Here is a 51,797-nt window from a genome sequence, read left to right as displayed (position 1 = left end):
TTCATACTCATACTTCTGTCCAACTTTGATAATATTCTCAACAATTTGAAACGTCCTGCTGAGAGGAAACTGAAATGTGAGACACAGTATGTGTCAAAAACACTGCTTTTGTCATCTAAATATTCTCATCGCACACTGGGCGCATCAGCCACAACAGGATGGAGCGAATGTCAAACACAAAACCATGTGAGATTTTCAAGGGATTTAAGTGGATATGCATTTCTCACAACAACATTTTACTCTCTCTGTAAATCAGCAGTTTGTAAGATGCCGAGGTTCAGTTTTATATGGAAATGGTCTTTAGTTTTCTTAAAGCAGAAACCTTCAGATAGGAAACCATATTGAAGAGAAGATTGAGTTGAGTTGTGGGTGTTTATAATCTGTTGTTCTCTGAACCATGTACATCCATTCACATTCCATTCCAGATCAACAGGTTTTGTGCAGTTATTGTTGTTGTTATATTTAACATGCACGGCATATAACTGTTATTTCAGGTGTGGAGGACCAGGCCATAGACTTTAAATAAAGATGGACAACTTGTCTCCACCTCCCCCAACTAGCCACAAATGAAGCAAAAACATTGCAGATATGAACACTGCCATCTTGGGCTGATTATGTTATTTTAAACCAACGTCTGTGCAGTTGGGAGTTTGGGTATTGGAGCTGTGGTCCCACAGATACATGTGCTCAACCAATCACGAGTCATCCTCTGTTGTCCATCGTGACAATTCACCCATTTTCTACAGCATCAAATGGTGTTTACGTAGAATGTTTCAGCGTAAACTCTGTATCAGATATATCTACAGCCAGGACAAAGACAATTTATTTTTATGTAAAGACTGGAAGGAGTTGGTTTCACTCTGTTGAGAATGAAAAAAAATGATCCACCAGCACCTCCTGATCACTGATCGCCATTTAAAACAGTCTTTGTTTTGTGCTGGGCTAACATCTCCTATAGCTATAGGTAATATTAAGCATTAGCAATATGAGAGTGACATTGATTTTCTCATCAAACTTTCGCAAAGACTGAGAATATTTCCCAAAGTTTTTCAAGGGTATACTTATAATACTTAAACAAAATTGGTTACCTGATTGTGAATAGATGGTATCATCTTTTTCTGCAGTATACTGTCAAGTAATATTAATCTCCCAGTGGCTGCAGGGGTGATAATAAGATAGATTATGACTGTCAGCTGTGAGTGTGTAGGGGTTTTCTGAATCCTCTGTTGCAGCCAAAGTGGACTACAGGCATCAGTCACTCCCAAAACATCCTTGGAGAATAAACCTTGCAGTCATGAATGATTCAGCAGACTAGATGACACTCCTGTGGTAGTGGTGAACCTCCACCTAGTGTACACAGCCCTGTTCTGTGTTTTCCTTTCAATATCCTCCAGAGGACTTCAAGGCCACATGTAAGAGTGGAGATAGAGAAGCGCGAGGGAGTGATTAGAGATGCACACCAAGCGATTGTGAACTGGCCCTGAGGCACATGCCAAGACTCCTCTCATTAGAAAACCTGAGACTGTCAACAGCCCAGTCCACCGGGGCCCGAAACAAAGCTCACGCCTCGCCCTGCTTCAAAGACACGCTCACATTTGAATATCCGTTCAGATGAGCCCCCGCTGTGCACTCTCCCCCATCCGGCAGGTGAGGTGTATCGCGGCCACGCAGGGGAATGAATCCTGAACAGGACAGCAGGCTCTCTGACCTCCCAACCAATAAATCCTAAAGTGCACCTCCACCCGGGAGCTAGTGAGCCGCTGCGCACTTAAATAGCAGGTAAAGGGACAAGCGTGAAGATTGTGTTTACCAGCCAAGGACAAGGGAGGCAAATCTCCCAGGGCGGGGAGACGGCACAGAATAGATCTTCGCAGCACCTGCTAAAGCATTTAACAGGTATACTTTTTAAAAGCCATTTCTTCACTTGAAGGTGGTGAAAGCGGATTCTGAGGGAAACAGAAGCGGAGGAGGAGGAAGAGGAGTGGGCAACACAAGCAGGGGATAGCTGTCCATGTTCATATTTAATAAATCATGTTGGAATGGGGATTAAGTCCAACCAATCTGACAGTGGGGAGAAGCTGCATATACTGAAGCAGTGTAATGATGGTGCTTTGGTTAAACTGGCACCTGTGGGTGTATTTTGGATGAAAACACATTGAGTGAAGCTTGTTATGGACACCGAGCCTGTCTCTCTCTCTGTGACCAGCTGCACAATTGATTGGCTCCCTGTAAATTCAGAATAGAATTCAAAATCCTGCTCCGCATACACAAAGCCCCAAACAATCAAGACCCTTCATATATCACATTATCCAAAAAGAAAACACAGCCTCTTTTGTGGTTTGTATAGACCCTGAAAGAGTGGAGCCGGCGGGTAGAGTCTCCAGTTACCAGGCTCCTCTCCTGCGGAAACAGATCTCACTCTGGGTTCCGCAGGCAGACACCATCTCTACATTTAAGGTTAAACTTTCCTTTTTGATAAACTCTAGAGTTAGTTCTGGATCAGTAGAGTCTGAACCACCCCTTAGTTATGCTGCTAAGGGTCTCTCTCTCTCTCTCTCTCTCTCTCTAAAACTGAGATTTTTTCAAACGCCTCCCAAAACGCAGATAAAAAAAAAATAATCTGATACGCCTGTGTACATGTGTAACAGAGCACATGGGAAATTATATCGTCACAGCTTCCTTTGTGCATGCCCACTGCATTGAGTAATAAGCGTGAGCCAGAAGCAACGACAATAGCAATTGGATCAATAATAGTAATAATAATAGTAAAGAAAAATCCCGAATGTGACCATCAAGTCCAAACAATAACTCTGAAAGTCTGTGACTTTTCATCATTTAGTTTCCGATGTCATCATACATAAACCATTTAACATAATTTTACAATAAAGAGCTCGAAAATATAGGTTTTTAATTTGTTAAATTAAGATAAATTGTCATTTACATACTTCTTCTTCGTCACAACATTTTTCATAACAGCTGCCGTAATAACAGCTATTCATAAAACAGAGTAGTGTAGATAAGGCCTGAATGTCTTCGGTGATACAGAAACATTACACAATGACTTTGGCCCAGAATAAAATAGACATGAAGGTGAATCAGACAGCTGTAAAGAAAGTGAAAGAATCAAAGAATAATTCATCCCTGTTTTCCACGTCAACCGATGCTGCTCTGTTGTCACAGATATGAGAAATTGGTCACCTCCGAGGCAAGTTGGAAGAAGGTTCTACACAAGGTCACAACTATCGACCTGCCTCTGATGTATTTGATATTTAACCAACGTCTCCTCTACAGCCGTGTTCACATCACGGCCATTTGAAGTCCCGTCACATTCAGAGAGAGGAAATATTCCACCTGAGAGATTGGCATTTTCATTTGGAAACAGACGATACCCCAGGAAAGAGCTGTCATTATTTTGAAGCGCTCAAATTATGTCCACACCCCCTCCGTTGAACATCATTAGCATTTCTGGTTCCCATTAAGTTTTTTTACCCCTCGTGGAAATTGCGTTGATCTGCAAAGGTGACCTCAGCACAACATTCTGAAATAACAACATACGGTAATAAATAGGACATTATTACACTGCAGCTCCAGTCTGCAGCCTCAAAACTCATTCATCTGACTTACATGATAAAAATCCATATTCAATCCATAAATTCTGCCGGTCAGAGCCGACATATTTAGAGGCAGTCGCCGTGCACCTCTATTTGATCAGGCCATGGAGCGCTTATTTAAGCTAAATCCCCTTAATGAAGGGGAAATTGATGATGTCACACATCAGTGGTCTAATCCTTTGCGCTGAAGAAGCCCTCCGAGGCCACACAGTGTGGTCTGTAGGCTTCTGATTGTACAGTTTGTCCTGATGTACCGCTTAGCCCACAAGTGTTTATACCGATGCCAAATTTAAATTTATAGTGATTTTTTGTTTTGCCAATATGATTAAATTTGTTTTTACTAAAAATGCTAAACTGATGCATTGGTCCACTGGTTCATTAATATTCAGTGCTAAAACAGAGGCGGATCCAGCCCCGGGGTCTGGGGGCAACTAGCCCCGCCCCTGGACCTGCATTGGCCCCAGAGGTGCACCTTTCCAATCAGTAATTTTTTATTTGCTCAAAGCTATAGAGCTACAGTAAACAAGGAATGACTTAAAATAAATGACTTACTGTATTTAATTGCCCCCCCTTTGTAATTTAAGGCCCCTTATGGCACCTTATTTAGAAAAATCCTATATACGCCACTGATCTAAATTATGGAAGACCGAAACCAAAGAATATACTCAAATATGTTCAAGGGCCAGTGACCAAAGAAAACAAGTCACAATTCCAGGCTGTAAAAGGGCACAGGAAAGCTCATCTGTCCTTTAAAAATCTCACCTGGATAAAGAGGAAAGCTTTTGGTCATCAATATATCAATAGTAGCATGAGACAAAAATGTAGTTTCTTAGACAGAAGGACAAGGCTTTTGTTTGGTGAAAGCAAGGTGAAGCTTTAAACCCCCAGTGAGAGCCTCCCCCATGCAGGGTGAAGCAGTGAGGGGAATGTAATGCTACAGGGGGCGTTTTTCAGTCAGTGGGCCAGGTAATCTTGGCAAAGTGGAAGAGAAAAGAAGACACTTCTAAATCTAGAATGTCGAGACGCAAATCCCATGGAGAATTTATGGTGGAAACTAAATACCAGAGAGATTGAGAGAATGATTCCAACCATAAAGACCTGGAGATCTTCACAAAAGTTGGATAAAGGTCCACAATCCCAGAGGCGACATGCAAGAAGTTTGTTAGCAGCTACAACAACTGAAAAGAATGAAACAGGTGAAAATTATCACATTTGTAATTGGTCTAAACACAATGGAACTGCACATATGCCACGTTCAGGTTTGGACACCTTTAAGTTACTGCAATTTGGTGATAGTGCCACAGTAACAGCTTGTTTCTCTCACTTTTAAAAGCAAGAATGTGTAATTAAATGACATGATGTAATCTAATCTCATTCAGCGTCACTCTGTTAAATGGCAAGTAATTTATTCAAGACACACTGCAATTGTGATGAGGAAAACAAAATGTGGCTTTGAGTGCCACGAGAATCACTTTGCATTTTATATCCATCGAAAGTTGAGAAGTGAGGCCATGGAAGTGTGTCCACACATCGTGGGGTTTCATTTCATCACATTTTCAACAGCCTGATCACTTCTGGCCTCGTTGATTAAAGAGAGGCAGTGCTTTGTGCCTCTCAATATAACTGTATTTATTCACAATAAATTCCAGTAATTGAAGGTGGCAGATAGAAGCAGAGACTATATATCTGCGTTTAAATCTAAAAGCTTGATTTTCTATTTTGACTGGGGAAGTTAAACACTCAGGGCTAGTGGTGAAGAGAAAAGGTTTCACTGCAGAGAGATGATGAATTCACATTGATCGAGCGTTTGACCATCAGTCGGCCAAGCTGACACTTTAATGGCTCATTTCAAGGCTAATTTTACCATGGTGAAAGAAGGAGTCACAGAACCTTTGTCCTCGTCTACCCTATCATTAATCACACATACTCATCATGAGAAAAAAGTATGTGTGCCCTAAAGCTTTTAGATAATGAAGGGGTGACATGTGCTGCTCTCTTGGCCCTGGAGAACCGAGCTCACACTGTGTCCAACCCAAGTTGAACAAGACAGAACCAAAGATTTATTTAACTCAGTTTTCTCTCTAAAGCATCAGAAATGTGTTGTGCTGCTTGCTAATCCCCACCCCCATTAGTTATATATAGCACATCTGTGTATTTGCCATGACACCTTTGGTATTTTTACGACGCAAACAATGTGTGACTCATTCAAAACTAAGCAGTTTCGATTTTTTGGGGAAAATGCAATGGAATTTCAGCCATAATAGTAAAATAATCCTTAATCAAAAAGGACCAATGCCAGTGGGATAAGACATTTTTTGTTAAAACTATTCCAAAATTGTCGCCACATCAGGTGGCCTGAGGTCACAGCAAGGAGGTTTCTGGCTCTAATCCCAGGTCCCAGTTTATGGTGTCTTGAGAATTTAAAAGAATCACATTGTAGCATCACAATATCTAACTTACTTTAAATACAGGATGGTATCATTCAAACCCCATCAGTGTGTCGACAGATCTGCAACCTCACAGGGTGGAAATTTGTCACAGGAAATGTGATTAACCATCTGTGGGATAACAGCAGGAGTCCTGCATGAACTTCTTTCTGTCTTACTTAGGTATATTTTCAGTGTTTTAAGGTTTCAACATGGTCTAATTCCAGCTTCAGAGGCTTTTCGTCCATGACAGGAATGAACAAGGAGAAGAAACAAATCAATGAGAACTAGGAAACATGATGGCTGATTCTCTGTTCAAATATTTATTTGATGCCAATTTGAGAAAGTTGGAAAGTCCGGCTGCCATTTCTGTTCAAATTAAAGTCTCACAAATCTACAATTCTGTGCAAGCATGGGCCCAAAAAGCTTAACATTTTTCTCCTGCCAAACCACAATACATCAGAGACAGATCAACGGGTATTTTTAGAGCAGAAAATCCAACAGAGATGAAAGTTTTGATTAACATGAAGAGAGGCAGCTCATAACAATTTGATGCTCAACAGTTGAAGTAATCTCTGCATGGAGATGAAGGCGGGCAAATGTCAGTATCAGCCCGAAAAAATATCTTAATGGGAACATCTATCCTCGAATAATCTCAGGCTTTGAGGTTTGATCAGCCGGTGATAATCAGTGTATTCCAGGAGTCACTGTGGAATGAAATGTTGCCTCTTTCTATTTACTTCTCCTAATAATTCTATCTGTTTTCCCAGGAGGGCTTCAAACTATCCCCAGAGAGCAGACTGAGACATTTTTCATCCAGGTTTTGATTAGAAGAGCAGGTAGAAGTGCAGGACAGCGGCCGACGGCACAAACAAGCAAATGAGACGGGGAAGGGGTGGGAAGTGTTTGTGCTTCTCGCCGTGTTGACTGGATTCAGATGTGATGGTAGTGCAGAATCAGGTGCTCATTATACGTTAGCGTTTGACTGATATATAGGGCCAGTAATGGAACATTAATGGCTGTCTGTGAGTCAGTTATTCAGTCGTTAGATGGAGTCAGTGATGGCTGAAGGTAGCTTTAATAAATAATGTTTCTGATTTCAAAAACTTTGGCTGAACCTTCGTATACAAAGACTATGAAGCAGCTGTTGTTCAGCATAGGCAGACAATAGAATAGAATATACATATTTATTATCTTGAATAGATAGTAAAATATTTTTTTCTAAATCTAAAACCTGAAATCAGTTTGTCAATTAAACAAATACATAAAGAATTTCAACATATAAATTAAATTATTGTTGTGCAATTAATACAAAATATATCAGAATAGATGAAGCCAGAAGATGGAAAAATAAAGTGGTCATATAAACGGCAAGAAGTCAATAACGGTTTGAAAATAGTTGAGCTTCATTTGAAGTAGTAACACTGTGTCAAAGAAACTATTTTATGCCTAAATGTCATTGTATGCCTATTTCAGTCCGATCACATACAGTGTGAAATCCCTGAAACCAAATTTTCAATTACAATGGTGCTTTCCCTCCTCTGACAAGAGAACGTTTCTAATTGAAAAATACCTCTATTTCACTCCTGTTCAGTTGCCATCCTAGAAGAAGTATATACATTTTTATTTGCTGGTTAGTGTTGAAGAGATGAAGACAATGTTTGGGTCTCTTGCTGTCTGAGTTTTATGTGTGTTTATCGATGAGAACAGACTCTCCAGAACAGAACACGGCAAACGATCAGATCAGGGTTGGCAGAGCCAGCATGTGCCTTTTGGAAACTACACCCAAGCTGCACTGTGCTGGTCGGACTTTGTAGTGAACTCTCCTATGTGTAGTTGAAACCAGAGATTGTATATAAACATGGTGAACATAACGGCATCCCAAATGTGAAGCCGCCTGGCTGGAGTATGGGTCTTAATGTTTCCTATTAATTACCTTCACTGTGTTGGCATGTCGTATTCTAATTTGTCCTGCCACAGTTTCATATTACATTCTACATCAACGTAATAGACCTCTAACTTGGGCTCTTCTCCGCTTGCAGCACTATTTGCTGTGTGCTCGTGGTTGTGCTACTGTGGGGGAAATTCTTCTATTTTGGTCTGCAACAAATTGATCAAGTTCTTTCCTGACCCATACCATATCCTCAGACCGAGTGGAAGCCCAGTAGTTGTTTTTGCCTTTGTTATCCTGCTAACAAACAGAGAAGCAAAATTAAAACATAACCTCCTTGGTGGGGATAATGCATTCTTTTCATAGACGGTCTCTGTCCTTTTAGTTAGTTCGTGAATCGCAGGGTGAAACATTATTGTCAATTCGATTAGTGATTGGTCAAGCACGTGTACTGGTGGTACCTAGATACTTCTCCGCCGTACTCCGATTGCTACTGTGAAAACTCTGGCTCCAAATAATGTCTTAAATGTGAGAAGGTCATGTTTATACTGTATACTGGATATTTTATCTTCATTTCTGGATAGTGTGAGCAAGTGAACTCGCATTGTTCATCTTTACATACATCGTTGAATCATATCTTGGCAGTCGGAAATTAAAGTAGCAGTGTGGGTGTGTGTGTTCTTTCAGGTCTTACACACCTTCTGACAAAATCTTGCAGCACCTTTTTTTGTATGTCCACAAATGTTTTGGTGGCAGCAGCCTCCAGTCTTCTACCTCTTCACTTTAACGACGCTTTAAAACCTTTTACAGCCGATTGCCAACACCAGCTGTTGATACACACTACTGACGTCAGCAGTCCTCCCAAATCACTCCTATTATAATGGCGTGTCATGATGTTCATCAAAGTCAATGTGCTATTGAATAACAATGATAACGAGTGAAACCTGTGTCTCCACATGTGATGAGCTTTCAGACCTGCTTTAAAGTATTGTGTATTTCTCCGTTACACACAGCTTCATTCATTCAGTCATTTACTAACTGATGCTTTTTCAAATCAGGTTCATTATCCTCCTGGAGTCGCTGCTGCAGCTCAGCATCAGGTCCATCTCTGAACTGACAAAAGCCTGGAGCACAGTCTGCCACAGTGCTCCTGGTGTCCTCCAAGCTGCAATGGTTGAGAAAGCTGTCAAAAATGATCTTGGACAGCGTCTCCATCCACCTGTGGCCCGGTTTGAGCAGGTGTGTGCTTCTTCATCTTTATGAGCTTGATCTTGATCTGGCTCCTTTCCTCCCTAACCCTGGGAGATTTGTCTCATTTAAGTCTCCTGCAGGAGAGCGATAGTGGAGTCAGTCTGTTTGCTGATTTGCTGCATCTCATCGTCAATGTTCAGGGTGGACACAGCATCAACATTGTCCTCTTACAGCTTCTCCACCCCCTCCTATGTGACCGAGCTCTTCACATGAGGAGCGAGAGTAAGGTCAGTCTGGTTGCTGCAAGGCATCGTCTCCTCTTCAGTGTTCTGGGTGGAAACACATCAACTTCCACCTGTGGCTGCTCATCAGAGGAGGCAGCACCTCCGTCCGACTCAGTTTGAATAAGGCCGCGCTTCTTCATCCTTTGGAGCATGATGTCGATCCTTGCCTGCTAATTGCTCAATAAGGTCAACGCTATCAATTGCACATCACACTGTGAACATTTTTTGTGTATTGAATGATAATCGTATTACAAAGCTTATTTCCTGTTGCCAATTGGTGGCGCCATCAGTATTATTACACACAGACTAATAGATCCGTTCCAGTAGGGACTCTGATGTAGCGTAAGCAATTTTGTGTCAATTGGACAGTGTTACAACAACTTCATGTTCACACTGATCAGTAGGTGGCGCTATGATCCTATCACCACGCGTGTTGAGAACCTCCGCAGGGCACCATTAACCAGCATCAGGAGCTGCTCCACTCACATACCCAAGTGCTATTCAAACCAAGGAGCTCGGGAAAATATCAAAGGACCCTCACAGTGAATGTGCCGTTTCTTCCACACTGTTTTTCTATGTACCACCAAATACCACCTGATGTTGCCGGGCAACTAATGCCAGAAAAGAGCAAGGGTGAGAATGGACAGAGGAAGGACGAAACTGCAGCAGCAAATAAGGGGTTTGGTTTTTTTTTCAGAGCAAAGGGCAGATATGCAATTCGAGAACATAATGCTTCAGAGAAGAGAGGAGCAGAGTGAACAGCATTGGAACCATTTTCATGCTTAATGTAATGTCAAGTTTTAAGGTAGTAGCAGCAACAGCAGTAGGAGGGGATCCTGAATGTAATGACGTCAATTAATCTTAAATTCAATGCTCTTCTTACCAGAGCACAAATGCATTATCATATAATAGTTCAGAGAGAGCTTCACAATAAAAGTCCATTATCAAATATATGAATAAAAGCTGTATATTGTTCTTTTTTCGGAAGTTTATGGTGTCTGTTTCAGCTTTGTGCAATTTTCCTTCATGGTGTTTATGTGTGGGAGCGTACATGGTGTGTGTCCATCTGAAATGTGTTAATGTGGAATTCTACATTTGAGCTCCAAGTGTAAAAGTGCATCTTCATAAACATCAGTTAATCAGGTTGTGCTTGAACCCAGCTGGGATGCTCTCATGCTTCCTGTCACAGCAGAGGAGGGAAACTTTTGAACGATTCAAATGCGTATCTCGAATTAACCCAGCTCCAAGTGGCACTCTCAGCTTCTTTGGTTGCCTAAGATGCCCCTCTGGTTTGCACAAGTACTGCTCTGCTGGTGGCTTGTAGCACTTTTTTCTCAGAAGGGGTATCGAGAAGGGACACTCGAGTCAAGCTTCAATTTTCTTTCTCCATCTCACTTCATTCAGATCCTCAACATTCTCTTGATCCCATCAACCACCACCTGGGGTTTCTAGAGTTTCCCTTACTACAAAGCCACACCCCCTTTCAAACTGTGGTTGGTAATAAATTCAGTTCATTTTTTTTATGGAAATCTCTCCTGAGGAATATGTGATGGTGCAGTATTACAGGCAGGATATGGTTCTGATTGATACTATTATGTGTCACCACTGTGACTAACAGCTGCATTTTCAGGTGGCTGTTCTAGTGTGTTTTGGGGGATTTACAGCATGTGGTAAAACCTGCAATGCAACCTGCCTTTAATAAGCAGCTAAGCCCCCTAAAAGATTTTTACTGACACTGCCTTCAGTGCTGTTTGACGGAGTCACGGTAGCATCTGATGCATCAGCAGTTTCCTGCAAAAATCAACAATATACACAGAATCTCCTGTCAACCGACAGTCTGTGTTTGTGAAGCATTATGTCAGTGACCCAGATCATCCTGCTGAGCTGGTCCTTCAGTAACTGTGGTGTGCAGGGAGATGGCGAGGTCATAGACGCCTCTCCTGGAATAAGCTGAATGCAGATTAAGGCCATGCTTCGTAGATACGTGATACCTCTTGGGATATGTAAGGTTTTTTCTCTCACCACAGAAAAAAGTGTTGCACAGCTCATTAACATACGTGAAAAGTGTAGGAACAGAAACTCCCAAGGCAAAGGTTGTGTTGCGACCAAGCCTGATTTGACAGATGGACATGCTTCCTCTCAGTTGTGTGTTCACCAGGTAGGAGACGACAAATAACATTAAACAGCAAGTCCTTCATGCTTATTTAAAGCTGCAGGTGGTCCTGACTTGAGCAGAAGCATTCAAAGACAACACTGTGGGGGGTATTGCTAAATCTTGTTTACCAAGACCCAGATTGACTCCCTCTTGACACTTCCTTCTCCCCAGACAGCTCATTAGACGTCCTCATGGGCAAATTAATGCAGATGAACACACATGCAACACACACACACACACACACACACACACACACACACACTTATCCCTCAGTGATGCATTAACCTTTAAGCAACAGCTCACGTCTGATAATGTGAAATCTGCTGCCATTTAATGCCCCGTGTTTCTTTAAAAAATGGACACATTATAGACCTAAGCTCATTTATGAGTTCGCTACAGAGCGACTGCTGTGGAGGACTCCTGAAGAGTCTGAGCCCTTTAAGGTGTGAACAAGCAGAGATGAGACAGATGTTTAAAATTAGCAAGATAACACTCTCCATTAAATGGCCAATAATTGAGTGTTAAATAATGCAGAGGCATAACACAAAGATTGACATATGGGTGAAACACAAACAAAAGTGTCTTGGGAAGGTGTTACTGCCACGACGAGCCACAAGAATAGTGCTCATTGGCTTTGATTCTAAAAATCTCTGGATGTTACTGGAATTAACACACCGTTAATCTAAAACATTTGTAATCAGTTTGTCCTAATTGTGCTCCAGTTTTGAACCTCCTATGAGACTTATTGTATTCAGACTTTTTTTGCTTTACCTTTGTGAAACGTTCTATAGTAAATTTGTTTTACATTATGCACTTCTGATTTATCGTTGCATTTTTTGTTCATTATTTCCTCTTTTATTAATGTCTCTCTGTGTCTCAGTTCAATCGTTCGGAGGACGTGGTCTATGCAGAGCATGAAGACCGCCTCCTTCTTGGGTCCCAAAGGCTGTGAAGGGCAAACAAAAATGAGGCTGGTCAAGAGACAAGATATTAGCGTCAACAACTTTTCTATACTTATTTTTTTCGCCTAGCAACAGAGCTGCACATTAGAATTTGTTTTAATTCCACTTGGATTTTGTATATGTTTCCTTTTAGTTGTCTGGTTGAATTGAAGTATGATACTATATCTTACCGCTTTGAAAATTAATTTGTTAACAAAACCCATTGAATCCCTGGCATGGGGTGGGCCGGGAAGGACCCACCCTTGTTGCCTTTGTATCTCAGGGTGGAAAGAATGCATTTATCATCTGCATTAGAAGGAGCTGGGATAGTCGAACCACTGTGACACAATCGGTCTTCAAATCGTTCTTAAGAATGCAGCCCAGGAATTGAGAAACACATAAGGTCTATGAGCTTCCCATTTTCCTCTGTAAGTCACTTTAAGTTTGCCTATTTGCCTTCTTGCTTTATCAAATACTTTGGCCTACGGATACTGAATTTGGGTCTTATTGCATTGGACGTGGACAATTTTGTGTTTTGATTGTGTTGGGGCAGAGCACGGTCTAACAAGTCGGTCCTAAATGGTGTTCAACTGGGTTGAGATCTGGTGCCTGTGAAGGCCACAGCATCGGATTCTTATCAATATCCTTCTCATCAAAACATTCAGTGACGTCTTCCATGTTTCTGCACTCCTTTTTTTTTAGGATTTTTCCTTTAACTTGTCAATGACTGTATGTTAAATGCATTTCACATGAAAAACAGCATAGCCTGGAGACCTCAAACACAATAAATAAGCCCATTGGTCTCCTCTAGTAGAAGGTCTATTTAATTTGAATTCCCCCAACTTACCCGTCTGAAGTAGCTCTATTAAACCTGCTCCATCCCGCTGCTGTTAAGACATGGCATCATTCCCAAATCTATTTTATAGTTTGGATTTAATTAATTCCTTTCATCAGTTCACCAAAAACTAGAGCACATGCTTGTCTAATAAAGATGCAAACATGGATGTAAGCCTATTTCCTTTTGAATGCCAAAGGTTAAACTTTAAAGCAGGATGAGTCTAAGGATCTCATTGGTAGGCACTGCTTAAAGTGATGTATTGAAAAGCTGTTTCATTCCCTGTGGCTTTAAAGTATGACAGTGGATTTATTTCTTGTCTGCCATGGAGGGAGTGCTGTTCTGCAGTCTGAACACAGCACGCCACCTGAAAACAGCTTAAAACATAGCAGATATAGTGCAGGAACTCTCAACTAAAGTAAAAGATCCAAAACTGATAGTAAAATGGGAAGTAACAAAGAGCATAAGAAAATGCAACAAATGCCAAATACAGCAAGGATCTGTGGGTTAAGAGAACATGATAAGAAATACTATCAAATCCTTGTTACAAAGTTTTTAGAAATAAAGTTTCTATCCAACACCTGTGGTAAAAGTTACCTACAAGGGAGCGTTATGATAAAGTATCAACCTGCATGGCTGGCATCACTACATTCAAGAACTGATCGTAAAAATAGAGACAAGTTCTTTGAGTCATAAAGAGTTTTAGTTCCACATACAGAGTACGCCTGGCTACCACTCCAGTCTGCTTCATCACACATTTACTTAGAAAACACTATGCAACAAGTTCCACACAATAATTCTTTGCAATTTTTACTAAAGATATTCTCAAGTGCTTATAAACTTTTCTAGCCTTTTTCGCCCATAATAAGTGAATATACTTACTCTAAATTGGTCAAATTTACTCAGACTACTTTGTGTTTTAGGATTATTTAACTAACTTTACTTAAAAAAATATAAAATAAATCAAACTTATAAGTGCAGTGTGTCAGATTTGATGGCATCTGGTTGTGAAGTTGGAACCAACTAAGTATTCCTCAGCACATCTCCAATCTCCATTCCGAGCATGTAGGAGAACCTACAGCAGCCTCCAGGTAACACGAAAATAGCTAAATGCCCTCTCTCGTTGGGTTTGTCTATTCTGTAGCACGGTGCTGCAATATGGCCGATTCTGTGGAGGTGAATTATGAAAAAATAATTTGAATATTATTTTCCATTTCTGCAGAAAGATTCCCCAAAATCGTACACAAATTGGCGTTTAAGTAATATTGACATAATCAGTCATTTCATCTGACTCAAACTGAGCAACCTGGGTAAAGCCATGGATTTCCTACAGAGCAAAAGTCTTCTCAACATGAAGGTGCCTGATGAAAACATAATAATAACATATTTTGAGACAAATAGTCAACATTTGTACCAAAATTAACACAATTCATATCATTCGTGTTGAAACAAATGTAAAATTAAAAGGATTGTTAGAAGAGGATTCAGGATTCATCATAAATCCCTTGGTATATATTAATAGGTGCCGACCTGTAAAGTACGATGTTAAACTATATATGTTTTTACCGTGTGCATTAAATGTTGCAATTGAGACAAATAATTTGCCAATTCAATGTTTTTAAAGCCTCACTGACCCTTTATAAGAAGGGCTTGAATATAGGGAACTACTAACAGGAAGTGAGAAATGCTTAGCTGCAATAACAGAAAAGAGAATTGAAAAAAAGAAAGACAGGAATTCAGTGACAGCCTGGTGCCGTAATCAAGCAACTTTACAACAATGGACATGGTATATTTTAATTGTAAAAAAAAATAAAATGATCATAGAGGAAAGTGAGAGGAAAACCAGGAAGAAGAGGATGATGATCTGGTGATGGTCTAAGGACAGATTCCTCCTGGGAATCTGCTGTAAACACTGTTAAACCCCTTGAGGTAAATGTGAGATTTTGCTGTATAAATAGCGTCACTAACAGCTGATTACCAATGTGTCAAGCACCAGCATCACTACCACTGCCCCTCCAGCGGCTGCTGCATGGTCACCCCCGCCTGACCCATCATATCCACTTCCAACTGCTGCTACATGCATGGACTTTACCACGAAAATCTCTGCCATGAGATATGCATGCTACTGTGTGAAGGTGTAGCCACAGACATGTGATCAGCCCTCCTGCAAAACACTCTCCTCTCAAGTTCTGAAACAGTGATAATCATCCCCTCGCCTCCTGAAGAAAATGTGAACAATCTTCCTTTTTTTTAATGATGTTATTTTCTATATGCGAAGACTGTTTTCCATCTGCTTCTTCCCCCTGATGTGCTGAGGAAGAGTGCACTGTGTGAAAGGACAAAGTGAAACACACTAGTTCTGGTTGTATTCTTCCCTGGATAGAGGTGTGGGTAATGATATCCACAGGATTTGTTAGATTGACAAATTTGGAAGGTGAATGTGAAGGTCACCAAACTGAGTTATAGAGAGACAGACAGACAAACAGACAGACAGATAGACAGATAGATGGATATTGAGACAGATAGATAGAAATATAGAAAGATTGATAGATAGATGGATAAATAGACAGACGGACAGCCTGCTAAATAGACAGATAGATTGAAAGTCCGATGGATAAATAGACAGACAGACAGAGAGACAGACAGATAGACTGAAAGACTGCTAGATAGAGAGACGGACAGACAGGTGGATAGATGGATAGATAGATTGATCAGTCATGTGACCCTCCCCTGCAGTGTGCTGGATCTGGATGATTTGAATACTGTTTCTCCACCTCTCTCCAAACTTTTCCTCCCCGGCTCTGCCCTCAGTCAGTCCGTCGGTCAGTCAGTCGGAGCACCGGGCAGCGCTGGGTGTGATGCCGGAGAACGTGTGGTCGCTGTGCCCGCCGTCTGAGGACTCTCTCTGCGGTTCGACGGAGACGCGCTGAGGTTGAACTATAAAGGAGAATAAGGAGCTGTGTGTGCATGTTATTGTTGAAGGACTGCGCCTCGGAGAGAAGTGGCCGGAGCTCGTCAGCATGCGGCTCCTGTTGAGCGTCCTGTATCCCGTCCTCTCCCTCACAGTCTTCGGATTATATCCCTCCATGGTGAGTTTGGTTTTCTGTTTCATTGCCTCTTGTTTGCTTACAGACCGGGCTACCGTTGAGGACGTATAGTTCCTCATGCAGATAAGCTTTAGTGCCTAACTTCCCTCAAAAGCCCTAGAATTAAATGTTGTCTAATTTACCCGCAGAGATAAGGGAAGTGAATTAGAATAGATTCAATGGAATTTAGACGCCCACAGGAAACACTACACATCGGGGTAGGCTTAATTCATTTACCTCTTACACTCAGCTATTCATTTAAACTTTGAATAATAACCAGTATCCCTTCAAAAAGCAGCAAATTCTGAAAACGTCTTACTTTTTATAATGCCCTTCCAGTAACTAGATTTAATAATATCTTTTCCTGTAAGCTAAAACATCATTCTTATCAACATTTCAATGCAGTTTTGCAACAGTTTGGTCCTGCATCAGTTCAAGAATTATTAAAAAATGGATCCAGCATACATAGCTGTTTTCTGCTTTAATTATTATGCAGCAAATGCAGGTTTATGCTGAATTGTTGTGACAAATCCCCTTTTTTTCCTTTCCCAAGTAAACTGGTTATATTGAATGCAAGTTCATACAGCCACAAAGGCATTTCTCTCTTAAAGATGCTTCCATTTGTGAAGGATGAACATATGTTGAGCCTGAGTGATTATATAACATCTTCCACCCCCCCCCCCCCATTTCTGCATTTTAGATCTGAAGGTTTTGTCTTTGTGCTTAAACTTTAAGCAGATTTGAGGGGTATGGACTTGAATGTGCATTGACTTGTAGCTTTGCACTGAGGGGAGGATGGAACAACGGAGAGTGAAGCTGACAACTGGGCTCACGGTCTCATAATTCATGGATAAATCAGTGGGTCCCTGTTGGTGGAGCTGTCCGCTCTCTAGTGCTGAAACTTCAATGCACATAGGTCTGTGGCTTTGCAGCAGCTTATAGAGGAGGATGTTAAAGCTGTCCATCCTTTTACATGCAGGTTTAGAATTGAATCAGTGTATATTATGATCTTACAGGGGAGAGTTTGCTCATCAGTGGGGCTGGACAATAATAATTCAGAATAACAATCACTTATTAGTGACAATTAACCAAGTTGGTGGAATCCCTTTTTTTTGTACATCATGAAAATAAGCTCATCTCAATATGAAAAATAACAAGGACATCGACAAAGACCGTAGGGACACATGAGTAAAGAATATAAACAGGACAACATCACACACTCAAACATAAAGTGCAGATAAAACAGTATCAACATTATACGTTTAATCAATAGTTATGTAACAAAGGTTCAATATACAGTATATAGCCTAGTGAAACGTTTCTTATGCATTTTGAACAATGATGAGGTATGAATCAAAGCTGATCTACCTCAGATTCGTAAAACGTTTTGTTCCTTGTCATAAAGAAGAGTTCAAACCCACAACCTTTCCTCAGGAGCAAAGAATATCAGTTTTTAAATTTATAAATTTTTTGTCATTAAATGACCATGTTGTCCAGCCCTGCTCAACAGCACACAGTGCTTCATTCTTAGGGGTGAGGTCATTGATCCAGTCATAGCCGCGAAACAATCAGATAATTGATCAATTTGTCATGTGCAGAAGGTGAACTAATGGCAAGTAGAAGTATGAAGTCTCTCCTGTTAACAGCTCCCTAAACGGGAGGATTTGTCACATCATGTCAGATGCGCAGAACGGTGCTGCAGGAGTTTGCATTGTTGCCTCACAGGAAGAAGCTTCATGCTTCTGTGTGTAGTTTGCATGTTCTCCCAGTGTTTGTGTGGGTTTTCTGCGAGTACTCCAGTTTAATCCCACAGTCCAGAGACTTGCAGAATGTAAAATTATCCTAGGTGTGAGTGTGAATGGTTGTCTGTCTCTGTATGTTGGCCCTGAGATTGACTGGTGACCTGTCCAGACGGTATCCTCTCCCCTGGGATCTGTATAGATAATGGAAATATGAATTATTTCTGATTATTTTATTATTGGTCTGATTGGTCGAAATGGATCAATCAATTAATAAAAACAAAGTTACTGTAAGGTCCTGCATCAGTGAACATAATCATCCCAATAGTTGACATGTTTTCATCATTATAGAGCTCTGGATCTCCTATCTTTGTGTTTTAAGTTATGCTTTATGAATGTGCTTCTGCAGTGTTATACCTCTGATGACTATTGCTCTGTTCACTTTCTGTCTTTCATCTGTTTGCAATTATGTCAATGGATGCGGACGCGGCCATTGAGGAATTTGATATATTGCTCAGATGAGGGCTGCATGCAAAGTGGTAGCTCGGCCCCCAAAGGCCTTTTTCTGCTTCAGTGTTTAAAAATTATCTGGAAAGGCAAACCTTTCATGGTATTACACTAAGCTGAAAATTATTAAGCTGTCACTCACTGGCTGTCAGGCCTTGTACACAAGGCTTTGCTCATTCCGGTAAAGGGAAGCAGCCGCTGCCTTTTGGCATTTAAGTTTATGCGTTATTGCTGCCTCCTCCCCTCCCACTCCGACTCAGTTTAGCACCGTTGAGACAATCTATCATCAATCTGAAAAAAGTGGTTAAACTGAGGGCTGATGTTACGTAGTTCCCTCCATTGACAGGGTGGCATGCTCCGTGTTTGGCAGATACCACCTCATCTGATCCCCAGTGAGCCTTTATGAAAAAAATTACATATTTGCATAGTGTAGTTTTCCCTTATGGTCTGTGCCAGCCTAGTAATTACACTGTGGTTGCTGACTGCACTCTGTTGCACCCATCATAATCTCAGTGATGACTGGAATTTGTGTTTTATGATGACACATTATATTCTACACCTGGCGGACATATCGATTGGTGGTGAGACTTAATAGACTTCAGGAGGCTGATGTCACAGCATTGCCACTTAAAATTCTATGGACACATCTTTGTCTAGTTTTAAGGAAAGGCTAAATTTTGTGGTTGAATCACTCTTATTATATGTATCTATTATAACTCTTGTATGATCTATTAATAAACAAGTTGAAACTTGAATTCATTTATTTGCTTTCGGCTGGATATTGTTAGGGTTAGGTTATATTATTATGTTAAATCCTTGCATTTCCAGATCTAGGACTACAGTATCTCCAGGTTGATGAGTTTGCTCATTTGAAGTCTGGATTTAAAGGTATGGGTTGGTAATCTTATTTGTAGAAATCATCCTCACATCCCAATAGCCATAATAAAGTTGTCTGAAGAAAGAAATAAATAAAGCTGGTGTCTCTGTCACGAGTTGTCGGACAGAGCATGTTCAAGCTTAACTTCTACGAGAAGGCTGATGGGAGGGAACGGTATAAAACGGTTGCATATTCTCAAAGTGTACCTCGTTTTTGCTAGCTTCTCCAGGATTAACAACCGTTGCTTTAAAGAGTGACTTAAATTATTTCAACTAGTCTTAAACATCCAGATTACATTTTTAGAATCCAACAACCAACAGCAAAGAGGCGCCGTTTGCCTTTTCTTATAGTCCATCAATCAGTCAATCAATCAAACACTCTGTTTGTATAGCACTTTTCATGCAAACACAATGTAACACAAAGTGCCTCTAATAAAAACCAACCCATCCACGCACACAGCAATAAATCACTATGTTATAAATAAAGACACCAAATAAATACTTCCTGTATTTATCGATTGCTTTTACTTTGGTAATAAAAGGTCATCATAAATCTTCAAAAGCAGGATATAAAATAAAAATAGTAAACCTACCCTAAACATTGATTCCTTGTTATATGCATGAATCTCTTTGGCTCAACAACAAATAACATGTCTGCACTTCACCAAGGGCAACAAGTTTGTGAATATTGTGAATGTTTATGGATAGTTTAATCTTGGGGATTCGGCTGCAGCACCAGTGGGATGGAGCTCTGTGTGGGCACTTGGCCTCTTTGTTGTAAAGTTAGTAGGTGGTAGGCACGCATACACACGCCCACATGCACTCACTGCCGCTGTCCAATCCACTTGTGCCGCATGTGGCAGCTCTACCAATTCGCTGAGGTGCAGTTTTCAAAGAAAGAGAGGTATCAGGTAAAATAATTGGACTTTGATCACACTAGATGGTTAGAAATGTGAGCACAGCTGCAGAGGACCTGCAGATGAGATGTTACTTGCTCTCGCTTAAATGGCATTCTGCTGATCATTAATCATATGAGAACACCCAAAGGCATTCATTTATGTTACTGTTTATCATCAGTTTCAGCGCAGCATTAGCATTTATGTGGACGACACACTTAGGCTTGGTGGGGAAATCTGCCTTGGCACAGATGCCGTATTAAAAGATGAGAGATGCTGCAGGGCACACACCTACACACAATATTTGGCGATTAAATAAAAAGAAAAACATTCTGGAGGTTTCATTCTTCACATCAGCAGGGGCTTAATGAAAGATGACACCCTCTAACTATGTGTCAACACAAACAAAGCAAATGTGCCAACGGGACGGCCGGCAAAGTCATTACAGGTGCGACGCTGCGTGTTTCATGTGTGAAGCATTGAGACGTTTGATCAGAGCTGATGGAGTGGAAATAAAGACAGGAATTCCAGTGACGGTGACATGTGTTCACTCAGATCACCACCACCACCAGCAGCAGCAGCAGCAGGGTGAATATATGCTTCGTCCTTCTTGAGCCTGCCTGATGAGTTTTCTGTCACTTTCTTGGAGTTGGTGGTCTGAGATGTGTCAGTTGCATGTGGGCACAATTTTTGAGTCCAGCTTACTTTTTATCAGAGAAGGGAATTCATCCTGTTCACGAGTAATAAGATGTCGATGTACTGACTGTGACAGATAACCCCCAGTCACCTCCGCACAATTTTCTGCTTTCACTTTGAGCCATTTTGCCCATTTCTGCCCATTTTGCTCGAAAAAGAGATATATTAAAACAAGCAATATTATTACTATGTATAATGATTAAATGCTTGAAATTGCTGTCATTTTTATATATGATTACCATGACTTTAAAATGACTTTCCAGCTCTCTTTACTCCTCTGGGCGAATGCAGCTCAGTTAATAAGCATAATTACATGAGTTGAGCCATGATGTTAAAACTACCAGGGGCATAGTTAGGGCCCTCTCTCTCTCTCGGGTTCCCTTATGATTACTGTAATTACAGCCCAGGCGTTCACAGCAGACACATATCAGTGGATGAGAGCTGGAAGGCTGGTCCTGTGAGGGATGGTAGACATTGTGGTCTCAATACATTTATACTGTACTCAATCAACCTGGGAGATCATTACGACCTATATGCTTGTTAAGATCTTATAGTGAAGATAAAATGCAATGTCGCTTATAAAGTAGCTTTAAATGGCAGGCTGAGACGGATGATGGAGTAGGTAGAGGGGAGTTTAATTAGAGTTTGATATGAGCTCCCTTGAAGTTAAACATTTGATTTAAGATAAGGTACACCACAAAATTCTAACTAACTTTACTGCTTCACTGACAAATCCAAAAAGTTAACTTATATTTTAGCTAGTTTGTTCCATTGTTGTCTTTTTCAATAAAAAGTTTGAATTAGTTATTTTCTATAAAAATGGGGTGAGACATCATGTTTGACAGCTTAGATTGACCTGTGATCAGTCAGGGGGTGTATCCATGGGACTTCGATGCTACGTCTCCGCTCCCCTATACTCTGGCTCCGAATGATTATAGACTGAGGCAGACCAAAACTGGGGTCTAATTCATAGGTGACAACAGTATACTCAGTTCAGCTAGAAGAATTAGCAAGATCATTTTGTAAATCATTCGCGGTGACCCACAGACATCTCAGGGGTTTTCACCAACTGCCTCAGAAAAATAAGCACAACAAACCAATTAATCAGCAGCTTTCCTTTTGTATCCAAACAACATATCTGTCAGAGGACCTAAAGAAAGGAAAGACCAATGAGGCTAGTGTTAATGTGAAGTAAATAATACGGTATAATTAATTTTTATTATAGGGTTGTTTAAGGTAACATTAGGACGTCTCAGCTGGTTGCTTTAAGTTCTGATGTTAATGCCCCAAAACAGCCTGTTCGGTTCTGCATTGACCTCTGAATTCTGCAGGCATAACTGCTGGTTATAAAGATAAGACTACTTGGATGCAATATTGCCAAAAATGTGATTCCACCAATCAATCTGGCACATTTCCTTTCTGCGAAATAAAGAATAAAATTATTAAACCTTCAAACCAAACACACAAAGAAGAATTCACTGCCAGACTGCCTGTCATCTGTCTGACAGGGAAAAGAGTCACTTCAAGAAAAATACCAAAAAAGGGGAGAGGTGCAAAATGGAGCCTGGCACATTTTCAAAATGAATAAAACATGAAACATAGCTGGACGAACATGGTTTTTGCTAATGACTAGTGATTCTTACTTCAATTAGTCGATATCTATTCCAAAAATCCCAAGAATGTTACTGTAGTCTGTAGCAAGTTATTTTAATCTTAAAGAAATAAAATAATTATTAGATGATAGCTGCTCCTTGAGACGCCTCCGTATAGATCCAGGCTGTGTGTACCCGCTGTGGTTTACAGCAACTTTGTGACTCAGGGTGGTGACCTGACTCTGGACAGCGCCTGAACCAAGTCAGTGTGGCGTTTGTCCCTGCTGCAGAACAAACAGCAGCCAACAGCTGTCTGCAGATAACTGGCTGATGTGTTGTCAACACAGACAGTGCAGGTGAATCAGTGAAGAGCCGTACAGTTGCCTTCATGTCTGTGATAACACTGATCATAAAAGTGGACGTCTGTACTTACTTGAACCATGTGCTGCTGACAGCACGCAGTACTGTACTGCAGTGATGCTCACTTCCTCCGGCTATCCATTAAATTTAATTAAATACATTTAGTTAAAACCTTGAAAGTTATGTAACGAACAATGTCAACATGCACACATGGAGCTAGAGCGTGCCCAGTTTAAGTCTATGTTTTCAATCATGACATTTCATCCCATTTGTATTGCTCCGTGGCAAAATCAGAAACTTGACCTGTTGTGGTCACTTGCTTTTGCTAAGCTATGATAGGACCATCTCGTGTTCAGCAGTGGGGATTAGCAAACAACCAACTAAGTTCTGTATATTTGCAGCCCCTACCCATTTATCATGCTGTTATTTGAAGGTTATCTGAGAGAAGTCATTAACTGAAGTAAAAGTATAAAGCTACAGCAAATAAATTGCAATGTAACTTCAAAGGAGCTCCTGGAATGCACTGAGCATTTTAATGAGTCCATATCTTAGACTTTAGAGCTGCGTTCAGATGGTTTAACTTTTGTCCAAGTAGATCGTATAATTGCAAATGTTGCAGAGGTGAAAACTGAACCAGAGCCAACACAAGTTATGCATAATCAAATTTGTCTTGCTTTAGTCTCAGCAGTGGGTTCTCGTTGCTTCAGCTTTAATATCAGAGCATGCTGACAACACTGCTGAGCATAATTAAAAAGGACAAAATTCAAAGGTTACGAAAGAGCAAGAATTAATCAGGAGAGCTGCACCTGCTGCAACAGTTTGTAACGAGTGACCTCGTCCATGTCTGTGGATCCTGTGACGTTAATGTGGCAGCCTGTCCTTTTTATACATCTGAGTTTCTTTTGCCGCTACTAATGATCATGCTCCTAATTTAAAATTGCATACCCTGAAAAGAGGAAATGTGCACTGTGAACGTTGATTCACAGATTTGTTAGCATCGATTAAAAGAAGGGTTCTCAACCCAGTAGGCTGCTCAACTAATTACAATAATAGGTAAAGATGAAAAGTAAAGGGCCTCCTCTGGTTAAATGTATAAAATGAAGGTGGTTGCAGTTTTTGAAAATACATTCATATGTTTTAATATTGTTTGTTACTTTGGTTACACCGATTAACCCAACATTCTCGCAAAAGTCCTTTTTATCACAATCATGATTCATGTTCTGAATTGTGATCTCTCTTGAAATACTTTAATGTCTACCTTCAGATGCTTCCTTTTACGGTAGTTGAATAGATTTGTTGTAGTCTTGGCTGTCATCTTACAAAGCTTACAGATAACTTTGCTTTGAGAAACATGTGACTGTCCAGAGCCAAACCACTGACATGCTCCTGACACTGCATCCTTCTTTGGCAGCTCCTCCTGATCTGAGCTGCTGCTAGTTCATGTTGCACAAATAGGCTTCATCATGCTTGATGTGTCCATTATAGGATGGACACATGATATAATCGATTTAATAATTCCACATATGTCTGTCGGTCTTTAGCAAGTTGTCTTCAATGTAAAAGCACAAAACACATTTTGTTGTTGGAATGCTTTATATCAAGCTGAATTACAGAGCTTTAATTTAAATTTAAATTAAATTTGATTGCTTGCCAAACAGGCATTTCCAAATGTTGACACAAAAGCTGACATGTTATATCGATGAACACAACAGTGCAGTTGCGCCAACGACAACTGAGCCGTGGCTTCGGATAGAAAGCTGCAACCACCTCTCGACAGGCCAAACAAACAGCCCATTCCAAACAGGCAGGAGCAGAACAGACACTAGGCACTAGCTTGTCTAGCTGTACATTGTTTTTGAATGTTCTGTGGATCCACGTTTTCAGGGTAGACAGAGAACGTCATGAACATAGATTGTTGACAAAGAGCATTAGTGGTAAATATAATCAGTGAAGCTTTAGAAATGGCTTTATCTTCAGTATAAACAGTGTCACTGTTGCTTAGTATTCTGCCTGTGTATTCATGTCCATCCAAACTCAGTTTGGCCCGTGGAGCCGTCCACTGATTTTACTCCACCGATAATGTTCGATGGCTGTTTCATTATCATCCTCCATGATGCCTGTGACTGACGTGTTGTGTAGTCTCGAGGCCCATCGGAGCACACCCCCCAGAGAATAAGCACAAGGGATTGAACAAGATAATGCCCGAGCTCATTCAGAGACAGTCTGGGGCAGAATGTGCCGAGCTCCTGCGCAATTATCTATTCAATCTTTTCTTCGCCAGGGTCAAAGAAGGCAGGAAGTTGGCACGCCTCTTGGAAATTAATCTCCCTGCAATTCCTTCATCACAGTCACATGAGAGAAAAGTTGGCCCTCTCTTTTTCTACCTCTTCGTCTGGGACCTTCTCGGTCTCAGTATTAGTGCTGCCCGGATTGCTACTGCTGAGTTAAGGGGTGTTACCATTGTCATTGTTGTCCTAGACGTCATCAGTCTGGTTGCAGAGCTGGCTGCACATGCGAGTTCATATTCCTCTGCCATTACAGCTAAAATGTTAACTCATTTAAGCCGTATGATCATCAGTTACAGTACTGTCATGCACATTCCACTTCACTTGCCTCCAATACCCTGGTGGCTTTTTGTTTGGACAGGTTGATAGATTACTGGATAGACAGCATCTGCTTAGGTCTTTGTCAGTGGCAGGCAGGGCGGGGTATTATTGTGATATGAGATTTAGCTTCATTGGCACTTGGATTTGCCTACTAAAAGGGCTTTTTTTTCACATTATTACATGGCAAAATATTCCATTTTGACCTGCAGATCCAGGATAAAGAGCAGATTAACACAGATACAGGACTATTTCTTAAGTGTTTCTGAAATTGTTCAATGTAAACAAACAGAGCAGATTCTAAACAACAGAAACAGCATAATGAAATAGACTTTGCCAGTTCTGGTGCAGTATAATGTAATGGACAGGGAGTGAACGAAGGTGTGACTTTTGAGAGTCACTACCATGCAGTGCTGCAATAAAGCTCAGCATTTCCTATAGATGATTTCAATCTATGGTGGTAACAGGCTGCACATATACATTCAAAAGGTCCCTATTACATCCAACAGATTCCGAGGGAAAGGTACACAGACTAAATAGAGAAAGATAAGTTATCCTGTGCGAAAGACCTGCAGTGATGTAAGAAGTGCAGCTGAAACTATAAAGTCTGTCTTTCTGTAAGGACGGTAAAAATATTCTGGACAAGAACACGTGGTAGGTTGGTAGATGCTCATTTGTGGCTTTCTCGCTGCAGCTCCGGATGATGCTGTTGGGGGTTCTGACTGTCTTTCATGCTATTCACCTAGGCCTTATTTAAAAAATATTGATTTATTTTTTCTTTTTATTTATTTATTTCCTAAACTCCAGCTTCTCACCTGTGGTTTGCCTCCAGGGAGTTGCTTATCCTGCCAGACTCATACTGCTGCAGTGTAGCTAATGGAATCAGACATTATGAGGCTGGCAAAATAAATTAGATCAGAAGACCAAGGCTACACACAGCAGGGAGGAGAATGGTGAATCCTGGCAGTGCATAAAACAGATCCCATTAGCACTTAATAGAATCATTTCCTATGCCAGACAGCCACAAGTTTTAGAGAAGAAAAATCCTCTATCGAGTCATAAGTGCTGTGATTTCACAGACATGCTATTCAAGTTTAGTAAAAGCTACCTTGAACATCCTCAGAATGAATCTTACTGAATTATCAAAAACTGGAAACAAAAATGAAAGAAAAGACCAAACCTGCTTTTTTAACTGGAACCAGATGAAGGCCTTATAATAACCCCCCAACCAACAACTCCTCCATCCTCTTCAACGATCCTTCTCGAGGGCGAAGAACAAGTTTTGCAGTTTTACGACACCAAACAAACATTTTCAGGTCAGATTGTGTTAATACCTTTATGACTTCCTGTCATCTGGTTGCTTCTTATTGTCCCAGTCAAAATGTACAGTACTGCAAATGTCAATCAGGCATTTGTCACAACCTGGCTCAAGGCTGGACAAAGTAGGGAAGGACACACATGTTTAAACAAAGAATAAGTTTATTTAAAGAAATAAAATCTTCAAATCAAATTACAACAGACACCAAATGAGTAGAAGCCATGGGGGAGAGAGAGAGTGGCTGAATGCCACCAGCTTATATACAGCAGCCAGACCAGGTGAGGTGAATCTACCTTATGATCAGGCTTCTGCAGGGAGAGGCCTTCTTTGAGAGGGTCGTCACACAGGAAAAGTTTGAGGTATTTTACCCCTTCAATCTGGTTGCCTCGTATAAGTCCATTATTATAGCTCTGGACTGCGAGTTATGTCATTGTGGAGTTTCTAGATTATATAATAGTATTTTCAATTAATGGCCGATTGTAGATAACTGTGTTCGATTTTGGGAACTTGAAAAACCATCACAGCTTTGGTCAGTGCTTATTTATTACTCCATTCTCTCTTAACTTCTGCTTGCATCCACGGACAGATTGGAAATGAATGAGAGGGAAGGGGGCAGAGGGTGTGTGTCAGTATCAGAAAGACAAGAAACACTGCAATATGGATGTTTTTTATAAACTACCTCAAGTCAATATCTTCTGTGTGTGTCAACCACCTCCAGAGATAATGGGGGTCACACGCCTCTGACATCATTTATTCAGGGGTCGGTTGGTGGCTGGAACATTTGAGAAACCCTATTGGAGATAGAAAGAGGACAGAATAGAACATGTTTCATTTACAATATAAGATAGAGCCTTTTTATCCGTCTCAGTTTGTTAAAGGAGGGTAAAAGTCCCTTTTGTTTACCAGAAGAGACTTTGTAAAACTCCCCAGGAGGTGAGTTTTGATATTGCAGGGCTCACTTTTTAAACTGCCCTAAACTTTTTCTGGCAAGTCTTGCTTTGTTGTGCAGCCATCTGAATCCTTCTTCCTTAAAAGCAATAGAAGTAAGAGCTAGGGGTGCAAACTAATACAGATATATTATATACGTTCCCCACTGGCCACATGTGAGTGGTCTTGTGTTTCCTCCCTCAAGCTCGGCTCTTCTATAGAGACCTCAAAGCCTGAGGGTTCTGTGCAGTAGCTGTTCTTAGGACTGAGCTCTTCTGGACAGAGATCTCAGATGGTGTTTCAGGAACCTGCTCAGTTTGGGGGTAATAGCCTCAAGCGCTGCGATTACCACCAAAATCATGTTTTACTTCACTTTCTCCATTTACTCTAGCTCCTCTGACAGCCCTTGGTATTTTTCAAGCTTCTCATGTCCCTTTATATTGACGTTGCTGTCGATTGGGAGGGACAACATCATTCACAACTGCCTTCTTCTGCCGATTATCAACCACTACAATTTAAAAACAAGAATATATATAAAATAGAAACGTGACAACAGGGCGTTTGATTGTGGTTGTAGAACATTTTTCAATGTAGTGACTGTAAAGCAAAGGGATATTTCTACTACTATCTACATATCTCAGTGCTGATTTGGCAGTTATTTTGTTTCATTCATGTGAAGCGTGAAGAAAATGCAGCCTCAGCCCCACAGGGTCCCGTTTGTGATGAAACGTTTAGCTGCTCCTTTCTGGTTTTGACCGTAAACATATTGAGCAGGGGCTAAAAAAAAAAAATTGTTGGCACCTTCCCTCCAACAAAATATTGATGAGTGCTGTATATCAGCCCTCAAAAAGCCATGAGTCAAAAATTGGCAAAGAGAGACTGGGAGATCAAGAATGAGCATCTTGGCAACTGGTTTGTGTTTGTGCGTTTGTGCGTACTGTATGTAACCACTCGAGCGTGTTTGTGCGTGTGTGTGATGCGTATGCAGAGAGCAGAACCCTGCTGGGTGGCTGGGGAGAGCTTTGAGCTGCTAGATGCTGTTTTGTGGGGATGATTAATGACCAGACGTTAGCGAGCAGCTCTGTGAAACCATTGTGGCCTTGGAGCCCGATCGTTCTTCTATCTAACATAGATAGAATAAATTTGAAAGAAGTCCTCACCTCCTCAACAAACCCAGATTTACAAACAAAATACTCTGTATGAGATCAGTTAAACACTACAGAACAAGGCTAAAACAGGAAAAGGTATGAACCAGTCTTTACATTAATAAGATCCGAGCATGGCTGCCAGTGCTTGTGTAGAACTGGTTATGCTCTTTTATGTCTGTGCTTTTGTGCATTAATAAGGCAATGACATTTTATTTATAAAGCAATATTCAGACACAAAGCAATTCAAAGTGCTTTACAATGGCCTTGAATTGCATAAAAATACTTCCAGAAGACATTAAAATTGCACTTAAAGAGAGGCCTTTACAGAAGTGCAGAATAATTAAAGTCATTTAAATATAAAAAAAATATATTAATATAACTGAGATGGACTTTACTGCTAATGCTTTTTCTCTAGTACATGCTGCTTGTGGTTATATATGCTGTCTTTGTACTTCTCTGCAGTGATATATCCGCCTGCATGCCGACGCTCATAGCTCAGTCTCCCTTTCAGTCACATCCTCTTTCTTTGTCTTTGTCCTCTTCTCTTGTTTTTTGTTTTATCAGCTTCTGTTTACTGTATCCACATCACAACCTTTTCAACTCATCGGTCTGTTCATTAACTACTCCCTCCTTTACATTTATCTACTATCCTTCTTATACGCCACTCGGATTATTACAGTGGATGACAAGGTTTACCAGTAGAGTGCTGCAGTGGCAAAGAACATAAATATTTATATGAATACAAAGCGTCCCAGAGCTTGTTTGTCTCTTTTTACTTGATTGAAGTGTCAGTCAAATCTCTCTATTGCTGGGAAAAGTGCGTGGCCAGATGTCCTATGAATAATTGAGCAGAAGCACTTGAAGTCACTTAAAGTTACTCAAAGTTCACTTCTTTAGTTTTCAAAGTTCTAAAACTCTCCGGGACTTGTTTTGAAGCACAGTCTGTGGTAAGAGAGAACATCGATTCTGACTGGACAGAACCTGAATATCGTTTAAAGAGAACCTATAATTATAAAAGTCTGTAGGGTCTCCTTCTTTGATTGTCCATATATGTATTTCCATATATGTGTATTCCCATTTGTATATGTGTTTGTGTGTGTGTTTCTACTCTTACACCGCAAATATTTGTATGTCCAGCTAATTGTAGTAACCTGATCCAGTTTTAGCATTAACAACAAGGACATGCAGTGTTTCATACTTATCTTTAATAAAAGTCAGGTAGTATCTGGAGCCTTTAGGTGTTTTATTTGTAAAAAATGACAAGATAGATGTTCATGGTATATGAGCCAATCCTGAGATCAAAAAATAACCTCGGCCTCTCGAGGTAGTGAGAGGGCTATTTTCAATGAGATGTGCAATAGCTTCCTGTTACAATTCAAGCAGAGGGGCAGGTGGCCTCCAGGTGTTTCAGAATGGAGGCAGCCACTTCTGTATGAATTATGCCCACAATCCAGAGCTGAGCTTGGCTTGACTCCTCGTAATGTTTTCCAAAAAAAGTATTCTTTCTATATGTTACAGCAAGTTTTCCCTGCAACTTTTTGTCAAGTGTATTCCCTGTGTGCTTTGAGAGAGAACCTGCCAGAAATCCAGGTGCCTGAATGTCTGTAATAAGGGTAAAGCAAAAGCTAAGGTATCCATCTGAGGATAAGACTAATTTGTGTTTTTGGCCACAGTGAGAAACTCTGTTTATCTGTGTTTATCTTATAATCATCAGACATAAAAAACAAAGGCAATTTAACATGGTTTTAATAACCAAATCATATATGCATTACAGATAAATTTACTGTATGATTGATAACTGTTACTAAAATACAATGTGGACCCAATACTGAACCATGGGGACACACTTTTGTCTATGCATAGGTTTCTGTAGTAGTAACTCTATAAATCAGACCGGGACATTTTACAAACAAGTTATTATTGTAATATATATTATAAACCTTGAAATTATGATTATTTAATGCAGTGTGTGAATCTGCAAACCACTGATGGATTCAAAGGATGAACTTGAACCAGCGTGTCTGTGCTGCTGTGCTTAAAATAACTTGAGATTCACAGCCTCCAAATCAATGACATATAAAGTCATACATAGGTCCAACCTAATTGTGTGTTTGATTGTACTTGCAGACTATCGGCCCAAAGGAGGGCTGGCAGGTGTACAGCTCTGCCCAAGATGCTGACGGGCGCTGTATCTGCACAGTTGTGGCACCAGAACAGAGCCTGTGCTCCAGAGATGCCAAGAGCAGACAGCTCCGCCAGCTATTGGAGAAGGTAAAGTGGATTTCGCAGCACTTGCACATATAAGTACACACACTCTCCTTTTACATATGGGAATAACCGTAAAACAAAGCTTCATTGTTCTTTTCAGGTGTCAACTTCACTGTAGTAACAGTTGTTTTAACATCAACATTTAACATAGGTACACTGCTGCAAGGCTTTGTCATGTTTGTTCTTTTTCAACAATAGCCTAGTGCACATTCAAGCACACACACACGCAAACAGGTTCACTAGGGAGAAGCCATCTCAATCGCCTTCATCATCTACTCACCTGCAGACTTAACTATTTATCATCCAATTTGTGCGTCACTTCTTTTTTTTTATCATGGCTTCTTTCATTCTAGGTGCAGAATATGTCTCAGTCCATTGAGGTGCTGAACCTGCGGACTCAGAGAGATTTCCAATATGTCATGAAGATGGAGAACCAGATGAAGGGCCTGAGGACCAAGTTCAGACAGATTGAGGACGATAGGAAATCCATCATAGCCAGGAACTTTCAGGTATTGTACAGCCATGGTTTATCATAGCCTGCTTTACTCAAAAGCTCAGTGGACCTTTTCTATTTAGTTTCTACTTGTTTCATCACCAGAATCTTAATAATGTTTGGTATATATATTACTAGTATTTATTTTCTTACTGAATGTTGTTGAGAAATGAAAAATACATACATAATTTCACCATCGGCAAACGTTCAATTAATAAAGTTAGAGAACAACTATAGAGTTAAATTCAATAAATACAATTTTATAGTTGCTCGAGTCGATGATGAAGGATCAAATCATAGACTGCATATGATGGATTGCATGACTTCTCTTCAAAAGTGACGCCAAAGTGTCTTGATTGCCATTTGATGTTTTGCTGCAGTTTAACCCTAACACTGCTTTTAACTTTCAGCATGTGCCACTTTACAATTTGTGCCCCATACTGATGTGGCAAAATTATTGACAATGAACTGACAAAAATAACTGAGCAGGGAGACACATTAGCATGGCAGGGGCAATCAAAGCCATGGTTACACACCAACAAATCTGAATACTGCATCAACAGTGTATCATTGTATGACAGTGTACCACCATACCTCTCTGCTTTTCTTTCACCTTTCTCTGTTTTCCATCTCTGCCGCTGTCATCTCCGCTTGGCAGGAGCTTAAGGACAAGATGGACGAGCTGAAGCCTTTGATCCCCGTGCTGGAGCAGTACAAGATGGATGCTGCGCTCATCACCCAGTTCAAGGAGGAGATCAGGAACCTGTCGGCCGTGCTGACAGCCATCCAGGAGGAGCTAGGGGCCTATGACTATGACGAGCTCTATCAGCGAGTCCTGCGATTGGACAGCAGGCTCCGCAGCTGCATGGGCAAACTGAGTGAGTGAAGTGAAAATCACAGGCAGCTATTAACATGAGTGACAAATTAATTTACTGTTATCTGAGTTAACTGATATATTCTAGTAGTCTATTAATCACGGCGCATTATGTCACACTCTTATTATTTCACAAAGCCACAATATTGGTGTGATATCATGAATTGTCACAGTCATATTATTGTCATAGTAACAGTATTTTTTATCCATATGATATACTGTTGTCTTTCAGCCACAGAGAAAGAGAAAGAGGACCATAGGGGAAATGTAAATAAAAAAGATTGTATTATAGAGCTTGACAGTTACTTTTTCTTAGTTTGAAGCATGCGGGCACAGAAACGTCTTTGTGAATTCTGAGGCACCATCCAGGTGCCTCTTCAAATCCTTTTGCTTTTCTTTGTTACATTGCCTTAACATCGCACTGTAAAATAAATGTTTAATAGAAGTATTTTTTCACCTTAGTGAAAAGTCTCTGTTCTCATGGACTGCATTTGGTGCATTGACAACCTTTCGCTGTTCAAACAGCACAACGTGTCTGAATCTTAAGGAAAAGAAAGCTGCTGAAAGTAACAGGCTTTACCTCATCACCTCAAGGAGGCTGTTTTTTGCTTTAAACTTTTTTTAATCAGAGGAGCTATCATTAGGTTATTCATCATGTGAGTTTCCCACAGAGGGGAAAAGAAGCTGAATATGATCACACAGCAAATAACACGTGAAGAAAAAACCCTAGAAAAAGATTTCTAAACTTTATGAACACTAAAGATTGACAGTCTGGTGTATTTTGTATAATTTAGGTGACTGTTTTACACAGATTAATAAACACTGCTGCTGCAACACATTTTCATTTCACTGTAATTAAAGGCTAATGAACATTTCCTAAATCAGCTTGAACTAAATCTGTGGCAGTTCACCAAAATGTCTGCTAATTAATCGAGACTTTGGTCAGTAGACACATGGAGCTTGTTCCATTTCTAAGACCCTGTCCATGCTAATGCAGATATTTTGGAAAGCTAGCTTTTTGCTCTGCATTTGGGCTTCTCCTCCAAAAGCAGATGAAATCCACTTAAACACAGATTTCCAAATTGCAGATTTTCAAAAACAGCTTTTCTAATTATCCGTGTGTAGATGTTAAACAGAGTGATGAAGTCACTGTTTATTTTGCACATGCCGGCTGTTTGTGAAAAAAACAGAAACAAAAACAATTGTGGATACATATCAGTTTACACGAGAATATAAGATCATTGAGCATCCTCACAATATTCTTCTCTCTTATTTGTTTGATAGTTTATGAAGACTTTATCCTCGCCCACTGGCCCGGCATGCTTGTTTGACTGTTAGTTATTTTGAGATATTTTGATATCTTTGTTTTGAAAACAGGATAAAAATAATTGTTAAAAAAATATCCACAGCCGAGTTGACAAGGCCTGAGTCAAGGCTTAAGGGATTTACATGTAGGAAAGCTGAGTTATGCCACAAGCAGCAGTGGCACTATTTTGCTTCAAGCTAAATAAAGCCGCTTGCTGCCAGAACTATGTTAGTATGCACAGAGGACAGACTCTCTGGTGGCACATGCATGAAATTGGCTTGAGAAATCTAGTTAGAGACAAAAACCAGCACAGCACATCTTATCGCTGCATTTCTTTATCAACAGCATGTGGGAAATTAATGAAAATCACTGGACCTGTAACAATGAAGACATCTGGAACCCGGTTTGGGGCATGGATGACTGATCCTCTAGCATCGACCAGAAACAACAGGGTGAGTTATTAAAAAGCAGCGGCTGTGCACTGTGCACAATGTCCCCGTTGTGTTTACAGAGGAGGCAGAATATCACCATAGTTGAAGATAGGACCGTTACCATTTGATGGCTTTTTGTAAAGAGTCATTGTCCTGTTTGATAATTTTTAGTGACTGTAAGATTAGTTTGACAAGTATCACATCTAGGCTTTGTTCTTTTTATCCTCTCTGCTGCAGATTTGGTACATGGACAGTTTCGCCAACAGCAAGATCGTGCGCGAGTTTAAGACAATGGAAGACTTTGTAGCGGGCGTCGTTTCTCGAACCTACAGTCTTCCATTTAAATGGGAGGGAACCAATCACATTGTGTACAATGGATCGCTTTACTACAACAAGTACCAGAGCAACATTATTGTCAAGTACAGCTTCGAGACGGGCAGCGTGCTGGCCCAGCGAGCTCTGGAGTTCGCCGGCTTCCACAACATGTACCCTTACACGTGGGGCGGGTACTCCGACATTGATGTCATGGCGGACGAACTGGGAATGTGGGTCGTGTACGCGACCAATCAGAACGCAGGAAATGTCGTGGTCTCTCAGATAGACCCTGACACCCTGCATGTCCTGAAGACTTGGAACACGGAGTACTCCAAAAGGAACGCGGGTGAGTCATTCATGATCTGTGGGACACTGTATATCACCAACTCCCACCTGTCAGGAGCGAAGGTTTACTACGCTTACTCTACCAAGACTTCATCGTACGAGTACATAGACATTCCCTTCCACAACCAGTACTTTCATATCTCCATGCTTGACTACAACCCCAGAGAGAGAGCACTGTACGCCTGGAATAATGGACACCAGGTTATATTTAATGTCACCCTCTTTCATGTCATAAAAACTGACGATGACTCATAGACATTGCTTTATAGCCAAAACACCAACGTGCGTGAGACAAGGATCTCCATGTTTCCCCAAATAACCATGTTTTCTTTTTCAAACTGGACTATGGTATCGTCATTACTTGAACTTGTCTAATTTGTGGCTCTGGATTCTTGGCTGAATTGAGCATGGACACCAATGACTTGTTACCTTTCTGTAAAACACAGTTCTTCATTGCTGCTGCTCGGACTGGTATGCCTTATTTGCTGTGTTGGGTCTGTCAGCCAAAGACTGTTGATGGCTTTTGCATGTTCACATTTTATCTGCAGTGATTTCCTGTAGTATAGATGTGTTTTCGTTGCAGATCTGTTTTGAAGTTTTGTCTATTTAAAGCCTATTTAAAAGTATTTAAACCTCAAAGGCATTTGCTACCATGTAAAGTTGGCTGATTATAAGATGTTGTATGCAGTCTTTTAAAGATGGGCCTGTACAATATTACTGTTATGTAGGTCTCTGTGGAAGAAGAACATTTGTATTTTTTATAAAACTAAACCATAGAATATCTGTGCATTTTCATTAAAATAAAAAAAAATACTATACATTTCATTAAAATGGTCTTGTCTGGTTAAATTAATATCTGATCTTTTGCGGTGATAAAATGTTACTAACATGTTGATCAATCTTTTTTTTTGGTTAATAGTTGATGCATGGTCTAGAAAAGATATTATGCTGCGTGGAAAGGCCCGCAGCAGAATGTGACATACATATCCATGTATTCACATTACTATGAATTATGGGTAATTTCTTTAATTGAACTCGTGTTTGTAAGAGTGAATTGTGAACTGTGAGGGGGACATAAATGATCACTATTTACTACTGAGGAATGGTAGGACACATGTTAAAGTGGCCTCAGAAGGATGTATTTTATTGAGTTAGTTGAGAGTTTACTAGAATAAGTTAGAAAAGTTAAAAGCAAGAAATTCTTGATCCAGTCCCCTGATGTGGATCCGAACCAAAATTTGGGTACTTCCCTGACTCATACTGCATCCTTCCACCAAGTTTTTAGCATGATATGCAAACAAAAAAACATATTCTACTTGGCAGAAGTAACAAATACACATGAAATAAGATGAATTGTTATTTTAATGTTAAGTCAGATGGTCATATCTTTGTGTCTCATCAGATGTTGCACTACAAATGTTGCTGTGTTGGAATACATCATCATCACCATCATCATTATCATCAACACCACTGTTATTAATACATCAGAAGAAGGTAAGTCCAAAAGAACTTAGCTCTCTTGCTGCTTTTAGAAAGTCTGGTCCCAACACCTTAAACAAATCTTATTAATATGAAAATACGCCTCAGAGCACTGGAATAAAGTAGCTACACATACCTCCCTGTTATTCAAAGCAACTTAGTCAGATCATACTCTCCTTGGTTGTAGAAGGCAGAGGAGATCGCATTACTCCATTTAACGCATGACAGGTTGTGTTACCACATTATTCATTTTAGGGTAAAAAAAAAAAACTCTTATGAACCAGCAGGCATTGCAAGGCAGCACCTATAATTCTCACAGGGCTAACAACAACATGGACATACATAATAAGAAGCCTCATCCTGATGATGATGGAGAAAGGAAGGCATTTGTGATGCTTGAGAGGCATCCTTTGGCTTTTCAATCAGCATGAAGGGCCATATAACTGCTGGAATGATTCACTGTAATTTCCATCCTGTCTCTACACTCAGCATCAAGGTGACTTTCACCTTATGGCACCTGATGGTTGGTTCCGAACTTGTCACAGTGTGGCATCTCTCTTTCATGGGAAAAACACACAGTAACTCTAATGCGACACACAACGAACGTGCCTGAGGCGAACAACATTTGTGTGCCTCATAAACAAACACAGACACACAGCAGGAGCTGGACTGTAATCTGTTAATTGAATTAGCCTCCATCAGACATCACAGGATACTACTGGAGCCTCTGTCATGACCTGCTGGGGCTTTTGGTTCAAATTAGAGTTACATGATCACTAACTAAAGCCGAAAGTAAACTAATAAGGAAAAGGAGATAGATAATTTATTACCAAATAACTTTAATTAGCTTGTTTTGATGAGAATTAAACTTTTTAGCTGGTGAGTCACTAAAGCATCACACCTGATCTACACAGGTGACTCTTGTTCACACAGGGAGGGTGTGGCTGCTACATAACTACTGTATATACACTTGAATAAAGTATTTACTCAACTAAAGGCCAGGAATCTACAAAACCTTGTTTGAAAAATAGAAAATACAAAAAAATTACAGTACTTTTACTTTGAAACAGGTAAAGGAGGTACTGTAAATACTTAAATATATGACATATTTGACAGATATAAACACTGAAGCTGTGGTGAGATAATTTTCACTTAGTAAGTAAAACATTCTAAATCCCTTATAAGAGTTATTTTATATCATGGCCTAAAAATAAATCCAAGGGTAGATTTATTACTAAAAATACTGTTAAAAGTACAGAGAAAATAAGAACCCTTTGATACAGACTATATTTCGGTCAAAATTTAAGAGGAAAGATGAAAAAGCATTAAAATCTGTTATTTCACAAAACACAATTGTCTATGGGAAACTCTCTGGGACTTGATCGATCCAAGCGGGGCCTTACTGTGGTGAGGGTGTAAAATGGTAATGGAGCCGATACATCCTATGATCCTAATGTTCACTACTAACGATGTAGCCTAAAAAGTTGAGAAAGTTCTCTTCTTCCTGTACTCTAGAAGTAAGCCTCTATAGTAAATGTAACTTAGTAGATTTCAGGGCCTGTACTTTTATACTTTAACTTGAGTCATTTTGTAATATCGTTTTACATATATATATATATATATATATATACATATATACTGACTGTGATATATACTGACTATGTGATTTGGTTCTATATTAGCCCTCAGTGCGGACATCCCTTATTGATTCCACATCTAGGGATCCCCACAGTAACTCACATGCCTCCCAACAGTACCTCTACCGCTAACAACAACATTTAAAAAAAAGAAAACAAACCGAAAACTTCCCGTCAGCGGATCTTAATTGAATCAAGAAATGGCTCATGCAGAGAACTCAATTAGGATTGATCGGCCCACTCCTCCTCCTCCTTTGTGTACACAGCCCATAGCTGATTGGATGGTTGGCTGCTTATTCATACAGTCAGATCATTGGATCTAATTGTGCAGGTTTAGCCACATACATCTTCATCTGTGTTCACCCACTGGATACATGGCGAGGGCTGGGTACGCTCCAGTAGCCGCCCTATCTGGCTCTATCTGAACATGGCCGCCATGGGCTGTTGGACTCACCTGCGATGTGTTTTTGATTGCAAGCATTTGGATTATTTTAGGGTCAGAGCTTGAAATAAAGGTGCTGTGCAAAGTGTGTCCAGGCCAAACCTCTGGCATGTCTGCAGCCGTCTGAGGCACGAGTCTTAAAATAGTGACGGGATTAGTTGACGATGGAGTTGGTGCAGTTAAGGGAACAGATTTTAGCCGAAGAAAACTATAGGAAAGCAATGGGAGATAATTCATTGCTTCCTTCAAATAAAAAGCAAAATATGGTAGACAGTCCTATAGTGGTGAGACAATAGACGGCAGGTATATGAAGATGGCCGAAATGGCTGCTGCTCAAAAGTAAATTGGAAGTATCTCGATCAACACATAATAGCTGGCTGAGGTATAAGTTATAAATCTCACCTCCTCCATGTTCATTTTAGTTGAAGCGTTCATTTTTCTGGTAAGTTTGTTTTTAAGTAGTTATTTGATAACATGTTAATCAAGGTTCACTGAGACTCGTGATTGGTGCATGTATCAATGGGGCCTGGTTACTAATGTGCAGACTCCAAATAAACAAGATGGCCTTGCACATACCAAGATATTTTAGCAAAATTTCTCGGTTAGGAGGACGTAAAGACATGTCCATCTTAGGTGAGACCGTCAGTTTATATTATATGCCAACTGTCATGCGTTTGCGCTTATGATTTAAATGGTGGGAAACTTGTGACCTTCATTTGAGAGGTGTTATCCATAAAACACAAGTAATAACATCATCATGTTGTAAATTTTAACTGCATGTCAAGTACTCTATTTGAGGACTGTGTTAAAATTAACTGCCACCACATTTAAAGTGACCAAGTGTAATGTCACTTGTTGTAATTTTAGCTCCTTTAGAATTTCCTATTAAATTAGAGAGGGGAGAGGTGATTTTTACTGCTCATTACAACACAGCAAACATGCATGCTGCACAAACAAAACTTCATGCCCAGATGATTATTTCAATTTCTCTATTTGCACATTTCTTCATATATAAGAGGTTTGCTTTGTTCGAAAATGCTAGAAATTGACATTAATGTTATTCACATGTGTTCTCAGTCGCTCTCTCACAGTCGTTTATCCTTATCGAGCACGTTTTTTACCGTAACGCTGCCTTCTTCTGTATTTTAGCCCAGGGGATCAGTTGGGACTGCTGCACTGTTCCATTTCAGATCATTTAATGGAAGTTAAGAAGAAAAGTAATTTTCCTCGGATACTGTAATGCCTCTGTGGTATCTGTCAATAATCCTGCTGAACTCATAATTCATTTCTCATTCACCTGATTGTGGATTAGGCCCATAAACAATCCTGGGTGCCTTGAAACTTCTCCCTCAAATCCACAGTAAAACTTTTACTCTGATGGGCTTCCACTCTCAAGCTTTGGTTTTCACTTCGCTGTGACATCTGCCCATATTTGAGAGCCCGGGGCCCTTTGATGTTTGCCAGTGCCCTCTGAAACTAGGAAGCTATAGCTATACTATCTGCTGTATCTCTGTGAGACTGTAATTTCCTTATAGGAAAGAGTGCAGGAAAGAAGCTGCCAGAACCAGTTTACGTTCATGTAACAAAACACAACTTCTATCTCGGCTGACACGTCGACAGACGATACTAAACTTTCCTTGATATATTCTTATTGTATTGTGAAATCTCACCCCTCATCTCCCCAAAGCCCTAACGTAATATCCGTTTTATGAGAGACATCCACAACCACTCAGAGTTTCTGTGCCATAGTAGGAAGGCTATCAAATGAATGCTAATTTGCCTTTTGGATAGCTCTCTCTCTCTCTCTCTCTCTCTCTCTCTCTCTCTCTCTCTCTCTCTCTCTCTCTCTCTCTCTCTCTCTCTCTCTCTCTCTCTCTCTCTGTTGTTTAAGTTTCATCCCTCTGAAATAACACTGGAAAATCAACCTCCAGACGAGAATAGGCCTCTCAGCCTCTCTGGTTGGTTGCTGCAGTATATAATCATCATGTCACCCAAGTAGAAGTTGCATCTTTTAACATGACGTGCCTCGTGATGGAGTTAGAATATGATCAGTCTTTAAGAGGGGGCTGAGAGATTCAATAAAAAAAACAAATAAATTATCATATTAAGCTTACATTACTCTGTCTATTAATAGACTGTCAGCTTGGAAATGGTTTCCAAAGCTTTTTAAATCACAATCACTACTTCTCTGTTCACGACTGTATAAGTCCTCGGTCCATAATTATTACATGAACACACTCTTTACTTTCTTTGGCTTCTCTTTGATGCTCACATTTATAGTTACAGTTTACAGTTATATTGCCAGTAATCAAGGTGTGATTAACCTTGTAGAATTCATGTGGAGCATCAACTCATTCATGATTCAGTAAGAAGTTTGAGCTCTGGGTACAAATAAGTAAAGTGATGAACATTTGCCATTCACACAGGCACACACAAATTACTCACACAGTCATACAGCGCATCTATGTGCAGCACTTTCTTTATCACGTATTAATCACACACTTTCAGCACAGCCTTGGCCAAGAACACAAGAGGGGGAGACTGGGATTTAACTGTCGACCTTCTGGTTAGAGGACGACCTGCATCACCACAGCCGCCCAAGTGTTCATATTAAGATCCGGGTATATAAAAGATTGCACTGACTTAATTCATATTGAATCAAAACCTGAATAAATAAATGTAACTTCATTCTTTCGAAAAAAGGTATCAGCCAGTGATTCATAGTGGACATAGTCAAAGAGCCATGCCCAAACCTCATTTTTGCACGTTTATTTGTGTGTGAATCATTGTTCCATGTCCATATGTACATTATCCAGGTTATTGCATCAATCTGCAGGATGGTTGTAACATGACCTTAGCTGACTCAATATTTCATCCAGAATCCTACAGTCCCATAAACACCCTTGCAGCTATTATTTATTAAAATCCCTTAATGATCTAATGAGTTGAGTCTTGTGGGAACGATGCATTATGTCTGGAAGGGTTCACGATGGCCTTGAAAGTAGAACCACAAGGTTAAGATGATTCGTTTCACTCTTATTTTATTATCTTTTGCTCTGAAGATTAAATGAATGAGCTTGTTTTGAACACACCACGTCCAAGTGGAGCTGAATACCATTAATCTCTTTTTATTAAATATTTTTACAGAAAGGCAGCTTTACAATTTAGATGAAAATGAATGAAAACAGTAACGTGTGCTTGAAAAGTAATGTCTCTATTAGGGATTCTTGCAATACAAAGCAGAACAAAAAAGAAACCAAGTGAGACATTGTTTTTACCTTTTATCATTTTCTTCTGTCCGCTCGGGGGAAGAGAGAAGGTATCCATTTGTGATTGAGCCTGACTAAACTAAAACAAAAGTCATTGAAACCTCCTATTGGCACCAAGATTCCATTTTCATTTCATGTCCACATCTTGTGCTGATTTCCATATAAATCACAACAATCTAGGTTATTTTGCTGTTGTGGGTGTCCTTTACGAAACAGTTGGCAATGGTATTTGTATTTCCCCCTTGCACGCCCCCAGTTTGTTAAGAGTTGAAGCACCATGTGGAAATAACTTGGATGAAATCTGTCCCCCAGGGGAGGAATTTGATCACTGTCATAGAAGACGATTTTAGGAAGTCTATGGAAAATAATGCCATCTTGTTACATTACTTTACTTTTTTCAAAGTGTCCTAAGTAGTAAACAGTTGCCAGCTGAAAGGAAAGGAAGAAGACAGAAAAGAACACAGTCACTGAACATGAAACTGCAGGTCCGAAAATTCCAAAAAATACAACTATTGACCTTTATTTAAAAAAATACTTTATTTTTAATTTGGTGTTTACATGAGTCGCTAATAGAATATTCCATCCATGTGACCTAGCATAGTTTGATTAAGACCTATGTCTTTACGTCCACTACTCAATTACTTCCATCATAATTCCACCAGCAAAGTTTAGCTGGTCACCCATTCTCTCTCTCTCAAGCACAAGCACAAGCACACAAACACACACACACACACACACACACACACACACGTTTGTACATGTTGTTTACAATACAGTTCCGTATTTGTATAATTGTCTTTATCATGTTAATATCAAAATATATCATTTTCCATTTCAGTTCAAGATTCATAAGTCCAGGGTGTGCCGATATTCTTTCTTCCTCTATGTTAGACACATTCATATTCTCCTGCCAGAGTCGCCATCAACAAAGCCGCAGAGCAGCCCAGCGAGGGGAATGAGTGTTTACCTGGCTCCTTGTCACTTCTGCCGACAGAAGACAAGAGATGATATTGAGCAAACACAACAGGTATTACATCTTCAATTACATCTCATCACAGCAAACAAAGGCTGCGCCTGAGCTGATTGGATGGTGCAGACAATAAACAGAGTCATATTAGCTTTGTTTCGCAATAGCATTTTAATGTGGCCATTAAAATGACACATATTGTGCTGCTTTGGTGAAAAACTGCTGTAGACACTGGTCCTAGCATCGCAGCCATTGATAATCAGGTAATACAGGTGACATGAATTTGTGAAGGAAAAAAATGGCTAAACCCTGAACTGACAGAAACACTGTGAGGTGCAGTGAGTGAGATATTTAAAGATCTTAGACCTCCAGACATGAGAGGAATGGAAATAGCATGATAGTGTGAGATTGTGGGAGATGCTGCTATTTTTTGCAGTCTCCTTGTTTGGATTCCTCGACTTTTCCTGTTTTGGGAGGTTTTTATCTGAACGATGTCTCCTCTCCTTCAAAACAATGGACCCGGACCTGAAGTTTACTGATAACTCAAGAGGCTACACTCAGTTTAAGAAATAAGATCTGAAAATTATTATATACATGTGATAAAAACTGAAGGAAGAGAGAGGGTATGAAGCCAATGAAACGCTGTTACGTTAATAAAAAAAATTGCACACAACTCATCAACATGTGCAATGTTTGAGACATTTTAAGTTGGAAAGTAAATAACATTTGAATACCCTTGTTAAAATCACATCTAAGAATACGAAAATCCTACTTGACGAAGTGCAGAGAAGGGTTCAAGTAACCACATCACACTTACAGATTATAGCAATATATAAACAATCTGGCTTTCCACCGACAGCGTCAACTCAGATAAGGTGAGCGCAGAGAAAAAGCCATCTGCACAGACATCTAACAACAAATTGAAGGTCAAACATCCGAGGCAACAATAGTATGACATTAAAAAAAGCATGTATTAAATGAAAAACAACACCACAAAGAGAGGCTCTAACAGGAAGTCGCCCCATTCATCATAAATGAAAAACATGCAGTAGATTCATTTGTTTGCTGAAATGAATCCAAGACAAAGACTCACAATAATTCAGAAAAGGGAACCCAAGAAAAAATATAAAAGCCCTTGAGTAAAAATCAAGCATCATTCCTGATGCTTACACATTCTCTCAAAACACAGTAATAAATCTTTCAGGGATGCTGTCATCATTTGTGGAGCTCAGTTTGCATTTATTCTCAGAAATGTCATCATTTATTCCTCTTTGCATCACCAGAAATTTCACCTTCATTTCATCACTTTTTTGATCGCTGTTCTTCGGCCTCCCCTCTGGAATAAAGATTGACAAACACTATTTCTTGCAATCCAAACCAAAAACACATTCATAACTGCTCCGATGTTGTCTGTGGCGTTACATACAAAGCACATCGCTAATGTGCCGCTTCTTAAGCTGTCCTGACCTCACCTGTTGCTGTTGTTGTTGTTGATCAGGCGATGAAGGACTTTTAAATAAGGTTAGTGGTGTGAAAGTGATACGCAGCAGGTGATAGGATGTACATCATAGCAGAGTGGAAGTTCACAGAAGAGGGCGTGTCTCTACCGCCGATTTCCTGTTTCAACTGCTGCTCTTTCCTCTTCAAACTAAAATGTTGTTACTTTCATGACAAATCAAAGCAGTCAGTAAAAAAAAGGACTCCCTCAGAACACTTGATGTAAATCGCTGCACCGTTTAGTGCCCTGCTTTTTGAAATTTGAAAGATGAGCGATCACCGTATGATTTCCCAACACTTCAATCCCATAAGAAATGAGCAGCTGTCATTGCCAGCATTGATTTATTCCCACAGGTGTGCATTATTTTCAGAGCTTCTTCATGGACAGCTGCCAAAGATGAACTAAGACGCATCAATGTGTTTCCGAAAGGGGATATCCTCATTAGATTGCTCTTACTTGGCTGTCTCGGCTACAGCTCTGCTTTATTACATTCTGTTAATTCCATTCATGGGCTTTGAGGAAGGGTAAGCCTGCAGTCAGCATCCCTGTCACTTTCTGTGGCTTAACTTTTCTTCCACAGAGTTCAAAATTCATCTGTTGAGCCATTTCCAGGAGGAAATACAGGCCAGTATGGCTTATAAAGAGCTGGATGAATTTTTTCTTGTTTTATTGTTGTTTGTGTCACTGATATGTGGGTTTTTAATAGGCACGTGTATTTTCTCTGTGTTTCACAGGCTTGTCATAGTGTAGTCAGTGTCACAGACTAAAATTAAATAAAAAACACATATTAAATGTGTGTATTATGAGTTCATTATTGAACTCATTATCGGTATTTGAGCATAATGCTTTAAATCAAAACTAAACGACTCTATATTAGAACCTATAATTGAAATAGTAAGGGATTTGTGTGAATAAATGAATTCAGTAAATTAAATTAAAAGAGTAATGATGTGATGTTTGATAAGTTAAGCCAGAAAAGAAGTATACCTCAACAGAGACACTAATGGTGACAATGAGTGTCTTAAAATCAAGTCTTGCCATGTTGTCAACATTGTCATTATGTCCTCATCAATGCATTTCATAGAATCCTAATCTGCTGAAGGACTGTAATTCCTCCTTTACTTTAGTGGGTCCTGCTTTAAGCAGCACGGTATAGAATGGTATAGAGATACTTTAATGTCGGCCCCACACCTTTCTCACATCCAAATTGTTCTCCGGACATCAGGGTGATTGGCACTCAAATCATGTGTAAATGCAATATAACCCCAAGGATGGACTCTTCAAGGATGCATACAAACAACAGGGATTTTAGGCTGAGAGCAATACTAGTGCTGAGAGAGAAAAGGTTCCAACACTGTTGTTTGGGAAGGAATTAATACAACAGAATGCTCAATAATAATTTCACTGACACTAATGCTGAAGAAATACATCTTTTGGAATGGGCCCCAGTCTTTTGGTGCAGGGTTTGGTGGGATGCAGGATCTAAACTCTGATGACTTACACTAAATTGGGCTGTGTTTTCTTGATGAATTGAACTGTTCAATTATGTTTTCTTCCCAAACAACATTGTAATTATAACATTAGACTTTAACACTTATAACTTTTAACTATTAGCTATCTAGGAGCTTATCTTCTGTACTTGTGCACATTTTACTGCACTTACTCCAAACTTCAATAAGTATGCACTCATTGGATGTAATTGGTGAGCTACATCTACAGCTGTATAATTCCTGTCCTCTACCTTAATTCCCTGAATTTGTTCTGTAGTTTGGTCACTTACAGTTGAATAATTTAATAATCTCAAACCATTCAAAGAATACAAAGGGTATAACAATTTTTTTTCAAAGGATGATAGAATAAAAAATATGGAAGCATGATTGGGACCTGGATAACACACTGTATAATTTACTAATAACTGGTGGAAATGGTCGAAACCATAAGAAATTTGACAAGAAAATATTTACTGAAAGTACATAGACAAAGAAAATACACCCGCACATACAAATACTCAAAGAAAATAATAAGAGTGATGATTATAATAAAGATTCCTTTGGCTATTGCAGTGGGACAATGGACATTATCCATATATTGGAAAGCAAGGTGAGATGGTCAGAGCCGGAAACTGTGACATGGAAAATGTTGAGATGCAATTGTGAAATTATGACTTTACACTGAATATTCCCTGATGTGCAAACAGTTGAAATATATACAGGATTTACAAATTAGATTCACCTCCAGTATGAATTCCTGCAGATATTAAAGTGTGAACAAAAAAAATCAAATTTCTTATCTAATTATTAACTGTGTTGATGTTTTTTGGTCGAATAAACTGCATTTACAGAGCTGCAGTGTTGAAGGAGAATAATGGTTTGTTCTGCTGGATTACTTTAATTAACCACTGCATGAGAGGATTCATTAATTAAAAGACTTTTATGACAGTCTGCACCTTTTCATGGACTCTGCATAAAGCCATTGTCATTAAGGAGCTTAGCAGATAAACCTTTGCTGGTTAAAATATCAGAAGATTTATAATTTTGTACAAAAGCTACAAACAGTTTAAGAAGTCCTCATTGGCTTCCGTTTGCAATGTTATTCTCAGATATATTAAACAGTGCAAATACTCTAATGTAATTTAGCCATCTGATTGCAAAGTATAGCAGAGCAGAAGAGCGGTGGATAAGTTCAGCAACCTCGCGGCTGGTCTTTATCGTACTCGTAAAAACAGAGGAGAGAGTAATTTCACTGATAATGAAATGTGACTCCACATATCCACCGGCCTACTTGTCATTCCGCACACACTCGGCTCAGCGTGTCACTTTTTGGGGTAAATTAATCATTCCAGCTGTTATTTACATCCAGCGTGTCCACAGTTGTATCAGCCAAACGACTGTCATAAATCTCACTGAGGCTGGACGCGCTCTCCGGTTTGGACATGTGACGGAGCTGCGTGAACTTGTCCGCATCAAAACTTTGAGTCTCCAGATGTTTTCTCCTCTTGTTTGCAGTGATAACAAGTCAACTGTACTGATACCAGACTTCACAAGGGCTTAATGAACCTCCTCTTTACAAAATATCCCTGATGATTAAACACAGCTAAACAAGCTCAGTGAAACACTATAAATGCAAATGTGGGTGGCTGAAATGCAAATGGGGCCCAATTTGCATGGGAAAAAGTCACATCCAGTCTCATTTATTTTCTTTATTGAAAGGTCTTGCATTGTTTCTCTGCTAACTGGGTGAAGTGGTGAACATAACAGAGCATCGCTAACAACGCCACTCTTTTCGCAGGCATCACATGAGGCTTTGCACATGATCACAGACATGTTGCTGCAGATCCTGCACCAGACCAGGGCTTGCAGTCCAGCGTGTCTGCTCCTCAACCGGTCATAGTGATTTACAGTTATATGATGAATATTCAGCACCAGATTAACATGCATTCAAATTTACTCCTGCAAACTGTGCGTGTAATTAGCTCCAGATTTACTGAGGCAGCAGCCAACTTTGCAGTCTGTGTCTAGGACTGCCCTCCGGCCCACTCTGAGAGTGAAGTCGAGTTTAAAAGGTGCAGATTAGCACTGGGATTTACCAGAGTTCAAGAATGTCAGACAGGTAATATTGCTTCACAGAGATACTGATTAATGAAGTAATGAGATTTCAAAAACATTCACAAAAAGCCACCTGAGAAAACTTGTCTCTGTGTCGTGTTCATAGGAAAAAGAAATCAATAAACCACCGACCATGAGCCAGGATATGGAATACAAACTAAATTACATGATAAGGTTCATAAATATGAAAACATACACAAACATTTTCATTAGGCAGCAGGTTGTGAAATGGTTGGTAACCATTTTAAGACTGGAGAGGCTGGATGATTTCATTAGTAAAACACAACTCAACAGCATGAGTCCAGCTATGCCAGTGGCTCAGTTGGCTTTTACACAACTGATCTCTTACATCCCCATTTTTCTAGAAGTGTCTGAATTGTAAAAAAAAGTTATGGTTTGAAAGTTCTGACTCCTAAATTGAATCCAAATTTGTTCGCCTTGTCTCTATCTTTTGTCAAACCAGGTCCATCTCTGGAGAATCTGGTCCCCTTCATCATGTGAAGCCTCCATCTGGTACTATTCTAATGATGAGGCTCATTATGTTGATGCAGGATTGAACCTCTGACCAGTCTGTCTTCATTTGTTAGCGCTCTTATTCTCACCATTCTGACAGGAACACACAGTTCTGCTTCCTACAGTATTGTTCTCAAAATGCATCAAAGTCTGTAGTAACAACACAGTTTGTGATCTGAAATGAATACATTTCAATAAAAATGGGCGTACTACAAAACAGGCACTGTGTTTAGTAACAGCTGTACTAGCTGATATCTAGAACATGCTTACGATGAAAATGCCACCATGTTGATTTACAGCAGCTAAATGTTGATCATATTTACCATTGTCAATCTCTCTGATGAAAGTTGAACTGAGGCTGATGGTGGTTACCTTGTGATTACAACCATCCAGAGGTGAACTTGAATTTAATAAATGAAATAAAAAGGCTTGGTATTATGTTTCAAGTGAATCAGTCCAACAGTTGAGACGTTTCATTGGATTAGTGAAAACTTTTAACTGCTAGAGCTGCAAAAGGAAAAGCCAGAGACTCACTAATGCAAACCAAGTTCATCCTTTGGGTACAAAGAATATTGTAACCAAATTACAATTCATCCAGTTACTGTCAATTCAGCTATCTAATAATTCCACAAATCTCTGTTGGAGTGTCTGTGGCTCGCAAATCTTGAGAACCATCTTAATAGTTTCAGATGTGACATGTGTATAGTGTGCTTGGCACAAGGAAGCACAGTTTTGTATTCGGTGTGATTTGGACTTGCAATACATTTAATATTAACAAACATATTAATCATTTGTTATTTATTACTATTTGAATAAACAGTCGACCAGGGCTCTGGAGCAGCAGCATCTGGGACTCATTTACATAAGTGCATCAACATCATGTTACTGACAACTGGTTCTCCAATTCCAGGTGTTGTGTTCTGAATCGAGCATCAACACACTGTATGTAAACTGGTGAACAGCTCTTTGTGCAGCAGCGGTGGCTGCAGGTCCCCAAGGACTGAGTCCTGCAGCAGGTCGTTACGTGCTGCAGTCACATTTAATATTTTCAGAAAGAAAAGCATTACGACGGGCCAAGTAGAGATCCCAAGCCAAACAGACAGTTAGGTACTGGCTTTGTACCAGTTACACTAAAAAACAAGAATGTTAAACTCAGCGGGTCAGTGGGATTCGTCCTTTTAGTAATATTTATGTATTTTCGAATTTCATCAAATAGCTGTGACATTTCAGTCAGGACCAAAAGTAGGGAGCAACTGATAGACTGACACTGCAGGGTGGCTGAAATTATCTTTTCATGAATTGACATATTTAACATAACAAATTCATTACAGTACAGCTCTGGTTAGCAGTAACTGGCAGTAATGTTGGAGCACTGTCAGTGGTGTGTGTCCAGTCCACATCAAGCATGAGCTCATCTATTAAACTGGATGTATGGGTGTAGCTCAGGATTGAATACAGCCTGACGGCATCCTGTGCTAATTCTTTAAAGTATCTATATCCCCAGAATGTTAAGGTGCTTTGACTTCCAGGAAAAATTTGTCCTGAAAATCCTGTTGAACCCACTCCTCTCCCCCAGCTCTTTAAGCTGTCAGGAGCGTGTAAGAAAACACTTGATCTTTTTGTGTCCTCTGTCTCCCACAGAGAGCACTTGTCCACACTTTTAATTTCCATTTGAACAAGTTGAGCAAAGTGCATATTAAGGCTGTTTGAGTTGTTCTCCTATGTCTCACCCGTTATCCATGATATATATCCCTGTTTGAAATTCAGGACATGACTGAATTGCATTCTAGTGAATCCTCTTGATCAAGAACTCAATTCACACTGCCAACACTAACCATCAGCTGGAGCTGAGTGATAACAATTTGAGTGGACAGGCTCTGATGTGAAGAATCCCGCAGGTATTCAAATAACACAGAATAACACTCACAAGGCACGTACAGCATGAAGTTCAAGAGACAACCCATTTCATTGGACAACAAACAGAATAAACATGATGCTGCCATCAACAACTGATGATGCTAGCAGTGGAAACAAGTTCAAAGAAGATTCTTGTGCAAGGTTTGGTGTCATAAATGAAAATCCCTGTGGTGAGACTTCACAGTAATCTCACAGTACATTTCACCTCAGGCAAACAGAGGGAGATTTAAATTGAATGATAGGACGTGGAGAAAATATTTCTATAAGCTCTAAAAGAAAATATACTTATGAGTGTTTATACGTAATCAACTCTTTTTTTTCTCCAAATATGAACACCTTCTTCCCAAAGCTAAAATATGTTTTAGTATATATGCCAAATACTAATAATAAGAGATTTGGTCTACTTTTTCACAAATACATTCCATTTTCTGTGAAATTGTGAACAGTATTGATTAATTAGGCAATACCTATGCCATTCATACCATACGATAAAATTATTGGTTAGTCTAAATTAACTTCAAATCGTGTCTCTAATAATATTTGTTATGAATAATATGAATAATGTCATTATATCATATATCATAATAGGTTGTATCTATAGTCCTTTAGGATGGAGATAAAATGCATGTTCTAACTTCATTTTATTACTGATTTGTGACTACACATGTACAAATTGAACCTCATCATTCTCTTTGTAGATGTAAGATGTGTGCCGTCTTCAGCCTGCTCCCCCCACATACACACATAGAGGAACCTTCAAAGAACAGTTTGTTGGGTGAATGTTGCTCAAAGCCAGCCTCCTTCCGAGAGGCCGAAATGCAGTATACAATTACTTGCCCTGAGGTGTGTAACTCATCGCAGAACCAGACACAGAGCTTGGAAACTCCTCTGGTTTCATAGAGCTGATTTGCATTCAAGTGTGCAACAGCAACACACCTTTGAGGGAGCTCACAAGGCAGAAAATAGAGAGAGGAATACAGAGCAATGAACGGCAGCTTAACAAGGAAATAAGATGAGGATATGTTGGACTCGTTCACGGGTTCTACCCACACGCCTTGGGAGCCATGTTGTTCAGGCTGGTCTCCCCATCCATGTTACAGTATGGTCAACATTCCTAAATGTAACTGCCACAGTAACATGGCATTATGCACTCTGGGCTTGGATGCACTGAAAGATTCTCATGCATGTTGCATTTCACATAAAAACTATGTCACAGATTGTTATTGTCGTTTTTTTGTCATCCACTCCCTAGATGACTGGGCAAGGACAGGGTTTCATTATCACATCATTATCACTCGTCACATACCTCATTTCTGAGGCTCTACTTCTCAATAACTCACAATATCCAAATTAGAG

At 39.9% G+C, this 51,797-nt stretch overlaps 1 protein-coding gene across 1 annotated transcript; it reads left to right on the top strand.

The window, feature by feature from the left end:
* Positions 1-16,156: 16,156 nt before the first annotated feature.
* On the top strand, positions 16,157-35,895 carry olfm3a (olfactomedin 3a). Its single transcript, XM_062379634.1, has 6 exons — positions 16,157-16,423; positions 31,210-31,353; positions 31,704-31,859; positions 32,502-32,721; positions 34,369-34,475; positions 34,692-35,895. The coding sequence occupies exons 1-6, from the start codon at positions 16,355-16,357 to the stop codon at positions 35,367-35,369; spliced, it is 1,374 nt and encodes a 457-aa protein (XP_062235618.1). The 5' UTR covers positions 16,157-16,354; the 3' UTR covers positions 35,370-35,895.
* Positions 35,896-51,797: the final 15,902 nt, after the last annotated feature.

The sequence above is a fragment of the Platichthys flesus genome, chromosome 21 (genome assembly GCF_949316205.1).
Source record: "Platichthys flesus chromosome 21, fPlaFle2.1, whole genome shotgun sequence".
Lineage (NCBI taxonomy): Eukaryota > Metazoa > Chordata > Actinopteri > Pleuronectiformes > Pleuronectidae > Platichthys > Platichthys flesus.
The sequence above is the reverse complement of the archived record's forward strand: the minus strand, read 5'-3'. Positions and strand labels throughout refer to the sequence as shown.

Excerpts from the sequence above, each read along its gene's own strand:
- olfm3a (XM_062379634.1), top strand. The coding sequence starts at position 16,355 with ATGCGGCTCCTGTTGAGCGTCCTGTATCCCGTCCTCTCCCTCACAGTC. Across the intron at positions 31,354-31,703 it reads TCCGCCAGCTATTGGAGAAG|GTGCAGAATATGTCTCAGTC; the intron begins GTAAAGTGGATT and ends CTTTCATTCTAG. Across the intron at positions 32,722-34,368 it reads CAGCTGCATGGGCAAACTGA|CATGTGGGAAATTAATGAAA; the intron begins GTGAGTGAAGTG and ends CTTTATCAACAG.